The sequence below is a fragment of the Pseudocercospora fijiensis genome (genome assembly GCF_000340215.1).
Source record: "Pseudocercospora fijiensis CIRAD86 unplaced genomic scaffold MYCFIscaffold_2, whole genome shotgun sequence".
NCBI classification, from domain to species: domain Eukaryota; kingdom Fungi; phylum Ascomycota; class Dothideomycetes; order Mycosphaerellales; family Mycosphaerellaceae; genus Pseudocercospora; species Pseudocercospora fijiensis.
The window spans coordinates 8556424-8625877 of NW_006921533.1; the positions used below are offsets into that span (position 1 = coordinate 8556424).

The 69454-nt window shown below is 46.1% G+C and overlaps 16 protein-coding genes across 16 annotated transcripts; 8 read left to right on the forward strand and 8 right to left on the reverse strand.

Annotated features, from left to right (window-relative positions):
- Positions 1 to 14758: 14758 nt before the first annotated feature.
- On the reverse strand, positions 14759 to 16980 carry MYCFIDRAFT_152062 (uncharacterized protein; the record flags this gene model as incomplete). Its single annotated transcript, XM_007925964.1, has 1 exon — positions 14759 to 16980. One exon carries the CDS (start codon positions 16978 to 16980, stop codon positions 15241 to 15243), a length of 1740 nt encoding a protein of 579 aa, XP_007924155.1. The 3' UTR covers positions 14759 to 15240.
- Positions 16981 to 17152: 172 nt separating this feature from the next.
- Positions 17153 to 17905, forward strand: MYCFIDRAFT_131697 (uncharacterized protein; the record flags this gene model as incomplete). The annotated part of the gene is made up of 1 exon (XM_007925965.1): positions 17153 to 17905. The coding sequence occupies one exon, from the start codon at positions 17153 to 17155 to the stop codon at positions 17903 to 17905; it is 753 nt and encodes a 250-aa protein (XP_007924156.1).
- Positions 17906 to 21242: 3337 nt separating this feature from the next.
- On the reverse strand, positions 21243 to 22970 carry MYCFIDRAFT_29693 (glycosyltransferase family 2 protein; the record flags this gene model as incomplete). The annotated part of the gene is made up of 4 exons (XM_007924156.1): positions 21243 to 21803; positions 21859 to 22263; positions 22321 to 22723; positions 22783 to 22970. Coding segments are annotated over 4 exons (1557 nt in total), but the record flags the coding sequence as incomplete, so codon positions are not given.
- Positions 22971 to 25196: 2226 nt separating this feature from the next.
- Positions 25197 to 27008, forward strand: MYCFIDRAFT_187048 (UDP-glucose/GDP-mannose dehydrogenase; the record flags this gene model as incomplete). The annotated part of the gene is made up of 2 exons (XM_007925978.1): positions 25197 to 25338; positions 25396 to 27008. The coding sequence occupies 2 exons, from the start codon at positions 25197 to 25199 to the stop codon at positions 27006 to 27008; spliced, it is 1755 nt and encodes a 584-aa protein (XP_007924169.1).
- Positions 27009 to 27779: 771 nt separating this feature from the next.
- MYCFIDRAFT_29591 (glycoside hydrolase family 12 protein) lies at positions 27780 to 28709 on the forward strand (the record flags this gene model as incomplete). The annotated part of the gene is made up of 2 exons (XM_007924150.1): positions 27780 to 28261; positions 28316 to 28709. Coding segments are annotated over 2 exons (876 nt in total), but the record flags the coding sequence as incomplete, so codon positions are not given.
- MYCFIDRAFT_86491 (uncharacterized protein) lies at positions 28671 to 29756 on the reverse strand. The gene is made up of 2 exons (XM_007925547.1): positions 29589 to 29756; positions 28671 to 29527 (listed from the first exon to the last, which is right to left on the reverse strand). The coding sequence occupies exons 1-2, from the start codon at positions 29688 to 29690 to the stop codon at positions 28793 to 28795; spliced, it is 837 nt and encodes a 278-aa protein (XP_007923738.1). The 5' UTR covers positions 29691 to 29756; the 3' UTR covers positions 28671 to 28792.
- Positions 29757 to 30335: 579 nt separating this feature from the next.
- MYCFIDRAFT_172781 (uncharacterized protein) lies at positions 30336 to 36597 on the forward strand (the record flags this gene model as incomplete). The annotated part of the gene is made up of 6 exons (XM_007925966.1): positions 30336 to 30398; positions 30462 to 31116; positions 31143 to 31343; positions 31378 to 31428; positions 31460 to 31483; positions 36524 to 36597. The coding sequence occupies 6 exons, from the start codon at positions 30336 to 30338 to the stop codon at positions 36595 to 36597; spliced, it is 1068 nt and encodes a 355-aa protein (XP_007924157.1).
- A 91-nt stretch (positions 36598 to 36688) lies between these two features.
- Positions 36689 to 38357, reverse strand: MYCFIDRAFT_187050 (uncharacterized protein; the record flags this gene model as incomplete). The annotated part of the gene is made up of 4 exons (XM_007925967.1): positions 36689 to 36962; positions 37012 to 37192; positions 37256 to 38214; positions 38335 to 38357. The coding sequence occupies 4 exons, from the start codon at positions 38355 to 38357 to the stop codon at positions 36689 to 36691; spliced, it is 1437 nt and encodes a 478-aa protein (XP_007924158.1).
- A 1528-nt stretch (positions 38358 to 39885) lies between these two features.
- On the forward strand, positions 39886 to 40887 carry MYCFIDRAFT_111310 (uncharacterized protein; the record flags this gene model as incomplete). Its single annotated transcript, XM_007925968.1, has 3 exons — positions 39886 to 39975; positions 40032 to 40257; positions 40325 to 40887. Coding segments are annotated over 3 exons (879 nt in total), but the record flags the coding sequence as incomplete, so codon positions are not given.
- A 486-nt stretch (positions 40888 to 41373) lies between these two features.
- MYCFIDRAFT_132918 (uncharacterized protein) lies at positions 41374 to 42700 on the reverse strand (the record flags this gene model as incomplete). The annotated part of the gene is made up of 4 exons (XM_007925969.1): positions 41374 to 41697; positions 41794 to 42296; positions 42404 to 42589; positions 42658 to 42700. Coding segments are annotated over 4 exons (1056 nt in total), but the record flags the coding sequence as incomplete, so codon positions are not given.
- A 688-nt stretch (positions 42701 to 43388) lies between these two features.
- Positions 43389 to 45900, reverse strand: MYCFIDRAFT_132843 (uncharacterized protein; the record flags this gene model as incomplete). Its single annotated transcript, XM_007925970.1, has 8 exons — positions 43389 to 43706; positions 43770 to 43921; positions 43993 to 44258; positions 44324 to 44470; positions 44510 to 45160; positions 45218 to 45483; positions 45538 to 45566; positions 45624 to 45900. The coding sequence occupies 8 exons, from the start codon at positions 45898 to 45900 to the stop codon at positions 43389 to 43391; spliced, it is 2106 nt and encodes a 701-aa protein (XP_007924161.1).
- Positions 45901 to 46792: 892 nt separating this feature from the next.
- MYCFIDRAFT_172785 (uncharacterized protein) lies at positions 46793 to 47391 on the reverse strand (the record flags this gene model as incomplete). Its single annotated transcript, XM_007925971.1, has 5 exons — positions 46793 to 46803; positions 46831 to 46854; positions 46889 to 47106; positions 47160 to 47257; positions 47302 to 47391. 5 exons carry the CDS (start codon positions 47389 to 47391, stop codon positions 46793 to 46795), a joined length of 441 nt encoding a protein of 146 aa, XP_007924162.1.
- A 124-nt stretch (positions 47392 to 47515) lies between these two features.
- Positions 47516 to 49279, forward strand: MYCFIDRAFT_30470 (uncharacterized protein; the record flags this gene model as incomplete). Its single annotated transcript, XM_007924190.1, has 6 exons — positions 47516 to 47753; positions 47811 to 47935; positions 47989 to 48433; positions 48487 to 48810; positions 48865 to 49060; positions 49120 to 49279. 6 exons carry the CDS (start codon positions 47516 to 47518, stop codon positions 49277 to 49279), a joined length of 1488 nt encoding a protein of 495 aa, XP_007922381.1.
- Positions 49280 to 49485: 206 nt separating this feature from the next.
- Positions 49486 to 50839, reverse strand: MYCFIDRAFT_63149 (uncharacterized protein; the record flags this gene model as incomplete). Its single annotated transcript, XM_007924488.1, has 4 exons — positions 49486 to 50254; positions 50315 to 50438; positions 50490 to 50616; positions 50666 to 50839. 4 exons carry the CDS (start codon positions 50837 to 50839, stop codon positions 49486 to 49488), a joined length of 1194 nt encoding a protein of 397 aa, XP_007922679.1.
- Positions 50840 to 51720: 881 nt separating this feature from the next.
- Positions 51721 to 53329, forward strand: MYCFIDRAFT_187055 (uncharacterized protein; the record flags this gene model as incomplete). The annotated part of the gene is made up of 4 exons (XM_007925972.1): positions 51721 to 52045; positions 52103 to 52171; positions 52248 to 52850; positions 52902 to 53329. The coding sequence occupies 4 exons, from the start codon at positions 51721 to 51723 to the stop codon at positions 53327 to 53329; spliced, it is 1425 nt and encodes a 474-aa protein (XP_007924163.1).
- Positions 53330 to 53818: 489 nt separating this feature from the next.
- On the forward strand, positions 53819 to 55778 carry MYCFIDRAFT_130725 (uncharacterized protein; the record flags this gene model as incomplete). Its single annotated transcript, XM_007925973.1, has 8 exons — positions 53819 to 54038; positions 54108 to 54239; positions 54300 to 54639; positions 54691 to 54766; positions 54819 to 55186; positions 55237 to 55321; positions 55381 to 55541; positions 55592 to 55778. The coding sequence occupies 8 exons, from the start codon at positions 53819 to 53821 to the stop codon at positions 55776 to 55778; spliced, it is 1569 nt and encodes a 522-aa protein (XP_007924164.1).
- Between the last annotated feature and the right edge of the window lie 13676 nt (positions 55779 to 69454).

The following is a 69454-nucleotide window of genomic DNA, read 5'->3' on the forward strand; positions in this document are numbered from 1 at the left end:
GTTTTCCTACTAGGCCTACGGGAACTTAGTACCTTAGAGCTTTTAGTACCGAGTAGTCCTACCTTACCGGTTTCTATCGACCCTAAATAGCGGAATACGGAGTAGTAGAGCCCCGAGCCCAAATAGTAAGAGCTTCCGGCCCTAAGTAGTCTAGAGTCCTCTCTATTAGGTCCTAAGCCTTACTAATAGGGTACTTAGCATTAGGAGCTTAAGTAGCAGAGTCCTAAACAGGCTCTATTAGGCCCTAAGCCTTACTAATAGGGTACTTAGTATTAGGAGCTTAAGTAGCAGAGTCCTAAATAGGAGCATCTACGTCCTAAGCTATAGAAGTAAGGACCCCGATAGGAAGACCCGTTACTCCTACCTATATCTAAATATATAGCCGATATGTCTTAAGAGATAGACCTAGAGTTCTAGCGTACGGACTTAGTATACGTAGAGCCTAGCGTCGAGCGGGACCTAGCTCTACGATAGTAGATATAGCGCCGCCGATCGGTTAACGCATTCCTAGGTACGGAAGCTAGGCGTCTAGTCGCGGACTACTAGCGAGTACGTAACGCTAGCGCGGGACTATCCTCCTAAAACTAGCGTAACGGAAAGCAGCTAGCTTACGACAATCCGTAGCCTCTACGCCTACGAGAGGGCGCGCTACGTAAAGTCCCGGCACGCGAGAACTAGAACGCTACTAGCGCTAACGCGGCCGCTAAAGACGCTAACGGCGAAATCCTAAACGCCGCTAATCTAGCCGTCCTACGTAATAAGATACGCTAGCTGTTTAGACAACTCTTAAATTAATAGGTTATCTAAACCTAATAACTTAGGGATAAGATTCGGGACGAGATCGACTAGTTACGCTAAAGTATCCCTTCGAGCTTAGTATAAGACAGGCTAGACACTAGACGAGTAGAACGCCTCGCGCGTATAGGTTTAAATAAACAGGTCCCGTAGGAACAAGTTCTATTAGCCCTACTACCTAACCTAGTTAAGGCCTAGCTATACTAGTTACGCTATAACGTCTAACGCAACGCCGAGGCTAGACAGCGCCGCTATAGTTAAGGCGGTACGGCTAGCGGAGGGCCTCTAAGCCTAAGCCTAGGTAATTCTAGTACCTAAGGCGGGAACTATAGCCCCCGAGGTTACAACTTTAACCCGCACTATATTAACAACTTTTAGTTTAGCCGCTTACCCTATTATAGCCCGTAGCGTTCTTAGCGCTTAGAGAGGTTTAACCCGATAGATATCGGGTACTTCTACCCCGACGCCCTATACGCGGACTTAGATAGCTAGGATATCTATACGTACGGTAACAAGGTTATATTTACCTTAGTATACCTATTCTTAGACGTAGCTTATAATTACGCGGCGGTTAATTACGCCCGCATAGTACGTACTTAGCTTACGAAGTGCCTCCGTAGAGCCGCATAATAATAGTTTATTTACGAGCTTATAAGCAATAATCGTAATACGATTCGCGGTAGAGAGGGCATCGAGCGCTAGTATAAGGCACTAAGGGATAAGTTTAGCAGATCTATCGTCGAGGCCTAGGACAAGCTATACGCCGAATCTTATATAGTATAGGATATACGCAACCGTAGAGCACCCTAGCAGTTTATTATAAACTGCATCCGCTACGTACGCAAGGCAGGTCTCGAGACAGACCCTAATAGACCGTACGCTCTTCTCTACTAGGTATAGTTACAATTCGAGCCCCGCCTATAGAACAAGCTCGATAAGCCTTTACTAAGCGATACGATTTACACTTTTACGCGAGCCGTTAAAGATAAGTATAAAGTATAGTGCCGTAGATATATATAGTCCAATAGCTATAGTACTACCCGAGGCCGCAATAGATATAACGGTAAGTCGCAGTATCGAAACGCTCGCAATAACGACCGATACGCTAATTCCTCGGGCGTATATCGCGATACTTTAGGTCGCGGTTACGCCGGTAGGTTCGATAATCGGTACGCCGTAGTAGTACGCGGATATCGCGACAATTTAGGTCGCGGTTACGCTAGCAGCTACGGAAATAAGCGCCCTAGAAATAGTAGCTATACTAATTAAAACTAGTATTAGCGCCGAGATTAAGGAAACAATAGGTAAGCCCTAGCGGAGGAGGGACGCTAAAAAGAGTACGCTTCTAACCGTAACAATCGGGTAGAGCTACGTAATAATAATCGAGGCTACGAAGCACGCGGCGGAAACCGAAATGCTAATCGTAGAAGACGATAAGATACGGGCGTACGAAATAACGTACGCGATACCTAGGGTTAGCAAGAACGCGGCCGCTAAGGCAATAAGGCCCCGCGTAACTATTACGCCGATAAGTAGGTACTAGAGCCTCTAGTCGAAGAGCCTATATCTATCCTACGGCCGCGTTCTTACTTACGCCTACGATCCGGCTTACGCTACTTAACGAGGCTAGTAAGCCCGCACTCCGTACCGGTATATTTTAACGACTAGGTAGATATCTACTATAGATTAGACGACGTAGAGGATAACGCCTCTTCTTAGGACTCCGTATTAGTATACTATAGCGAAGTTCTACTACTATCGCCCTTTTCCCTATACGTCGGTAAGCACCTTCCTCTAGCTATAGAACCCTTCGCTATAATACGGCCTTTAAAGTTCTTATACTTAAATTATAGCGTAAAGTTCGATAGTAACAATCTCTTATAGGACTATAGGCGTACTAAGCACGCTACGGAGCTAACGCCTAAGAAGGATAGCGTAGAGGAGGACGCTAGGCTTATTAAGTCCGCTATATTACTAAAGGTTAAGGGAGGATACGCGTTTCGAAGCTATTATTATCTGCGTATAGTCGTGCGCCTATAGAAGGACAGTACGGAATACGCGGTTTGCCTAGATACTAGCGCTACTGTATTACTTATCGACGAAGCCTTCCTACGCTAGACGCGCCTAGATATCGAGCGTAAGCGTCTAGTAGCCCTACTTAAGGTTAAAGGCGTAGGATTAACGGACATTACTAAGTACGTAGACCTCGATTTTTAGGTACTAGGGATCGTTAAGGGCTCTAAGGTTATCGCCTATATACGGTATAAGGTGCACGTCGTTAAGGAGCTTAGCACTAAGTTCCTTATAGCGATAGACATTATCGGCCTAGAGGGCATTAAAATTGATATGCTATACTATACCGCGACGATTAATTCTTATAAAAAAGCGAAGATTCCCCTACTAGTAGGCCGCAAAGATTACGTTAAGTTCCGTACGGTTATATACTCCGGCGATAAGAACGTCGTTCTAGTACTGCAGACTATAACCTTAGTGCCTATCTAGTTTAGAACAGACCTTCCTATAGATCGAGACGTAGCCTTCTACCCGCAAAACTAGGAGCTTAAGAACAAAGCCCTAACTATCTACGCCGCTGTCGTAGACGCCGTAGTAAATTTCGTATAGGTCCGTAACGATACGGATTAGCTATAGACTCTGCTACGATATACAAAGATAGGGTATATACGCGAGTGTAACTACTACGGCTGCTACTATATCGCGCCTAAAGATTACGGCGCAGCCGGCCTTCCGCTACCGGACCTGCCGAACCCTACAAAAGAGACCTAGCTTTTTAATAGCGTAACGGCCTATAGCACTAAAGAGTAGGTACAACTTATCGAGGCCGTAGTAAAGAAGCACGAGGACCTATAGAAGGACAAGGGCACTACGGTAGATATTCCTAAGTCTAACTACCTAGAAGTTACGCTAAAGCTAGGCTATAAGAACGATAAAGTTCCTATAGTAGCGTACCTACTCTACGCCCCCGATAAAGAAGTCGTAAATAAGACGTTCGACCCGCTATACGTATAAGAAAAGATGTCCTTTACTACTAAGCCTACCTAATTTAGGTTCCTAGTCTTCGTAGTCTAGAAAACAACGATAGTAGATAGCAAGCTAGTCCGTAAGGGACGTACGGTCGTAGACATTAGAGGCCTAAACAAAATTACAGTTAAGGATTCTTACCCGCTCCCTAGATAAGAGGACATTATTAAGGTACTACGCGGCTCGACTTATATTATAACGGTAGACGCGGTATCGTTTTTCTATTAATAGGTAGTAGCCGAGAAGGACTATAGCAAATTCGCGATTAATAGCTACCGCGGCTAGGAACAGATATATATAGCTATTATAGGTTTCTCGAATAGTGTATAATATGTCTAGCGCTAGCTTAATAAGATCCTTAAGCGACACAAATCCTACTACTGTACTTATATCGACGATATTATTATCTACTCCCGTACCTTCGACGAGTACCTATAGTATCTAAACGCCGTATTCGAGTGCCTAGTAGGTAAGAACATTAGTATCGTACCGTATAAGTCATTCCTCGCGTATCTATCTACGAAGCTTTTAGGCTAACGAGTGTTAGGACTAGGATATGCTGCTTATAAGGAAAAGGTCTAGGCTATCCTAGACTTAAAATTCCCTACGATACTAAAGGACATCGAATTTTACTTAGGGCTTACCGGATAGCAACGACAGTATATTCTATACTACTCTACGATTACGATACTATTCGAGAACCGTAAGAAAGAGCTCTTACGCTTTAGCCTAGCTAATAAGGGCAACAAGCGAAAGCGCTACGTAGCTAGGACCCTAGCTTTCGACGTAGACGAGGCACTAGAAACCGAGTATAAGGCCTTTAATATCCTAAGGCAGATATACCGCGACGTTAAGTTCTCCTATTACGCGGACCCTAATCGCCCTATATACATCGACCTAGACGCCTATATAGGAGGATTCGTAGTAGTAGTATACTACGTTAAGGGAGATCTAGAGCCGACTATCGAGAATAGCAAGGCCGTACGCTTCCCGGCAGATTAGGTACAAGTTATTATATACCTTAGCAAAGCCCTTACGGACGTAGAAAAGCGGTACCTAGCTACCGAGCTTAAGGTTAGCGGACTAGTCTAGATAGTACGCAAGGCACGGATAATCCTATAGGCGGTACGTAAGCCGGTATATATATTTTCCGACTATATTACGGCCCTAGGCATTACTACGGCAGCGAGCCTAGCGACGACTATATCTACGGACAAGCTTAACTTCCGTCTAGTGCGAGCCGGTTAGTACCTCTCTTAGTACCCTAAGCTTAAGGTATACTACCGCCTAGGACGCCTTTATAGAATACCGGACGCTTTAAGTAGGCTCGTAGCGGATTTTAACCGAGTAGCAGATTAAGTATACGATATACTAGATCCCCTAGTATACGACGATCCGGCGCCCGCGAATAATATAATCGACGCGTACTATATATACCTATACGAAAGCGAGGGTGCGATATACTTTTACGCTACTATAATCGACGAGCACTCCGGCCGAACGTATACCTCTAACGAGCCTATAGTTTTCTACTCCGTACTCGTAGAACTCGCTACCGAATTTAAGGACAACTTAAAGGCGGGATATACTAAGGACCCCTATTAGTCCGCAATCCTAGCTTAGCTAAACGCTATAGAAGAACGCTACCTACGAGCCGCCGCTAAGAGGACCTTAGACGCTAACGACAACCCTAATTATAAGGAAGCTAACATTATAGGCGAGGCCGAGTCGAGCCTATTAGGACTTTGTTTTTTCTTACGCAACGACCTTATCTATTTTAAGGACGATACCGACGGTAGAGAGAGGCTATATATCCCTCGCTCCCTATATAAGGAGGTCTTCTAAATAGCCTACGATTATTACTACTACGTAGGTTATTACCGCACTTACGCTCGTCTATATGCTAGCTTTTATATACGCCGGCTTAGACGCGAGGTCTCTAAGTATATCGCTTATTGCTCCGAGTGCATCCTAAACTAGACGCTATGCTATCCTCTATACAGTAAATTGCAACCGATTAAATGCTAGCCTATTCTATAGTACGCTATTACTACGGACTAGGTTTACGGCCTACTACCTAACAAAGACAGCTACGATAGTTTCCTTACTAAGACGTATAAGTACTCTAAGCGCGTTATGCTACGCAAGTGCAAATTACCGTAGATAGCGTAGTAGTATAGCAGCGATTGGATCTAAGGATATATCGAAATAGAGCGCAACCTTCCGGCTATTATAATCGGCGACCGGGACCCTATTTAGCTTAGTAACTTTATAAAAGCAGCCTTTAAGAAGTTAGGTACGAGGTTCTTCGTAACGACGGCGTACTACCCTTAGTCGGACGGCTAGTCTAAGCGAACTAATTAGACCGTAGAAATCGCACTACGATTCTTTACCTCTAATTATCTAGACGCTAATTAGATAGACGCACTTCCGTATATCTAGGCCGAGCTTAATAATGCTAGAAATGCCTCGACTAGAGAGGTACCTAATGTTCTAATTTAAGGATTCAAGACGAACCTAGACGCGCTAAACCCCCTTACCGAGCTCCCTACTAAGGACTGCTTAGTATTAAGATAGGAGGCACGCGACTAGGTAGTAGACTCTCTTACGTAGGTAGTAGCGATAATAAAGGACCGATACGACCGCAAGCATCGCCCTATTTCCTTTAAGATAGGCTAAAAGGTACTGCTTAAATTATATAAGGGATACTACCTACTAGGGAACCCTAATCGCAAGCTCTCCGTATAGCGTACTAGACTATTTAAGGTGCTACGCCTAGTTAGCAACCTCGCGTACGAGCTCGACCTCCCCCTAGTAATGCGTATCTATCCTATAATCTTAGTTTCGTAGCTAGAACTATACCCTAAGGGCCGTAACCTATACGACCGAGAGATACTAGAGCTAGGCCTAGTAGACGAAGCACCCTTCGAGGACGACTATTTATACCTAAAAGCGCTATATTACGAGGTCGAAAAGCTCCTCGGACGTAGGATCTTAAGAGGCAAAACATAGTACCTAGTTAAGTAGCGTAGCTATAGCTACGCGTATAACGTTTAGTACGATATCGATAACCTCTGCGACTTAGTAGAACTTGTCTAGGAGTACGACCGCCTCTACCTATAATAAGCGTTATAATAGCAAGCTCTACGTTAGCAAGCGCTATAGCAGCAGGCACCGATAGCGCTATCCCTAAGCGCGCCGCAGTTAATAGTAGGAGAACTATAGGCTCGGCCTTCTCGGAGGCCTAGCTTACGTAACTCCTAAAAAACGCCTATACGGAAGGTTAACTAAGTAGCACTATACGCAATAATAGGCATCTCTATCGCGGTATATTACGTTATAGCATTATTGTCTATAATTAAATCGCACCCTACTTTACTTCGTTTTAAAACGCAAATAGTTTACTTTATTATTCCCCCCCCTATTATCGCTCTAAAGCGCGCGGCGACGCGTCTTATTATTGTTATTAACGTAGGACGCGTCCTATTGTCGGACGGGCCGCACTATATATATAAACGGCGCGGCGCAAGCGAGGTAAAGTTTGCGTTACAATAAGCGTAGAACGCCCTAGTAACGCCGTAAATTCTTAGTTGCTACGTATACGCAATATACTAAATTCTCTCCGCTTGTTTATTAGCATTACTAACATCCTTACTAAGTATACGCCGCCTTAACGACTAGCCCCGATAACACTATCTATTCCTAAAATAGAGCGCACCGAGCGCTACTATCCGCTAGCGGGCGAGCGCGGCCCTCCTATATAATAGCAATACGCCTATAAAGAAGACGAGCTCTTAGAACTAAGCTAGTAGTAGCTACCTTAGCGTCGCAAGGTTAGCAGCCTACTATTTGCCGTAGCACTACTACAAATCGAGTACTACGAGGACTACGTTAGCTTACCTAAAAACATCGCGTAGGCGAACCTTAATAACATCCCTTATAACAAGGTCCTAGTAGAGTTATACCGCGAGCTCGACCGGCCGCTACTAGAAAACATTAGTAACTTCGTTAACGCTACAATATAGGTACGAATCTATCGTACGCTAGTGCCGCGCCCGCTATTACGCGGAAGAACTATACGGGTAAACCCTATTACCTTCGAGGACTTCTTCCTAAAGCACTACGGCTCCGATAGGGCATATATTATACGAATTCGCTTAGTCGACCTCTCCGAACTTAGCTACCTGCCCCTACTACTACTCGACCCTAAAGCTAATCTAAAGGACCGTAATACCTTACGCTATATCGCTATCTTATTGCAGTAGGGCGCTAGCGTTAACGGCTACAAGATAGGTAACTACGCTAGCTAGGCTACGTTTTTCGGCCTGCTATAGTTCTATTAGTTTCTAGACGCTAAGCTAGACGTCGCTTAGGACGGCTAGCGATACTGCGTTATTGTCCCTAATCCCTAGTACGCTAAATTGTTCTACGATCTAATAGAGATCCCGGATTAGGTCCGTAACTATAATATCTACTACGCGATCTAAACGCTCGCTAAACTCGACCTTACTCTAACGTCTTATAAGGAGAACGGTATGCCCTTCGCGGTACCCTATACTTAGACCGCGTTTTAACTTATAAGCGCCTTAGTTAGCTATAGCTTCGTAAAGAACGCCCTAGATAAGCTATACGAGATCCTTACTAGTATACTAGGCTAGGACGAGACCGAGCTAAACCTTATATCCGTATACGTATAGATTGTATAGATCGTAGTATATACGGTAGATAGACTAGAAGACGAAACGCTAGAGTAGGCCGACGAGCGCCTTAATTAGACTACAAACTGCTATAACTTACTAGGCTAGTTCGAGGAGGAATAGAACGTTACCGTAGAAGCGATAGTCTAGTAGTAGACAGCCGCGATATACGTAAAGGCATAAGAAAAGATTATTATACTTAAGCCCGTCGACCTAGTTACGTTCGATAGTACTAAATTGCTAGACGCCTACCCTAAGCAACTTGCTACCTCTACGCGATTTTAGACGGAATGCCGCTACTAGAAGGAGCGCACCCTAACTTTAGTATATAGCCCTACTAAGATCGTAGAAATAATTAAGCCTAATACCTAGTAGATAGATTACTATAATAATTAAGGATAGGTATAGGGCGATAAGGACCTTCCTTAGCGTCTCGGAGAAGCCGTAAATTAGTACTAACATGCCTCGGACGCCGTAGTAGTACGCGACGCTACCGCGCTTAACGCCGATACTAGCGCCGTAGAGTTAGCTACTAAGCGCCCTAAGGGAAAGGCGGCCCTACGCCCTAAGGGATTACCTATACTCTAGCGATATAAGAAGGAGCTTAAGGACCCTAACGACGCGACGTATTAGAACACTATTATAGTAGAAGAGTAGAAACTAAGAAAGGTAATCGTAGGTAAAAAGTAGGACGTAGAAAAGATAGACGTCGATAGCGAGAACGTAGTAGAGAAAGAAGAGTAGGAAGTAGGAAAAGTAAGCGTAGATAGAAAATAGGACGTAGAAAAGAGGGACGTTAATAGCGAGAACGTAACGGAGAAAGAGTAGTAGGAGGGATAGAAAGAGAAGGCTACGGGAAAGGATATCGGTATAGGTAACGCTAGAGCTAAGGACGGCGATAGCCCCGCTCCGCTAGATAATAAAGGCAAGGACGAACTTTAGAGTAAGGCGATAGACGCTATCCTTATCCGCGCCGACGCCCTAATAACCGTACGCTAGGTCGTAGACGCCGTTTAGTTAGCCTTCCTAAACCTCTACGCTACTAAGAGCGCGGAAGATACTAAGGAATTCCTTAACGCCGATAGTGCCGACGTAGGCTTAGATCTAGACTTAATCTGCAATTCTAACTTAATCCGTAAACAAGACAGCAACGGTATATACGTCTATAAGCTTAGTACCTTTAGCCGTAGAGCTACACTCTTACGCAATACTAAGCCCGTCTTTAGTCCTATATACGGATGCAATATTACTATATACCTAGTAGAGAACTCTACCGCTAGGGACTCTACTCGAGATAAGGTAGTACCTCCGTAATAATACCCTACTAAGTAATAGCGAGGCAAGACGTAACCGACTACGCTAAGTAAGGCAAAGTAGCGCGACAAAGGTAAGTAGAATAACGAAGGCGAATAGAATAGCTCCGATAGAGACGATAACGACGACGCCCTACTAAAGCCTCGTCGTAAGTACCTCCCTATAGCTTCCCTCGATATTAGCTAAGAGGTACGCAATATAGTTACTACGTTAGGCGCACGTTAGCGTACGGTAAGCTGCGCCTTTACGGTAGCTATAGCGGCAATTATTAACGCCGTACGTATAGACCCCGTAGTAGTCCGGGTTAGTTTAGTTTAGTTTGCTAAGCCGAAATTCTAGTTTGGTTTGGTTTAGTTTGCTAAGAAACCGGTGTACGGACCGGTTTGCCGGCTACGTACCGGCTATAGACAAAAACCCGACCTAAAACACGCCGGAATACGTCTAAACAGCCTAAAACACAGATGCAACCGTGTAGCGTATATAATATAGGGCCCCCGGACCCGATCCGAGGTCGTCGTATATCGTCGCATATCGTCGCAGTTTAGTCGGATTTCCTCGGAAACCGGCTTAGACTAGCGGGGTAAAAAACCAAACCGGAACCAAACCGGAGGGATACTGCTAAGAAACCAAACTATATACGTTCTATAGTTCGCAAACCGAACTACTACGGGGTCTACGTACGTAAGGACGACTTAGCCGTAGACCGCCTTATTTAGGTTAACGATACGGTACGCTAGACCTATACCGTCTTAAACCCGGTACGAGAACTTAGCTTTACGAGACGTACCTATAAGGAAGATACTATATAATAGCGATACGAGTACTTCCTCGTAGAGTATACTAATTCTCTAATAGGCTCTAACCTACGTAGCTCGCTTATAGCAATATTCTATCGAGTATAGACTATAAATAAGGGCGATATAGAAGAGGGCGCTCTACTACCTTTTATCGGATAGAACGCTACGCCGTAGCTATTACGTAAGGCAACCCCCGACGTAGGCACTAGAGACGCTAGTCTATTACGCCGAGAGGAAGTTCTAGAAGAGATAGCTACGGACTTCGAGATTCTAGAAGAGCCTACGCGCGTTACGACTATCGAGATCCTAACCGCTACGCCGACGAGCGCCTAAATCGCTATATCGATAAGCGTACGCACTCCGATAGACAAGAAGGTTCGTCGAGGCGCCGCTAATATAGACGAGGATACCTACTAGTAGCGCTCTAGAATGCTATACTCCGACGTCGAGCAATAGCTTAAGTCTAGCTACTAGGCCGATACTACGGTACTAACCTATAATATATTAGGCTTTGTTACGATCGATTATATACCGCCTACGGGTACGCGACTCTTAGACGTTAAACTTAGTAATATATTTTAAATAATCGACGACGCTACGATTACCTTAAAGGAGCTCGGTACCTAGTATACCTACTTAGTAGAGGCGTACGGCTTCCCGCGTACTAAACGTAAGCTAATCGGCCCTCTATACCTATACTATACGACAAGTACTAACGGTAAGTACAAGATCGCCTTAATCTATAGCTAGTACATCGTTATAGGCAGTATAGTCTTCTAGCGTAAGGTAGCGTACTAAGTCTAGCTTACCTCTATCGATAACGCCCTAGATTAGGCGATAATCTTATAGGTCCTAATAGACATCCCCGGCGAGACGGAGCCGCTAACAGCCGCGCGCGACTAGTAGAAGCGATAGAAGAAATACCGCAAGGACCTAGTATACCTACTCTATAGTAAGTAGCTAAAGACTATTACGGCCGGTTAGCTAACCTTTAAGGAAGACTAGGTAGAGTAGCCGACGGAGATTAACATCGTCGCGGTACCGGACTACGTCTTAGAAAACATAAAAGCAGCCCTTAATCGTAAGGTAGCCGCCGGCATTATAGACGCAGCCCTCGACTACTTCCTTCGTACTACGTACCTCTAACTATAAATAGGCCGTATACTACGAAAGGATCGAGACTAGACGCTAAGATCGGCCTATAAGAAGGATACGACGCTACGCCTAAACGATATCCTATACGACTACGACAAGGAAGACAACTACCTAATCTCCCTCTATCGAGAACTAGGACTAAAAGGTATCGCTAGACGTTACGAAGCGCTTATACCCTAATAGTAGGCTAACCTATACTTGTATATACTAGACGAGCTCGCTACTATAGTAAAAGCTAAGACATACGCTAGTACCGCGGCGATAGACGAGCCCGGCTAGCCGCTATAGAAGACGCGCGCCCTACTAGCTTAGGTACCGGTACCGTAGGCACTAGTACTACAACTACCGACGCTAGGTTAGTTACGCCGCAAATCTAAGTACGTAGCCGCACCCGTAGATAAGCTCGCCTTACTAGTAAAGCTACCTACTCTATAGGTACTAAGCGAGCCTAAGGCTCTCTCGCCGCTAAAGATTGCTACCTAGCGCCTAGCTACGCGCGCGTCTACGCGCGCTGTTACGGTAGGCCCTTCCGATAGTCTAGCTACACGCGCGTCTACGCGTACGTCTACGCGTACTTTAAACTCTCTAGCTACGCGTACGCTAACTAAGCGTAAGGCAGCTAACGGCGATTCGTTTATAAAGAAAAAGATACGGAAACTATAGAGCTTTACGGAGGGTAAGGCAACTAAAGCTAAGGCTACCGGCTCTAAGACGGAACCGGAATTAATTAACTCTAATAAGTAAGACTATAGCTAGTAGACGCGACATAATACGAATACATACTCGAGACGTATAAGAACGCATAATACGAATACAAGCGGTAAGGAAAACAAGTAAAAGCGGAAGGAGTATATAAGAAGGGGTTTAGCTAATATAGTACGCTAGCCTTCGTTCTATCGGACGGGGGTACTATTACGGCAGGGACGGTACGCTAGCTAAGCCCGGTATATACTTTCCGTAGAACCGTAGATACTTACCCTAATACTATACTATTGCCTAACTACTAATCGTCCCTCGTATAATAATTAGACTTACTAAGTTAGTAGTAATAGAGGTCGAGATTGGAATATAGATAGGCTACGAGGGCGCGGCCTTTAGAAGGGAAGTGTATATTAGGGCTAAAGAGGCCAAGCGTATATTAGGGCCAAAGAGGCTATACGTAACTAGTATGTAACTAGGCTAAGTAAAGCTAGGGTCTTAGTGCCTTAGGCAGGGCTTAGCGCTTAGCGTTAGGCTAACTAGCCTACCTTCCTCCTTCTCCTCCTAGATCTCTATCGAATACTACCTATACCTACTACTACCCTATCTACCTACTAATATAACCCTTCTTATAACTTTATATTCTTAAGCTTATAATTCTTAAAAATATTTGCTTTTGGATTTTAAGACTAATAGTAGGCGTATTTAGATAAGAATCTCAATATAGATTAAAACTAGGTAAAACCTTTAGTTCTAGCTTTTAGATTACTAAAAATAGTGTTATAAGGCTTAATAAATACTAAAATCTAAAAGTCTTTCTTTTAGACTTTTAGGCTAATCTTAGTAGATAACTATAATAGTTTTACTTAATTTCTAAAAATAGATAGAAAATAGAGTATCTTTGTTTTATATTATTAAAGTATAACTCTTCTATATAAAAAGATATACTAAAGAGAACCTAGTAAGAATTTAGGTTCTAATAATATTCTTTTCTAGATTATATTACTAATAGTAGCTATACTAGAATAAAAATCTAGAACTAGATTTTTTTTAAACAAAACTATAAGACCTAGATCTTGGATTACTAATAACAGTATACTAAGGCTTAAAAAACACTAAAATTCTAAAACGTCTAACTTAAAGTTTTAAGCTATATAGCTTATTAATTTAGGAGGGAACGACTAAAAATTTCAATATTTTCTAAAGATAGACCTAAATTAAAGTATCTTTGCTATATATTGTTTAGCTATAAGTCCTCTAGATAAAAAGATACATTAAAAACAATTTGTAGGGGCAAAGATTGTACTATGTCGCTGCGGTAAGAAGTGCTGCATTGAGCCTCTGGTACGTATAGGCCTCCCTACACTGGCTGAAGCTCTACTTTTGAGGCCTACCCCGGCAACGATTCGAGTTATGCCTTTATCCATGACGCCCTAGCCTGATCACAAGCTGTAGCGAAAACGTCATTGCTGATCGACAGTCAGTCTGGAAGTAGTACGTATCTCGCAACTCGGCGCATCTGATCGTTTCGCCCTTCCGTAGCATGAAGTGTTTTCAGTCAGATCCAGCAGCTTCCTCATAGCACTGCCAATGTTAAATTACCAACTAAGCTGAGACAATCTGCCGCCGACCACACCGAGTTCCACGCACGTGAAACCGGGTCTGCAGTGAGCCCATCGTCGACACCAGCTTCTTCTAGGAATGGTGACATACACCGACTTTTCCGCATAAGATGATATTTGTTGGAAGGGGGCCCGGCTTCTCGGCCCGCTCCTAGCTCTTCGTGACTAAGCCTTGAATGAAGACTCTCGCCCTTAGAAGTTGCTTTTGATATTCTCATGCTCTGAAGCGGGCAAGATCCTCACAACAAGACTCAGCACTACACCTCCCCCTCCTCTTGATACCTACCCTTCCCCTTCTTCTGCACGCTATACTCCCTCGCAGCACTTCTCAATTCCACATTGTCAGGCCACAAACCCTGCTCATCAGCCTCCGCGATATCCCTCCAAGCATCGTTGATAAGATCCCTCAACGGCTTCAAAGCCGGCCTTTGCTCTCTTGGCATCCTCGCAAAGACTTCCAACCTCTCCGTCCTCCCCTCCGAACTCTGCCCCACCACCTTCTGAATCCGTCTCTTCCAGCAACCTTTGTGATGCTTGAGGGCATCTTGCATGTCGTCGAACGACTTGCCGCATCCTCGACATCGAAATCTCACCACCGTTTCGAACTTGCCTTGTTCGCACAGCAGTCTCGCGGCGTCTTGCATTCGCATACTCTTTTCTGCGTCGCGGGTCGTTTGGTGGGCATATGGACAGAGTTCTGGAGCTGACCAGGGACAGAGGTATGAAGGCCAGAGAGGACATCTTGTGCTTTTCAACTGCTTTGGGTGATCTGGTGCTGTAACATCAAGTTGATGCCCGCCTGGGATGGAAGGTGGTGAAGAGGGCAGAGTGCGCCAGACGATGGTGGGATAAAAGTGGTGAGGGCGAGGACACTTGATGTCGGGTGGACAGGCTTCTCCCCGAGCCCAGGAGAGACAAGTCTGTTCGTTGGGCCGGATGGCGAGGATCTCTTGTTGAGCTGAATGAGACATGTGTGAAGGTCTGGATGTGTGGAGTGGCAATCGCAATATTGATGTAGGAGTGCATCTTGTGAAATGAGGCACACGATCCTGGATCTGCGGTATCTCGTGCAAGGTCGTCATCTTTCTGTACAATATGGACATATGTGAATGCGATGCTCTCTCAGCCGTACCAGATGCCGGTCGGCGAGCTAGTTCTGATGACTTGGTCACGGAGACCATCACGCACGATACGCTCTCGAAGCCGTTCGATTGTCTTCTGATCTTCTTCGAATTTTGACTTCTTGTCGTCTTCTGCGCTGCTCTTCTGCCAGAATTTCCAGCTCCTGGACTTCGCCACAGGCTGTTCGTGGTCCGCCAATCGTTGCAGCATGGCTTCCCAATTGCCGACGCCAGTCAGCAAACACTCTCTGCACTTCTTCTTCTCGGTCTCGCTCTCTTGGTCGGATGAAGATGCAAGACTGGGCTTCGCAAGCTGTGCATCTGCTATGGTCACCGCCTGTTTCGTCCATGCTAGGCCTTCTTCGGCAGCATGCTTTTCAAAGATGCTCTGACTGCTGGAGGCGAAGATGATCTCGCCAATGTACAGCATCAACTCTGAATCGGAGCAGCTCGGCTCGGAGGACGTGCGGATTAGAGGCATGTCGCCTGAAGGGGGTGGGTCTGGAAAGTGGGGAGGCACGAATAGGAAGTTCCAGAGACTGAATCCAGGCTTGGTCGGTTCGGGCTCGGGGAAAGGAGAGATGGGCGCTGTTCGGCGAGCGCGCAAGACGGAGATCAGGATCGGCAACGACTCTGAGATCTTTCCGGTCCTGGCCTGGTGTATGGCCAGGTCTGTGATTGCACGAAGCAAGTTTGGCGTGATGTTTGCCGCACCTTCTTTGAGAGTTGAGGTCTTCGGATCAAGAACGTCCACAGGTTGGACCCCATTTGGCAGTGCTGCAGTGGCCATGTCGACACGCCACTTGTACATCTCCAACGCAGCCTCATTCAGTCCCTTGATTTCGAGCCAGTTCGCATAGCCCAGAGCAGCATCAAGCTTCTGGCCGGTAGTAAAGCCACGGCCGGTCAGGACGCGCATGTAAAAAGTCTCAGGCGCAGGGAATGGAGGCACGCAATCTTCCTCCCGTGGCGCTGTTTTCATGTATGGTGGCGTAGGTCGAGGATCCGGATTGCTTGGTCCAATCATAACATCTCTCGGGAAGACCATTCCTCGTGTCTGATCAAGCACCATGCCATCAAGATGCTCTGCTGCCCTGGCACAGCCCATGATGGCCTCGAAGTAGCCTGCTCTCCACGGCCAGGTCTTGGCGCTGATATCGAAGCCACTCCTGCCAACCCCAGGGATCAATATCTCCTCGCCGTCAGCGACCTCTAGCAGCCCCTTTCCTTCCTTCTCCAAATCCTCCAGCCTCGCCAGTAGGTTCACATATCGGGTGCCAACCTTGGCCCAATCGACGATGCCACCCGTTTGGCCGCTTGTTTCTGGATCGCTGAATGCCCTGGCGGTGCGTAGCAGCTGCCGTGTCCCAAACCGCCACTCATCAGGCGTTGGGTTGGTGCGCTCATCGACCTCGATGTTGTAGCCAAACCACGCCACTCCCAGCAGGACCACCGCGGTCCAGCCTGTGGCCGTCCATCTTGCGGCCAGCCACAGTTGTTGACGTGCAAATCGTCGATTTTCTGTGGACAGTAGTCTTGCTATTGGTGCATTGGGACGTCTGTATGATGGCAGTGGCAATGGCTGCGTGAGATATGGCAGCTGTGGACGCGGCGCCCGGGCGGCGATGAGGAGGAGCTGAGTTTTCTGGGTGAATGGCCGGGGTTTGGGTGGTGATGGTGGTCGCAGCGGGCGTATGGCAGCTATTCGGGCTGACGGGAGGCGATATGGGAGGGAGAGCATTGTGCTGTATGTTTCAAGACGATCGTTCTTCGCAGTGGATGATGGAGAGATTGTGCCGCACGGAAATGTCTCGGCGGGGCTCGGAGCGGACTTCACCTACACCTCCACCACTTCCACCACCACCACCACCTCCTCGCCTCCTTCTCCTACATTTCCACCGCATCCACACGAGATGCGCGGCCAAATAGCTGTCGCCGATGTGCTCGGCCATACCGATAATGAAGCGGCAGAAGCTCCCAACCTCACCGCACTGAACGACCAATTAGACTCACTGTGGACACGATATCTGCACTTTTTACACCAGTACACCCATGCCCAGGCATCAATCAAGAAATACATGTCGTCCGGCTTCGTCTCTCTTGCCCACGCAAACTCCCAATCCGCTGGACGTGGTCGTCGATATGGCCGGGACTACTATGATGATCGAACCTCGGCGACCACGAAGGTAGAGGTTTTCGCCGAGGACGATGGCAGCCTGCCACAAGCAAGGATCGTGAAGGTAGCGCGGGAGGTCGTGGATGATGACTTTGAGATCGTGGAAAAGACTGAAGCTGCCAGTGTTGGAGGGCTTTCGGCCAAGGGTGAAGCGTTGGATGAAGTGAGGACTAGCTCTCTGCCTACACCAGAAGCCGCACCTGAACCCGACAGCAATTTCACAGAGCCAAATAAACCTGGAACTTCTTCTGCAAACTCAATGCTTACCAATAATGATCCAACTCGCTGGTTTGGCATTCTGGTTCCGCCTTCTCTCCGCCTAGCCCAGAAATCCTTCATGTCGGCTGTGCTGGGCGTGGATGCCTTCGCTCAAGCAAGTAATGCTGCGCGTGGCATGAGAGATGTCGAGGTTGATATTAGAAAGCTGAGGAAGACTATCAGGAAAGCCGAGAAGGCGCAAGGTCATCAAGTGGAAGGTGCGGTACGTTGATCATGTAGGCAGGGCCTGGCATGAAATGCAACCTCAAAATGCCGCCACACATCGCCCTTGGGAATCATGGGATGTCAGATCGCGACAAAGCCTTGTAGCGGATGGACTGGGAGAGTGGAAATCCTCGTCGACTGACTCGCTCTTGTGGTGATCTGCACGCACCTAACCGCCCGAGCTGACATCTGGCATTTCGCGCGGGTGACACCGAAGCAAGCAGCAAGCCTTGCCGAGTACTCTGAGTGTATCTCTTCCGGTGAGCTCAGGTGATTGAAGTTGGGAACCAAAGCGTTGCATGACGATTCTCTTCCACGCCTCTGGCAGGTCACTCTGTCAGCTCGATGATAGCAAACGTGATCCTCTGGGCTGCCACAACAGTCATGCTTTCCCGTGGTCTTGTGGTGAGCACTGCAACTTCTTGGTACAAAAGAATAGCTCTGCAGCCCACTGCGTCCATATTCTGATATCCAGCCACAAGGAACGACCCAATACGAACTGCAGTCAACGAAGCTCACACATACGCATTGAGGCGAAGCACAGTACACTGAATCACCTCAACGACTATCTACTGGTTACTGGACAGCGAGGACAGCTTTGCTCTTCACGTCTGGGACACTGCCTGTGCTTGCTCCTCGCATCCCAGACCATCATCAGTAGCAGCCTCTTCTCAGACCCACATCACCCACAACTTGCAGACACCAAGAATGACATCTTTCGGAACTCCGTGTACTAAAGACATCATGAGTGCCCCACTCCTCGAGGAAGGCCTTCCAGCGACAGACTGTCGCTTGGAGAACGGCGAAGGCTATGCAGGCACCAACACCCAGCGTGCCGAGCTCTCCAACAAGTTGTATCGCACTGCTCGTGCGATGGCCATGGTTACCGTCCTCTGCCTCGGAATTCTTCTACTCTACCATGATTGCAGCATCAACAATGATCTTGGTAGCCTCGACAGACTCCAGGCAGATTCGTCCTCGAACCAAGAGATCGATGTTGACACCATTGTGGAAATCAATATGGTGGCTCTTGCTGGCCAAGCCGCTGGTGCCACATTTGCTCCAGCTGACACATCACTTGGCGAGAGTTCTACTGCTGATCGGAAGGATCACTACACTGGATACATCTCAGAAGGTCTTTCGCCCAACTCAACCAGCGATATCAGAAAGTCTGGCGGCGACTCGGGATCCCAGCAGGAACGTACCCACGAACAAAGAAAGGCCCAAGTTGACCAAGGCAAATCTCCTGCCCATCTCGCGCCGGCGCCTCCGCAGGGCCAAGACAGCTCATCTTCTGCGGACGCATCATCGACAGACGATTCATCTTCCTCGGAGTCTTTGGGTGGCCGTTTGACGTACGAGCAGGCAGTTGCAAAGGGTGAAAAGTACATCCAGTTGATGAAGCAGCAGCCCCAAAGCAAAGACCAGGCGCGATCGTGGACAGAGAAGGAGGTACGAGATCAAGGCTGGGTGGGTCATTCAGAATCTGGGTTGTTTCACACCCCGAGCGGAATTGTTACTCTCCTGAAAAGCTTTGCGCCCCAATTTATTACACCCTCGAGTCAGATTCCCTCAGACTGGCGACACACGCACAAAATTGAGGGCTCTTTCTTCAAAAAGCCGATCCTGCCGACACAGGCATTCTATCAGCAGATCATCAATGCCCGAGCAGGAGTCATTTTCATTACGAATGCGCGTGGACCGAGGGCGGAAGGCGCAAAGCGGAACCCTCCCGGAAGTCGACTTCCAGAGTTACAACACGTGAGCGACTTCTCTTACATGGCCTGGTCAGAAGCGGCGAAAGCATTCAAGCGATCGCGAAAGACGCTGCAAAAGGTCGTTCGGTGCTCCATCGACAATAAAGATACGAAACACATCATTGCCAAGGTCACCAATGAGGCAAAGCCTGCGTCTCTGCCTTATGCCAAGCGTATGAGCTTCAAAGCTGGTTCGGAGCAGTACTGTGCTCTTCTTGGCACTGAAAATGGCGTTGGTGTGGCATACCTGCTGGCGGAGCATCAAACGAGCCTCGGATGGAAGGTCGTTGATAGCATCGAAGTCTTCTACGATGAAGGATATGCCTACATCGTGTTCAACATCCGAGATGCGATACCGAAATCGGACAAGTCTGGCGCTGCTGGTCCATCGCAGCAGAGAAAGACAACTCGTTCAAGCTCTGGTCTCACAACAACCGGCGAGAAGCGCTCTGCGGACACGCATCTTGACGTACCATCGGCCAACAACCAATTGCACAAGAGGTGGCCATTCATCTACGGTAATATGAATAATGTTGGAGCCAAGAATATCGGTCAAAGGAATGCATTGGACCTCATTGATGCCTCTTCGCCTAGGGCCAGCTGTTCACGATGGGTCGACGCCGATAATCTTCGCGCTGAACGATTTCAGCTTACGGAGTCTCAGCCCTACCGTACAGACAGGCTTACTGTTGCTTCCGAGGCTGTTGCGAAGATTATTCCAGCTTTAGTACACGTGCCTGCACCTCAGGTGTTCTATCGTGTATGGAGTCGAACGATTCAACCAAAGTTGTCACTGAGTGCGTTTCACCATACTAATTTGCTACTGAGTACCGGGAAAGTAGCGAGGGTGGCGGGGAATGCTCAACAGAACATTGTCGCCTGGCACGATATGGCATATCTCTCGCGACTGGAGGCCATAGGTAACGGACAGATGAGGCTATTGAAGCACATCATCAAGGCAGACGTCGACATCCCTACCGCATTTGACATTCTTGCGGAGTTAATGGGGAGTTTGACGCCAAACTTAGACGCACGAAGAACCTATGTGGAAGGCACCAGGGAATTCTTTGTCCTTCTGGGTATAGTTCCCGGGCAAGAAGTCACTGAATTTCTCCTAACCCACAGAGAAACCCTGGGTATGAAGAAGGTCAGCCAAATCAGTCTCTGGTATGAACAAACCGGTGGACACACCTTTCCGGTTCTCTGGTACGAGCTGCATGATGTAGTACAGCCAATAGTTAATCCACCTGGATGGAGAGATGCGTCTGGATCTCGGCCACAGTGAGCCTATACTTCAAACCACAATTTTCCTTCACGGCCGGGAGTTCTGGAGTCAGCGAGAAATGTGAATGTGAAAGAATTTGGGAGGGAAACAGACTGCTGAATATGACTGCATTCCATCGGCGTCTATAGATGGTTCAATCTCACGTGTCACATCTGCATTGACTGGAGTTTTGCTCGAGACAGCTGGTATTTGGTTAGAGATCATTACTACGACGGTATTTCTATATCTCAGCTGATGACCCGACTCTATCATATACCAATTATACCATGCATCATCACAATCACCACTACCATTCCCCGCTTTCAAATCTTCCCACTCCAAACCAGAAACCTATGTGCAAGGAACAAATTGAACACATCCAACACAATCAACGGCAAACAATCATACCACGGCAACCCCTTCAAAATCTGATACGTCGTCCCCGCAATCACCGCCCCCATCACCGTCATCATCCACCCCCACGCCAAAATCCTCATATTCCGATACTTGTGATTCTTATGCGCCTTCGTATCCCCACTCGGAACCCACGCCAACGCCCTCCCGAACACCCGATCTTTAATCGCCGTCAAATACGCATACGATTGTATGACCATGACGAACTGCACGTTGAACCCGTAGCGAGCCTTCGACCAGCAGCGGATCGCGATGATGGAGTACACGATCGACGGCACCGCGAAGGCGAGGTTGTAGTATCGCACGTATTGCGGTCGACACCACAACATCAAAATCCCTGGGAGCGGGTTCATGAAAATCGACAGGGAGATGGCGGAATAATACATCATGCCGGATAAATAGCAGATTTTCTGGATCGGGGTGAGTCCGCTGCGCCAGAAATCTAGGTTCGTGAGGAGGGTGGTTGAGCCCTGTGAGGTAGTCAGAACATCATTCACTTATGTTTTTTTTTTCGAGAGAACTCACCATACACCACCTCATCTGCTGACTGAAAAACGCCCGCGGCGTGTCCGGACAAATCCCACACGCCAGACACAGCGGCAAATACCTCACTTTCCACCCTCGATCCACGGCGTAGAAACCCGTGTGCACGTCTTCCGAGAAGCCGATTTCCGCCGTGCCGCCAACTTCTTCCAGGGCGGCGCGCCGGTAGACTGCGTTGCTGCCCACGCAGATCGAGGCGCCGAAACGGTTGCGGTTGACTTGCACGACGCGGTAGAAGAGTTCTTGCACGGCGCCGGCGCCTTGTTCGACCCAGGATTGGTTGGTGGAGGTGCGGAAGAATTGGGGCGTTTGGACGATTGCTGTGTTGGGTTTGGAGAGGTGGATGGGGAGGGTTTCGAGGAGGAAGTCCGGGCGGGGACAGAAGTCCTGGGCGGGGTTGGAGAGGTTAGTGTGGGTGTGGGTGTGGGATGGGATGGGACTTACTGCGTCGAAGATTGTGAAGAAGTCGCCTTCCGTTCGAGCGAATGCCCAGCGGAGGTTTCCGGCTTTTTTGAGACGGGGTCGGTCTTCGCGGACGATGTAGTTGTATCCGTAACTTTGGGCCATGGTTTTGACTTCATCGCTCGCTCCGTCGTCGAGGACGTAGACTTTGAGTTTGGGGGCTGGGTATTGGAGTTGCTTGACGTATTTGTAGGTGTTCTCGAGCACTTCGATGGGCTCTTTGCAGCAGGGAAGGTAGATGTCGACGGTCGGACAGGTGAGTGGATCGATGGGATGTTCTTCGAGGATCTTGTGGTGTTTGCTGATGTCGTAGTCCTTGCCGCAGATGGAGACGGTGTAGGAGATTAAGAGGTAGATTTGGAGGAGGAAGACTACGGCACCGAACCTGGAGTTAACTATGTGTCAGTATGGCAGAAAAAAGAGTTGGTGGGTATTTTTGCTTACCAGTAAAAAGCGGCAAATGATATGACGAACAGCCACATTCCCACGCTCAACGACAGGAAAGAGAAGACGCCGAATGTGTAAAGTCCCAGCCGATTCGTTTTGAGATAGAGTGTCTTCTCGAAGTCCGTAGGACCGGAAGGCAGGATCAGAGGCGGTGCCTCCACGGGACAGTATGTTGCAACGAAAGACTCTCTGGCCTGCGACCATAGACTACCTTTTGAATCCTGGCTGCTCGAATCTTGGGAGTGCGGCTTCTCTGGAGGAGGTCCACGTTTCTTCTGGAGCTTTTTCCGTTTCGCCTTGGTCTGAGGGCCCACAGGCAGGCCGTCGGCGCCGATCACCTCGATCTCGTCCTCTGGAAGGTGTCTCCGATCATGGCCGGGCCGATATGGTACTGGCGCTCCCGGAAGCTCAAGTCGGCGTTCTGTTGTTGCGGAGCTGAACCAGCTCGCCAGCTCTGCTCGATCGAATACCTCGTCGAAAGATGATCTTCTGCCTGTCTGTGGTCGCGGCTGGGGGTCAATAGTATCTTGCAGTACCGACAAGCTGGCTGACCGTGGTCTTGGTGGTCGCTCAATGTGTTGTTGAGCTTCTGTCCGATCCTGGGAGTACCCTGAGTCGCTTGATAGCCGTTGACCAGCAAGCTCGAAGATCTGAGCAGAAGTCGGCCTCGTGTCTTCTTCTGCTATGGCAGCTGGGACATGAAGCTCTGGTGCAGAGCTTTCCGCGGCACCCAGTGGACTCGGTGATCTCAAGCGACCAGACACAGAGATCGATTTACCGGAAGATGTGGCGGGGAAGTATGTGTTCAACGTCGACAGGTTGGAAGGAGTCCGAGGTACATTGTCTCCAGGTGTAGAAATGCCAGATCCTGTCAAGGTTGGAGGGACTTCGAGACTGGGTACATCGCTCCCATCATCACTGCCAGCTCCACTGCTGCTGGCATAGCTGTTTCGGTGGTGATGACTGGCCAGAAAACGTTTCGACTGCTGCTGAAGGTCTTGCAGCTGTGCAGCTAAATCATCGAGATTGACTTCTGCCTGAGACTTCTTTCGAGGTTTGCGAGATTGGTCGACATCACTGATCTCCACCTGCAACTCGTTGGCTGGCTCGATTGGAGAAGGCATCTTGCAACGCAAGAAGTTTGCTCACGGACGACAGTTCCTCCCCCTTCTGAAACAGCAAGGCCGAAGTTCTTCAAGGACAAAATCAGATATCGTCCAACGTGCGTACCTGCTTGCAACATGGCCGCCACAATCAACGGCGTTATCGCATGGCGACCGAAGAGGAAGACTCCTCCACAGACTCGTCAGCCATGGTCGGAGCCCAGGCCTGCAGATAGCGTCCATACACTATCGAAGAAGCGTCGCACCAAGCCAGGCTATCCACGCTGTGGCACTCAACGAGAAGCACGACTCCCCTTTCAGGACATCAGATTCACGCTACCAAGAGCATGCCAAGTGTATGAGCGCGACCTATGCTCATTTGGTTCTATCGGTCACGGCCGGTAGCCTCTTTAAAAGATAGATACTCTGGGGTCGCCGACGAGCGCTGCGACCGACATCCCTCCGCTATTGTGAGTGGGCAGCATATGTCGTCGTATCTCCTCGTACAACCACCTTCGAGGCCGCGTAGGGGTCTGTGGAGGAAGCGTTATGTGGGGCGTAAATCTGATTTAAGAAGAAGTGAAGGCGTACCACTCTCGCTGTATGCAACACCGCGGGATCTGGATCAGCAACATGTGTGGAGCATGTACTATCCTCAGGTTTCAAGATGCAGGCGAGCTGCACAACGAACATTGTTCCTGCAGCACGTGGCAGCACCGGGGTAGAATAGTCTACGCGGCCGACCAGGGTTCGCATTGTGTGACGGCCGGCACCCACCGGGTAATTGCAGCATGGCCCTGCAAGCGTGATGGTAGCTTGTCGAAGAACGAATCCAGTATTCGCCGATATATCTGCGCCCTTTGTGGCGTCCGTCACACAGCTCGCGCCCATTCGGCTGCGAATGTACTGTCAACTGGGCGGTAGCGAGCGTGAACGACATACGAGAAACGAAACGTACGAGTGCCGTCTCGTGGCGACTCGTCGGGAAGGAAATGTGTTGGCCACGCACTACCGACGAGTATGTGCAGATGGCGACAAGCTTCGATTATTGATCGATAGCAGGCAGATCTCTTCAGCTAGCTAGTGAGCGCGGAATCGTCACTTCCGCACCGCATCTTCCCGTAAATGCAGATACGGATATCTGTGCGTCGTGAGACCAGACCAGACCAGACATCACGACCAGATCTTGACGGAAATATGGGTTTTGCCAAAGATAGCTTGTCGAGACTGACACATAAGAAATGTCACGACCCTGGTGGATGGGAATCATTCTCGTCCTCCCCCATCAATCTGTGACCCAACAAGAATATGAGCAGTTCAGAGTCAACGAGTGCAGCCGGCTCGCCGCTCATGATCTCCAGAGCATCGAGTCAGACTTCTCTGGAAATTTTTGATGACGAGACGGATGCGCCAGTACGAAACATCGTTTTCGTCGGCGCAGGCTACGTGGGTGAGTGAAATGGATCTTTGTTGCTGCTGTCCTCCCCACTGACACTTGCGCTTCCAGGAGGTCCGACAGCCGCAGTGATCGCAAGCCAATGTCCAAACATACGGGTGACCGTGGTTGACAAGAGTCGAAACCGAATCCAGCAATGGCGATCGAAACACCTCCCAATCCACGAACCCGGCCTGAGCGACATCGTTCGACTTGCTCGAGATGGCTCCGCATCGAGAGCTCCGAATCTCTTCTTCTCCACCGACTGTGACGAACACATCGCCGCAGCAGACATCATCTACCTTGCAGTGAACACTCCCACAAAGACCAATGGCATCGGCGCCGGAGCCGCGACCGACATTTCGATGTTTGAGTCGGCCGCAAGGTCCGTCGCTCTGGCCGCACAACCTGGGGCGATCATCGTCGAGAAGAGCACAGTGCCTTGTCGTACAGCGGACATGGTCCGAGAGATTCTGAACTTCCACCGACCTGGCGTCCCGTTCGAAGTGCTCTCGAATCCGGAATTCCTTGCAGAAGGCACGGCGATCCAAGATCTGATCAATCCATCACGGGTCCTCATTGGTTCCTCCACGACCACGTCCGGGCGTGCGGCTGCGGCGAGACTAGCAGATGTCTATGCCGGCTGGGTTCCGCGAGAGAATATCCTCACGATAGATGTGTGGTCGTCTGAGCTTGCCAAGCTCGTAGCGAATGCCATGCTGGCGCAAAGAATCAGCAGCATCAACAGCATTAGTGCCATTTGCGAGAAGACGGGAGCAAACGTCAGCAATGTGGCCAAGGCGGTTGGCTTGGATGCGAGACTGGGGCCCAAGTTCCTGCAAGCCGGTCTCGGGTTTGGAGGCTCGTGTTTCAAGAAAGACATCCTCAGCTTGGCGTATCTCGCCGAGACGTTGGAGTTGCCGGAAGTGTCGCAATACTGGAGATCGGTCATCGAGATCAACGAATGGCAATGTTGCAGATTCGTCCGGTCGGTGGTGAGAAAGCTCAATGGCAGCTTGCGGGGGAAGAAGGTGGCTGTCCTGGGCTATGCGTTCAAGAAAGACACAGCAGATACCCGAGAGTCCCAAGCCACGGAGGTCGTCCGAATGCTCTGCGCCGAATGTCCGTCCGAGATCGCCATCTACGATCCGCAATGCGACAAGACTCATGTGGAAGCTGAGCTGGCTGGCCTCTTCTCTGCCAGCACATCATCACCAGCACTGAAGCCGAACGGTCCCGTTTCCGTCTGCGACAGTCCATACGAAGCCTGTGCCGCAGCGACGGCCGTTCTCATCTTGACGGAGTGGGATCAATTCAGGTATCCCTCGGTGTCCCCACTACAACCTGTCAGACCAAAATTGCACGACTTCGACTCTGGTTACAATTCCGATTCAACCATGACGGGCGAGGTCCCCACCCTCCAAACATTCCAAGCCAACAATCCTCTTGTCATGTCGTGTGACAACACCAATCCCGAACCTGCATGCCCAGGGGAATGCAAGGATTGCATGCTCGAAGTTCACGGCGGTGTGGGTGCAAGAGATCCTATCGACTGGCCCACTGTTGCACGACTCATGCATGGAGAGCGATATCTTTTCGATGGCCGGGGGGTTGTTGATCCGGAGAAGATGGAGGAAGAGGTGGGATTCCGGGTGGAAACAATTGGCAGAGCGCGTTCGAGGTAGTAGAATCGTTCTAGCGTGCCGGCGATGCTTCCTGCACCGGCACGTCGCTCCTTGCTTCCAAAGATAGAGACGGAAGGGGTTGCATCGTTGTATAGATGCTGTTCTGTGTACTGAATCCTTAATATCAACAGCGCGGGTTACGGTTGGGGTCGATCGGCTGGCACCATACGTTGTGTAACCTGTACCTGCACGAATCAGTCATGATGGAACAGGACAGGGGTTGATTTCCGCGCAGGATGGGATTCAAATAGATGAACTTGGTGACGGTACCAGGAATGACCTGACGTTGCGGCAAGATGTTGGCCTTCCATTCCCATTTTGATGACAGCATTGCCAATACTATTCTTATTCTACTCGCTTGGCACGGCAATCCACGCTTGGAAAGATTCGTTTAAATTGTATGTAACCGATCTGCAACCCGGCACCTCAGCTCCAGTCGCACAGCACAGCACAGCAAGCAAGCAAGCCTCCGCGAGAACTGTCTTTCAGCTCTTTGCTGTCTGCGTCCGCGATAATGAGACTTCCTGCGAGTTTCCCGACCATTGAACTGCGCCACGATGATTTTCTTGCTCGTAGCGTGCTTTCTTGCCGTCTCGCAAGCGACCGAAGCCCAGCATGAGCTTTGTGGGAGGTGCGTTGCACGCCCGGCCGGCCGTGGTGACTTTGTCACATCTGACTTGTGCGACAGGTATCAAAGCTATACCACATGGCCTTACATTGGTGAGTACCGCATGATATGGCTGGTCATGCGACTTCACGGGGGTTGACTGGTTGTCAGTCAACAACAATGCCTGGAATCAGGACAGCTCGGGCGGAATCTGTACATATGTCTGCGACACTTGTCCCAAAGCTGCCGTATCACTTTACTCGCTCTGGAATTGGACTTCGACGCCGCCGGCCGTTCACGCGTATCCAAATGTAGAGTTCCGATCCGATCGCCTTCCGCTACGACTGGGCGATCTGCGCTCTCTCAACGTGTCCGCGTCGTGGGCATTCGGCCCCGCAAGCTTCTCCCAGGCCGCCAGAGACCCGAACTCACCCGAAGATCTTGCGTACATCAACTCGAACAATGTTCAGGCCAATGTAGTGTTGGATGTCTTTGCGGATGAAGATCAAGAGAAGTCGCAAACGCCAAGCAAGCAGAAGTACGAGTTCATGGTATGGGTTGGGCAGTTTGGGAAAGCGTCGCAGCCCGTGGGAAACCGAGCGCCTCGCGATCCGCCGGTGGTCGCTAGAATGGATGATGTCGACTTGTAAGTCCTGTACTCGAGATCATGTTGCATCGGAGATGACTGACTCCATTACAGTACTCTCTGGAACGGCACCAACTCCAACGGACAGTATGTGTATTCTTGGATTGCGAACGAGACTTTGACGGACTTCGACATGGACTTTGCACCGTTGATTGGGTTTTTGGCGAAAGAGGAAGGGGTCAGCGAAGATGTATACTTGGGCACGATACAGTTTGGACACGAGACCTTCCTGGCTGCGAGTCAGATGAATTTCTCGATTTCGTCCTATGCTGCTGATATCTCAAGCAATCGCCAGACCGGCGACAGCACATCGAAGCCGACTGCGTCCCTTCCTGTTGCGACGAAAGTCAGCGCCGCGAGCCAACATTCGATATTTTGGGTCGATCCGGGATGGTCGCTTTGGCTGAGTGGGGGTTTCTTCTTGATTGGGTTCGGGGCTATGCTGTGAGATATGTACTGCTAGTTCTCCTGTCGATTTTAGTCACTCCATGACATGCGGGCCGTAATGTGGAGACTTTCTCGTCGCCCTGATCACTGCGACTTTGAAGCTCTCTCCTTCAGCTCTGGTGATGTCTCTCCTTTTTGCTCGAGATCGGCGGCCATGAGTGCTGCGCCGCATGTGTTCGTGAATGCAAACAAGATGCCTGCAATCGGGATGGTTTCGAGCAGAGTGGCGGGAATGCCGAAGCCCGTGAAGGCTCCTCGTCTCTGCTCAACAAAGCGTTCGCGCTGTGGTCCACTCATGCCTTTGAGCTGGAAGTAGCGGGCATGAGCTTGAGGTCCGTAGGCTTTGCCGCGGAGGATGATGAAGATGGCCGTTCCCACGACAGGGATGAAGTTGAGTGGCAAGTACATCAGGTATCGAATGACCGCGCTTGGCGTCAACTTCGAGAACGGCTTGCTGGCCAATTTGCCGAGCCGCTGAATGGCGTCGCCGTACTTGTTGCTCTTGACTTGACGATCTCTCTCCACCAGCGCGGTATGACCTCGTGCCACCAACGTGCCGTCGAATGTGTCAATGAGGGAGTCCTCGATGAGAAGTGCCTTGGCAAGAACCATGGTCAAGGTGGAGATCTCGCTTAAGACCAGGAAGACGGTAGAGACAACCGCGAGAGGCCCGGATGTGAACAGCAAAACTGCCAGCTGGGGCAGATAAGTGACTGCGAACATGAATATCGTCACCCCTAGGCCAAGGCCCATGGTCGGAACGAGCTTCGAGGCAAATGGCTTCCAGAGATCCTTGTGGCTGAAGAAGTAGACGATGCCCTGAGAATAAGATCAGCGCCTGATACGGAGCGCACTCTCACCTGTCGGACTGCATTGTTACCTTGATGGGATAGATGTATGCACCGCTCTTGACCCCATCGCTGGCGGCCTTCTGCACGGAGGACAATTCCTCCTGCACTGTGGCTTTGACCTTGTCCGCCATATCGGAAGCTTGGCGTGGAAGTCGTGGCACTGTATCTGAGGCCTGTGGCAGGTTCTCCGTGGCTTTTGGTGGTGGTGTTGTTGAACAGACCTCCGTGTCGATGTCCAAGTTTGTCCAACTCGGGAGCGTCATTCTTACATAAGCTGTCTTGGCAGGCAATAGACTTTTGGGGCGTTTCCTCAGCAACAAAGACGAGTTCATCCGCGACTTCATCTCAGCCATCCATTCCGCATCAAGCTTCGGGCGGAATGCCACACTGACAACACCTCATGCAGCTCACTTCGAGATACGAGGGGCTCTTCGATTCCATGGCACCACAGAGCTGCATTGTTGGCCGACTGCTTGGCGGTGGAGGCGGCTGAGCTGAGCTGACTCCCACTGCATTGCATCCCATGCATGTGCTGAGTCGACGGCAGCTTCGCCTTGTTTGTGTGCTCAGCTGTATACATAGCCCGGACCGCCTTTCACATGCCCGGACTTCACTTGATACCCATATCTGCACTCACATTGACACCTGATCACTCCCCGTGTGACATCCGCAAATCAGACCCTCTTCATCTCCACCGCAGTCCACTCGCGGCACACCCAGCTCAGCTTTAGCCATGGCGAGTGCTCCAAGTACAGGCAGCAACGTATCGGGTCTCAATGCAGACACATGGTACAGCATTCAAAGCTTTTCGAGCGACTACTATTTGGGACTTTCAAATGGTTCAAACATCTCTCCCCTGCTCATTGCCGACGACCAGACTGACTTGAAATTTAGCATCGCAGCCAGAAGTAAAACTGCTCAGCGGCGACGATGAGAACAGCACACTCTGGCAATTCATCCTAGCAGGACCGGAGACTAGCCGAGCTGTATATGCTCTGAGGTCGGCGTCATCAAGCGGTCTGTACTGCTTATTTACAAGTGGCGAGCGACCGGTTGCCGTGCCATGCGGGAGCAACTCTGGCCAGGTACAAGCCTTCTACGCTTCCACTGAAGGCGGGGCGGACGACGGCGTGGTCCTCGTTCCCTACCCGAATTCAGCATCACGAGCCTTCTCCGCAGATGGCGATAGCTCGGAAGGCGACGAGGTGGAGTTTGACGAACTCAAGAACTTTCAAGATGCAAGTGTCGATTTGCTTTGGGCCATTCAGAGTCAAGGCGTTGTTGATACAATCGCGTATCCACCCATCTCGGCAACTTATACTGGAGACTCCAGTCCGTCCACCTCAGCTCTCACGACTAGCACAAGTATCGCAGCTAATACGACCTCTCCAGCGGCTTCTACGACCGCAGTCTCCACATCCACGTCGACTACATCCTCGCCAGTCGTTGTTACCGCCGCTGACGGATCGACGATTCCTGTTCCAACTGGAACGCCAAGTAAGTCACTCATTGCTTCTCATCTCCCCAACGAGCTGAAGCAGAACCCGCTAACCCGACGTGATTCGCAGGCCCAAGACCTTCAGAGCCCACCGAATCATCCGAAACTCCCACATCTCCATCCCTAACGACGCTTACCGTGACGACCGATCTTCCTGCTGCCACGACGGAAGCGACCACCCCTGCCGAATCTTCTGAATCCGCTTCGGCTTCACAATCTGTAGAGGTAAGCGATGCCTCTCACACCACTTCAAGCTGGCAGCAGTGCCATGACGAGAAGTATCGGAGTCGCGGCTGTTTGGAAATCATGTCTTTCACGAGAATTCGCTAATTCCTTTTCAGGTCCAACAAGGAAACGACGCCCCGAACTCCGTACCCGCGAGACATGTTTGGCTTGGTGTAGCAGTTCTCGCACTGCTCGGCGCGAGTCTTTAGGTATAAGCAGCGACTCTTTAAATTTCTTGGATTTAATTAGGAATTTTTTTTTTCAATTCGACGAGATATAATTTCAAGAAAAAGCGGTTCTACTACGCCTACTTGTCTAATCCTTTACCCCGGTTAAATATACGAGTTTATTATAGTAGCTGTTTTAGGGTATCGTAGTACTAGTTAGTATATTATATCTAACTAGGCCTTTATAACTACTAGTTAGATTAATCCCGTAGGATAATAGCTATTTAGTAAAGTAGGCGATTTATAAATCTCTTTAGCTTAATATCGTATAACCGGATTCTAAATACCTTTTAAAAATTTAAAATCTTTTTACTACCGAGCCCCTATCTAGTAAGATCGTCGAGCTCGATAATATAATACGTATATATAGCTTAGGACACAAGCAGGCACTAAAGTAGCCGTACCTAAGTATTATATAGAGCTATCTTAAGTATAGGAGGTATTAAGCTATAGTATAGATACTTGCTATCTCTACTTCTAGTATATAAACTTAAAGCAAATAGTTAAAACGACTAGATATAACGTAAGAAGACTCGCCTTACGCCTAGGAGGGATATTTCTACGCGTCTATAGTAGCGTAAGACTATTATATATAGTATAATATTTATCCGAAAATAAGTAGTAGGACTAGGGAAATTATATATCGAAACTTTAAAATTCGCGGATACTCCCGCTAATTCGCGGGCCTCGCCGCTACCGCCTTCCTTCGAGAACCTATAGAAGAAGCCGCCTAGACGTTATATATAGGTATAAGCGCTATCGCCGGGTATATATAAAAATACTAAAGCCTATAGAGCCGCCTAGATAGCCGGTATATTCTAATTTATAGGAGGGAGACGCGCGCGTTCTTAAACCTAGATAATAGTGCCTATAGCTATTTGTACTATACGAATAGTACTATTATATATTGTAAAATTCTAGATATTTTGCTATATATAGTACTACTATAGGTAGTACTACCCGAAATACTTAGAGTAGGTATAGTAGGCTAGAACGCCTATAGTAGGTATATTCGGAATAGACTTATAGTAAGTACTATCCGGAACGCTTAGAGTACTAGGTACTATTTAGATTTTAGAACGCTTATAGTAGGGAGTCGTAATCTAGAGTACTTATAGTAAGTAGTTAGTAATATCTAAAACGCTTATTGTATCCGGATCGCTTATAGTAAGTACTATCCGGACTAGGTACTATTTAGGTTTTAGAACGCTTATAGCGAGTAGTAGTAATAACTTTAATATAGAACGCTTATAGTAAGTAGTAAGTAGTACTATCTAAAACGCCTAAGTACTATTTAGAGGCTAGGAGCTTATAGTAAGTATTATCTAGAACGCCTATTACGAGTAGTATTATTTAGGATATTTATAGTAACTAGTATTAGAAAATGCCTATAGTAAGTCCTATCTATAAGTCTTATAGCTTTTATAGTAAGTACTATTCGGAACGCTTATAGCGAGCCTATAGTAGTAAATATTATTAGGAACGATTATACTAAGTACTATCCGGAATTCCTATAGCGAGTAGTATTTAAAATGCCTATAGCAAGAAGTATCTATGCCTTATAGCGCCTGAAGCAAGTAGTGTTTATAACGCCTATAGTAAGTACTATTTAGAGCGTAGCACGCTTATAGTAAGTACTATCTAGAATATCTATAGCTGTTAGCGAGTAATACTATTTAAAACGCTTATAGTAAGTACTATCCGAAATGTATAATAATTCTAATTAAGAATACGTATAGTACTACTAATCCGGAATATATATAGTAATTCTAATACGGAATAGATAGAGTAATCCTAACCCGGTTAGCGTATAGTACTTCTACTTTAGAATATATATAGTAATTGTAGTTTAGAAGGCGTATAGTAGTCCTAATCTAGAACGTATATAGTAGGACCTAGGTCCTATAACTTTTATCTAAAACGTATATAGTAGGTACTATTAGGAATACGTAAAGGAAGTTCTATTTATAATATCTATAGTAAGTATAATTTCGAACCCTTATAGTAATTACTATCTAAACCGCCTAGGGCGAGTAGTAATACTCTAGGCGGCTATAGTAATATAGCCTAAAAGGCCTATAGTAAGTACTTCTAGGATACGCCTATAGTAAGTACTATCTAGAAGGCCCTTAGCGGGATAGTCCTAAACGCCTCTAATAAGTATTATTTCAGAAATCTGTTAAAAGAATATAGAGAATATAGTAAGTCTTATCTAGAAAGCTTATAGTAAGTACTACGTATAACGTCTATAGTAAGTCTAGGCTAGCTGCTAGAAAACGTATAGTAGTTCTAGTCTAAAACGCCTATAGCAAGTACTATCCGAAAAGCGTAGAGTAAGTCCTATCTAAAACGCGTATAGTAAGTACTATTTAAAACTATTATAGCGAGTCTTATATAGAACACTTATAGTAAGCACTATCTATATAGCCTATAGTAAGTCTAGTTTAAAATGTTTAAAGTAACTCTTATCTATAGCGCCTATAATAGGTCTAATTTAGAACGCTTATAGTAAGTCTAATATAGAACGCTTATAGTAAGTCTAATATAGAACGCTTATAGTAAGTCTAATATAGAACGCGTAGAGTAAGTCTAATCTAAAACGCTTATAGTAAGTACTATTTGGAACGCGTATAGAAAGTCTAAATAGAACGCGTATAGCAAGTCTTATCTAGGACGCCTATAGTAGGCCTAATCTAAAACGCGTATAGTAAGTTATGTATAAAACGCTAATAGTAATATTAATCCGGAACGCGTTATAGGTATTAGAAAGCACTATTTAAAAACGCTTATAGCGAGCACTATTAGAAACGCTTATAGCGAGATAGTTCGAAATATCTATAGCAACTGCTTCCGGAATACCTATAGTAAGTACTATTTGAAATATCTATAGTAACTTTTAAGTAGTTCTTTCTAAGTCGGTACGCTTATAGCAAGTACTACCTATAAGGCGTATAGTAGGTCTAATCCGAAACGCTTATAGTAATTTTAATCTTAAACACCTATAGGGATTCTAATTTGGAACGCTTATAATACTAAGTACTATTTAGAACGCGTATAGCAAGTCTAATCCGGAGCGCTAATAGCTAGTACTACCGTCTATAACGCCTATACTAGGTTTTATTTAGAACGCGCTATATAGTAATTTTAATCTAAAATGCTTATAATAAGTCTTATCCGGAACGCCTATAGCAAGTAGTATCCGGAATGTATATAGTAAGTCTAATTTAGAACGCTAATAGTAAGTACTATTTAGAATGCCTATAGTAAGTAGTAGTATTTAAAATATCTATAGTAGGTACTATTTAGAATACTTATAGCAAGTCCTATCCGAAACTCTTATAGTAAAGACTACTAAAAACACTTATAGCGAGTAGTAGTATTCGAAACGCTTATAGCGGTAACTATCCGAGATGTCTATAGCGAGTACTATCTAGAACGCTTATAGTAAATACTATCCGGAACGCCTATAGTAAATAGTATTCGAACTACTTATAGCGAGTACCCTATATAACGCCTACTACGAGTACCCTATTAAACGCCTATAGCAAGTAGTACTATCTAGAACGCGTAGAATAGGCCTTACGCCTATAGCAGGCCTAATCTATAACGTAAATAGTAAGTTATATCTTAAACGCTTATAGAAAGTCTTATCTAGAATATATAAAGTAAGTCTAAGTCTAATCTAAAACTAAATACTTATATTAAGTACTATTCGGAACGCTTATAGCGAATAGTACTATCTAGTACGTCTAGGACGTATATAGTTCCCCTATACGCCCCTAGCCTACGTCCGCGAGTCCGCGACGCGGGCCCTAAAACTAGTAATTATAGATACTTTAACCTCGCTTACCTCTCCGTAAGACTAGCTTATTTATAAATCCTTATAATATATTAAGTACTTCCTAGACTAGAAATGTTTCGGATAAGCGAAAGCAAACCTAGGAGTATAGGCTAAGCCGCTAGTAATTAGTCTCGCTTATATACTTTCGTCTTCGGCTACGACTAACTCTTCGTCTAGAAGGTCTACTCTAGCGCTAGCCGTCGGCGTTAGGTTTCTCTCTCCTAGCGATTAATAAGGGATACGCCTAATAGGTATAGGAGAGTACTTATAGATTAAAAGCTATTCGTCTTATTTATACTAGGAAATAAGTCGTAAAGACACTTTAAAGCTAGAGCTATATCGATATAGTTAAGGGTTAGGAAAGACTCTTATATCTACGTAGTATTAGAGAAAGTATACTTCTTTTTAAGTTATTAATATTAGAACTATTATAAATCGTAGACTCCCTATTCCCTATAAACGCGATCGCTTATATATCTATTATAGAGCGAACGAGCGGTTAGTATACTTTACCGTAGGCTTATAGCTAGAAACTTTCCTAGCGTCTATTTGCTCCCTTTCGAACGATTTAGCTTTACGGTTAGTATAGTAAAGATATAGCTATTAATTGTTAATTGCTATAATTATATAATTATAGTAATTATAGTAATTATAGTAATTATAAAATATAATTATTAGTTTAGCAATCTCGTAATTACAATTATAATTACTATATAATATAAATATAGGCAGGCGGTATATACCGTATATATATCTCTTTTATACCGCTCCTACCTATTATATAGGAAGTATCCTACTATATAATTCCTCGGGGCTTTAGAATATAGTAGGAATAGTATATCTAGATATATTCCGATATTTTCCTTTAGTAGGTCTAGGAATCTATTACTTACTTAGCTAGTAGACTATTTGTTCTCTATAAAATATAATTATATTATTATTATAATTGTAATTTGTAATTAATTATATTTCTATAATTGTAATTGTAATTTATTAACAATTAATAGCTATAAGTAAAGATTGTAGCTCGTAGTTAGAAGCGAGGTAGGTAAGCAGCCTCGGCTACCTTAGGATTTAATGCAGTCTAGCATGTTCCTCTTCTATACTGAAATATATAAAGTCCAAAAAATTGAGACGAGGATAAATGGAATACGATGCAAAGGCACCACATAGGCTTCGATGAGCCATTCTATCAGCTTGGACACTACGTCTATCGGGCTAATCCCGTTGCAACCTTGTTCGAGTAAATCTAGAGTATAGTCAAGCTTCGTTCTCTTGCTTTAAGATATTCTTCGTTCTCGCCCAATTGCGAGTAGAATCTGCATTACGAAGCTCTACTCAAATGCTCGACTCCGGGGAGTACAAGTCCACCTCAGGCTCTACATCTCGCACTTTTATCTGAGCTCGGCAGTCGGGCGGTACCATTCTCTGGACCTCAAAGAGGATATCTGCTGGCCGGTGTTCCTCGCCAGGCACGAGTCTGACGTCGTACTTGAGTAGAAAATTACACAGCATCACCTTCAGCTCCATATTCGCAAAGAAACGTCCTGGACAAGCGTGTGTGCCGTAGCCGAAAGGCATATGGTCAGTCTGTAGGGATACGAATTGATGACTGTTTCTTGAGTTAGCTTCGTATCGGACCGTGTGGAGTCGACCCATACCGCTCTTCCTGTCCAGGTTGCTCGCGTTTCTTCAAGGACCTGGTTGCATCGAACTTCTCCGGGTCTGGGTAATATTCCGGATTGACAACGTTGCTGTCATCAAAGTAGATACAGCTCCCTTTGGGGAACACGGTACCATCGGACAATGTGACCTCTTCTGTGCATCCCCTCCACGAGGTGACTGTTCTCATGGTCAGCCACTGGGCTTGTGGTAACGAATGGATGCAAATGTGAGGCAACATACCGCGAAGGAAGTCGTGGTGGCGCATGACTTCCTTCATAAAACTATCAAGAAGTCTCATTTTGTATAGCGTGTGCTTCGTCCAGCCGCCTTCTCGGAGGAGAGGGATGATTTCTGCCCGCAAGTCGGCCACAACCGAAGGGGTCTCGCATAGCTGTAATATGCAATTCGTCATAACTTCCGAGGTGGTCTGTATGGCAGTCATGCTAAGGGATACCAAGTGAACGGCCACATCACTCTTCCGTCCCTGAGCTTGCGCGACCTCGACCATCCATGAGATCGCGTCAGCCGACTCCTTGGGGATCTTACCGTGCTGCAGTGCCTCCTCCACAGCAGCTCGCCTTCTCGCGATCTCGGGAGTGATAAGGGCCCGAGCAGCACGGAGCTCGCGGCGTAGACGCCTCGTTTCAGGCAAGAACCAGTGGACTAATGGACGCAAAGCTGGAGGAGTCTGCCGCATCCTTTTCTGAGCCAGGAACACTGCAGCTGTGTGATTGACTACGAGGTCCAGCCATTCCTGATTGCGACATAGTGGAAATCCAACGAACACGCGTGTCGTTACTCGTGCGACGATGCGACTAACGAGGTCCTTGATGCGGCACGTACGCCACTCCTTGCTTTCTCCTAGGACTTCAGACATTGTTGCAGCAGATTCGTCGATGACACTCGAATACAGGAGATTCAAGGATTGTGTAAGCTTGACTCGGACGACTTCTTGCATGAAATAGTCGTCGTGGCAGGCCGCCTCCATCGCTTCGAAGCCCGGGTAATCGATGAAAGCATCTTTGTCGTTGCCCTTTGCAAAACTTAAGAACCGATTATTCCGCAGCTCGTCTATGAATCGAATGGGAACTAGGATCTTCCAGCCGGTAGCAGTACGTAGTTGAAAGCAGCCCGGGAATTTTTCCTGGCCTTCCTTGACCAGATCGTAGCCTCGACGGAAGTATTCGTCGCGGTCGTGACTTAGAATCGGAATGTTAGGTACTGGCTTCGGGCTGTGGTGTCGCGAAAAATAGATTATGAGTGTGATGCTCAATCCTATGCAGGTCAAGCAGAGCACATAGTTCAGAGAACTGGGGAACTGAGCGAGAATAATCGAAGTCATGTTACTCGATCTGTACAATCTTCTTTCTTCAGAGTAGTTAAAGACACCCAAAATCAATGGTAGATAAGTCCTTCCGCTACAAACAGCGGTAAGAATTGCGACTGGGCGACAGTCAGGTGGCGCGACAGACAGTACGAGCTGCACGCTTGATCTATCCAACTCTGTTAGTTGCTTGCGCAAGATACAGGCTCCCTGCACGTAGCTAGGCTCGCAGGCACAGCCTTGTTTTCCGCGGGACGGACAGACCTCGTACCGATCCGGTATGCAAATTTACCGCGGAACGTACCGGACCCCGTATGCAAGGGAACGTACCGATCCCGTACCGATCCCGCACGCAAGGCAAGACGCTAGCAGGGCTCGCAGGATTCCTCACCTACCCTACATTGCCCGAGCAGGCAGGGTGCGTCTAGCAAGCGCGCCTTTCTAGCTTTTTAAGCCTGTCTCGGCGCCTAGATTACTAAACTACGCAGTCGTATCGGATTTGGAATCTAGCCTCCTATACTAATTTACGATCTATAATCCGAGTATTTAAAAAAGGATATATCTATATCCTAGCTAGTTAAGAGATCTATAGATATAGGTATAATCTAGTACTTAATCGTACGACTTATCTATTCTACGTTTAGATAGAAATATATAGTCTTAGCGTAGTCTATCTTTTAAATTTTTTTAAAAGATCTAGAAGTTAAATAGGCGTAATATATAAATAGTATTATAGAGTTTAATCTATAAATTAATCCGTACCTTTATATATATCTGCTAGCTTTATTTTTAATATATAAAACTAATTATCTACTACTTAGCTACCTATATATATATATATATATATATATATATATAGTTTTATAAATTTTGCTTCTAACGCTAAAGAGTTATTAAAACCTAATATTTTAAAATCTATAAGGTATCTATACGGCTATATATTAAGCCCTATTTACTTCTAGCCGTCTACCGATAATGCGGTTTAATTGTAGGTTATCGGCGGATTAGTAGAATTATTCTTAGTAGACTTGTTCTTAGTAGACTTGTTCTTAGTAGACTTGTTCTTAGTAGACTTGTTCTTGTCTCTATATACGTCCTTTCTTATCTACTAGTTCGTTAACCCTCGACGGCGGCAGATATTCTAAGGGACTTCGGCGTCGGTAGGCTTCTTGAATTTCCCTGTCCCCTTCTAGACGCTCCGTGGATGCCTCAGGTTCTGCCAGGGCGGCAAGCCGGAAGCGGGAGGGTCTGAGCGGCGACAAGAATTTCCTTGCTGTCTACCGAGCTACCGATAAGTAAGTAGACGCACCCTCAGACTAGTTCCAGTCCAAACTGGCTTCGTATCTCGGCTAATTTGTTGCATATCTCGAAGCTACGACCGCTATGCCTAGCTGCTCCTTTTCGATTAACTACGGCATACCGCAATTGGGATGCTGACGTAGAAGTTCTTTATTGTCATGCCATACTGGCATGAAGCTGCATATACGCCACGATCGTAACCTCTCAGACTCTTGTATCATTCATCATGGCTACCAAGTGCCAAGTGGTTGCTGTCGCCGGGGGTACGGGCGGACTGGGTCGAGCATTTGCGGATGTTCTCCAAAATGATTACAAAGTCATCGTGCTAACACATCAGGTAAGTCATCGACACGGGCTATGTCATCCAGTCTCATCGTAACAGTGTTCTTGTAGCCCAAAACGCGTGAGCAAGAGGTCTCTGTAGACTATAATGATATACAACAACTGCGTGACGTACTCGAGACGAACGACATCTTCGCAGTCGTGTCGACGCTGAGTGATGCCGCCGGCGATGCCCAAATCAACCTTCTTGAAGCCTGTCTACAATCACAGTCGACTAGACGCTTTATCCCAAGTTCTTGGTTCCTGCACTATCCGCGGAGGTTGGTTGGCAATGTTTGTCTATAGTTCTCATCAACTCGAACTAATGACTTTCAGCGCTATCGACGTCATGCCACCGCTGGCAGATTATTTCAGGTGCCTCGATAGGCTCAACACCACATTGGAAACGAAATCTCTTGAGTGGACAGTCGTTAGCAACGGAATCTTTCTTGATTACTTCGGAATGCCTAGGATGCCTACAACGCTGCGCTCGGCTTGCTTTATCGTCGACATGCAGCATGAAATGATCGCGATACCTGGTGACGGAAACGACGTCGTAACCTTGACTTCCACAAGAGATGTGGCGGCACACGTATCTGCGCTTTTGAAATTGCCAGTGGGTTCATGGCCGCGGCAGTATCACATTGCTGGGGACCGAATGACACTCAACGACTTTGTAAAGCTAACGAAAATGGTCACGGGTAGACAGCTGCGAGTGGTATACGATGAGAAGGAAAAGCTCCAGCGGGGAGAGATTACCTTGTTGCCGTCGCAATCGTCGCAAAGGTACGGGTTCGACCTTGAGATCTTTATGAAATACATTGCCATCATGGAGACATGGATAGTGGACGGCTTGATGGACATTGAGCCCACTCCAGTCGAGGGTATGCCCACAATCTCCTGTACAACCGTGAAGGAGATGCTCGAGAACTATTGGAAGATATAGAGTCCTCACAACATGATTTGAATCACGAGTACTCGTAGCCACTCGCTTGAGGTATGAAGTGGGCGGACTTGCGAACAGTGCTGCCCAGCAAGGAAGCTCCAGAGTGCCGTCTAAGGCTAGATACATGCCTTTTACATCGAGAAGTGAGCTTGATGCTCAGCTCAGTCCGGATCCCCAACATCTGTCCTAAAATTCTGTGACCGCTTCTACTTCTCATACGAAAAACCACATTCAATATCAGAACTCCGTGCCAGCCTGAATTGCCAAGACACAAGGCTGCCTCCAGGCAAGAGGTATAAACGTCAGCGATGCATGGGTCGAACGTGCGTGCGAGCTCTCTAAACACAGTAACGTTGCATTTCCTCTCTCGTTTGCTACATTGAATCAAATACCGTGTCACCTCGCTGTCTAACTCAACGCGCGCGGAAAAGCCACCAAACGACAACATTGTCAGACATTTGAAGATCTTCAGTGAGCAGCAACTGCTGGCGGTTGCGGCACTCGGTGACTTGGGATCCACCCTTGGTGTACGATACGCGGCCCGAACGACACAGGATAATCAATCTTCGAATGCATCATGCCCCAATTATACCAGAACACATGGTCGCCTTCTTCCTCTGGACCGACGTACACATACTCAGGCCGCAAGATTCGTTGCTGCAGCTGGTGCATGAACGCGCGAGCATGCTCGGCACCCTCGATGACCTCCGGCTCCTTTTGATCCACCGAGCGGCGGATGAGAAGGCGTCGGACACAGTTTGGTTGAACTTGGAGAGATTTCTCCCCCGTGAGCTCGTTGATCCAAACCATGGGGTACTGTTGGCGAAAGAAGAGCAGGGATCGTCAGCAAAGACTGATCTCGGAGAAACTGTGAAAGTCGCTACCAACCGTCTTGGTCCAACGCTCCTCACGAGCAATTTCCTCCATTGTCTCAGGCGATTTTTCACGACCTTCGTCCGCAACACCCAATCCGTTTGGATTCCCGCGACAGCTCCGAATCCATTCGTACGGATAATGCATGTATTCGACAGAGCTATTGTCGACCATGACTTTCTCCTCATCTGTTAACATTTCGTACAATTGGGAAGTACTGAAGAACCCGGTACGACCTGGCTTGGCCTTTAGACTCATACCAGACCCGTCTGCCCATTCGATTGTCTGCTCGCCCTGAGGAAGCTTGATGAACCGCAGCGAGCTGATGTAAGGTGGATGAACCTTGTAAAGAGGGCCATCCATATGCCACGATTGGAAGCGGGTGATGCCAGCTTGGAAGTCCTCTTCCGCGAGTGGTTTGGAGTAATAGTTGCCGGCGAAGGCCTCACCGAGATCAAGTTTCTTCAAACCGTAGTGGTCGTCCCCCTGGTATCCTTTACCCATCAAATGGATGTGACCTTCATCAGCGGTAGGCACCGTTGCGAGTTTCAGCATAGCCTAGATATTTCCCGATCAGCAAATCACTTCTTGAAGCCTTTCCACGGCACGGCGCTCGGGCGATTACGGACAATCAATCCTTCTCCAGTGGGGTGAAAGAGTTGCCCAAACTCCTCTTGAGTGATCATATGGTGCATGGGATCTAATTTTTTGATGACTTCCCAATTTCTGTCTGGCGTCTCCGCTTGTTGGCCTTTGACTATTACAACTTTATGGCGCAGTATAGCCTCGCGGAGTTGATCGATCTCGGCATCTATGCAATCCATTTGGTCAACAATAGTGGACGATATGCTGCCGTGAGGGTACGGAGTCGTAACTTACCTGAGGCGCTGTTCAGATCGAGGCCAGTGATGTATGCTCCGAACTAAAAATTTCTCTGCCGTTAATATGCGGTACTGTTGAATTTTTCTCGCATCAAGCTCCTACGACTAACATTGAGCTTTTTCTCCGGTCCATGGACGATGGGGTGGACTTCGATGTGGCTAGTAGCCCCGTTGGTATTGATCGAAGCCATGAACTTTCTGGTAAAATGTTGTACTGAACGAAGAAGACTTGTCGAGTGGGATAGATGCGAAGGACTCTGGATTCCCTATACGGAGGGCGGAACAAACAGCTTCCACTCTACTAATACACCAAGCACCAAGCCGGCAACATATGCAGCTATTTCTGCGAGGGTGCGTAGTTCTAGTTTGCTTATCCAAGCTTCGCATATCAGTCCGATTTGTCTCCTAGTGAGTGGCGAAGTCCTTGATCAGCATCCCGGCTTTGCAACGCCGCGAGGATTACCGAGTGCCTATACAGCGGAGTAATAGTGGAATTGCCGATTATACTCGAGGCAACAGAATGCAGACGAACTCCATAAATGGAATCCCGAGTTCCCAGGGTAGAGGCAGCGGTCAGCGGTCTATATCGCTCAGGGTTTTGTTTTATTCGAAGATACCGTAACCAATATAGAATCTCAGAAGCGCAAAGTGTTACATAGGAGAAAGGCACTACATAGTCGATATCTAGATTTTCGAAGAAACAAACTCCAATTCGCCCAAGGCGTGTGTTCACACCCCCAACTTGAGTAGCATCAGCTTTATGTAAAGGTTTTCCGACGCAAATAAGTCCGATAGAAACTGCAGTTCCGCCATCAGTTCGTTATGCAACAAAGACAGGATCTTTTTCAGATATTTATTGGTTTCCTTCAGCTCCATTTGTTCTAGAATCAGACTTTTCTGAGCGTCATCGAGGGCTCCATCGGCCAGTCTCGTAGACAGCAGATTCTGGAGCAGAATGTTGTGTGGTTCTTGTGCAATCGTATAGATCAAGGGAATTGTGTACGTTCCGCAATCCAGATCTTCACAGAATCCCTTTTGTTTGGTGTACTTTTCAAATGTCGTGGTTAGAGTGTGATTGATGCCCAATGGACGTGTGCGAGTAGAACTTACTTCATGCGACGTGATATTTTGGAAGTCGTCGCGGATCTGGAAGAAACGACCGAGGAGAAGACAGAAGCGCAATAGTGACCTCTCCGTCGCTTTATCCGTTGTTGAGAAAAGACACATAAGTTTCGCGGCCAGTATGAAGAGAGCGCCAGTCTCTGCGATAGAGCGAGTCAGTGTTTGCCGTGTACAGGTCTGTATCATTGCTCAACACGCCAGGGACACTCACTCTGGTCAATCGTCTGGATGTATTCAGTCAATGACGGGCAAGAGAGATTTCGAGATGAGTGGAGGTCCTGAGCTTGACCAACGAAAAGACTGGTCAACTGTTCTAACACTATATCGACCCCTCGATCGCCTGCGAACCGACGTGTCTCCTTGATAGATTCGTTTACGAGGAATGAGGCCGAATTGATCGTTTGAGCGATTCCAAAGACGCGATGAGTGGCAGGTTTGCTCCGGCGCAATGGAGAGCCGTCCTGAACGTCGTCAAACCTGGTCATGGGAGAGTATGTCAGCAGAACTGCAGGCTCAGGGGATGGTGTGTCAGAGTATATTACATCAGTGACGCATTATGCAGCATGCGCACGACTTTCTTCACTTGAGAAGATGTTTCTCTACCCACGTCTAGCCAGTGATTGATACCATCCAGAAACATGTCTCGGGCACCCTTGGAGGGAAGCGAGTCTATGTATTCCCATGGCGCACTGATTGTCTGTCGTTACCGTCAGAACTGCATGCTTGACCCAAATGTAGAAGAGAGTCTTACTTCATGAGACAATGGGGGAAGTGAGCAGTCGAGGAGAGAGGACATTATGCCTGAGATGTCATCGGTCCCTCCTTCCTGGGATCTGGATTCAACCGTGGTTTCAGACTCAGGCTTCGGCGATCCGTTCGTGCTTGTTGAGTCGTAAGAACTGCTGGAGCTGTCAAATCCGGTGGGATCGGGAACGCCATTCAGCATCCAATCCACTTGAGTCTGGTTGAAATGCTGCCCGGGGTTGTATCTCGGGCAGGATTTGCTCCAAATGACGTTGCCTGAAATGCTGTATTGCATGGCTTCAATGTAAGTGCGTAGATCTGCGGATAGCGACTCGTCGTCCTTGACCCTCTGAACATTTTCGACGTATCGGGCAACGTACTGAGCTGCCAGTTCCCGGCAGTATTGGCCAGCCTGCTCCTCGGACAGTCCTTTCTCTTGCATGAGAATCCAGACGGCATTGATGATATGACTACGCCCAGACTTTTGGTTCGCATCCCGCTCCTTGGGCCATGAGAAGACGTCGTTGGCTAGTCCCACAGCAACCCAGGCGGGCTCCATCAGCCTGTGGCAAGCTTCCATTTCGTGGTCCGGGATGTGAAGGGCCATACCGAAGGTCACAACGCCATACCAGAACCTAGCGTAGTGAATGTTAGTCGGACTGGTAAACAGCGCCCGGCAAAGAGAAACTCACATCTCGCCCACGTCCTTGACACGATAGGGTAGGTAGTCTTCTAGTCGTGTAAAGATTGTGCCATGCTGACGACTTGAACCGACTCTGAGGAACTCGGACCACGCCCTCATGGTTACAACCGCGCACTTCTTGTCAATTGCCATCATCTCAGATACCATCTGTGTGAGTATTCGCATCTTTCCACTGCTGTCGAGGTCTTTCGGCGGCCTCGAGCTCAGAGCGTCCGTTAGGAAGCCTTGCATCATCTTATCGTTCTCGGAATTCATCTACCTCTATGAGCACCGTGCCTTGTGTGACCGCGAGATCTCCCGAATACATACATTGTCTTCAGTTTCCAGCTCAGTAGCATCTAGAAGCAGTTCGTTAGGAGTCGCAAGTATGGAAGTCGCTGCTATACTAGACTTACCATCATACAAGAACGCGAATTCATTCGCATATGAAATGATTTCCAGGCGTTCTGGTATACATTCGGGCACGCAGACTGTCATGAAGCTGAAATCGTGACCTAGAGTGCCTTTGAACTGCTTGATAGGCGCAACATATCTGGCCCAATCATGCTGCGCGCGGATAGCACCTCGATCCTCGAAGTGCGTAAAGTTGTTCTTTCGTAAGTCAATGCCCTTTGATAGCCCTTCATTGTCGTATGTCTTTGGGTCTACAATGGTAGAGAACTGATAGATCATGATAGTCTGTCGTCCTAGACTGTCTCGTCCTACATGCAATGAGTACAACGGCAGCAAGAGTATAGTAGTACGATGTATATAGTGTCGTACTCGTCCGAAATGTAGCGAATAACGTATAGCAGCTAGGCCCGGGGCACGCACAGCCTCGCGTAATGTGCACTTTCGAGGAATCTTAGGCTTGAAAATAAATACTTATTTCCTCTATAGATTTAGGTAAAAGTTAGTAAATAGATTATTTACTTAGATTCTAGTTTAAAAATATAGTACTTAAGTTATTTACTAAAATCTATAGGATAAAAAGAAGCTAAATACCTAATAGATACTCTATAGTACTTAGAATATAAATAATTACTATATATATTACTACTAATACCTATAGTTTACTTTATAAAAACCTTAATATATATTGAAATAAAAAATAGTAATAGAGTATTTTATATAAGTTTAGTTATATAGTAGATTTATATTATTCGAGTAGTAATAAGTATATTATAAGCTATATATTCTTTCTTTTATATCTTTTTATTATTTAAAATACTAAAAAAGATATTATATATACTAATACTAATAAAATAAACCAAATTATAAAACTCTTAAAGTATTTATAGTTTAGGCTCTATAGTACTAGTATTTAAGCTAAATATACGAAAGGTAGGGGTTAGATATACTTGTTTCCTATCTTTAGTTTCCTTTCTCCCGTACGTATTCTAGTAGCGCCGCGACGAGTACCGAGCGACGACGTATACCGAGCGACGTATAACGACGAGTACCGAGCGAGCTACGACGATATGCAAGCTAGAGTAGATTGGCCTACTAAATTAGGAGAAACTAGCTGCGTACAAAGCAAACCAAGCCGGCTATTTTCTGTAAGCTGCCTACTAGGCAAGCCAAGTCAGCTAGTTTCTGCTATGAACTGCCTACTAAGCAAACCGAGCCGGCCAATTCCAGCTTCCACTGATCTGGCAGGCTGTGCAAGCTATTTTCTCACAGCCTCGCAAGCTATGCGAGCCAGTTTCTCCAGATATTGGCCGGCTTCTCCAGATATTGGCCGGCTTAGCTCGGCTTAGATCGCAAGCTATGCGAGCCAGTTTCTCCAGATATTGGGCGATAGCTCGGCTTAGATCGCAAGCTATGCGAGCCAGTTTCTCCAGATATTGGGCAATAGCTCGGCTTAGATCGCAAGCCGGTTTGCTTGTACTCAGTAGGCTGCACTGTCCCTTGTTCATTCAATGAAGTTCTAGTAGCGCCGATCCTCAAACGGTATCTTTTTCATGTGACAGTGTTGAGGGCCGCAGTGCATGGATCTTCGGATCAGCAGGTTGTCGCGCTGCGTACTGGTGCCTAGTGAGCCGTAATCCTACTCGCAAAACTGAACGAGGTAGAGTAGCAGGACAAGGTCACCATGAAGCAAGGCGACTTCTTGTCGGAGTCGGTGTGAGCTGGACTCGTCGGCCGTGCAGTGCTCGCTGCTCGGATCGGATGTGTCTCCATCATTGTATGGTTAGTGGCCTTTCGAAGTCTTGACTAATGATCGTTTCACCTCTAAGTCCGCTCAACAGCGAGGCTCTGCAAGTTCACTACTGACGCGACCAAGTCTGCCTCGTTGCCATTCACAATGGCTTCCATACCATGGCCAGCATTACTCAAACTTGTGCTTGCTCTTTTCATTTGGACAGGCACGAGAGTGATCTATAATATCTACTTCCATCCGCTTAGGTCATTCCCCGGTCCGGTCTTAGCTCGCGCAACGCGGCTGTACTCAGTTTACATTCGAGCTGCTGGCTTATCTGATTGGAAAGCACTCCAATGGCACAACCAATACGGCGGAATTGTGAGAGTTGCGCCAGATGAACGTTCGTTCAGCCCTTCTTCTTGCCTGAGAGCGTGTAGAATTGACCTGGAACCTTCAGTCAGCTTCAGCACAGGCTCTGCCTGGGAAGACATTTATGGCACAAAATTGAGCAAGTCGCAGCGTCTTCAGAAAGACCCACACTTCTACATGGGCGCGACCGCGCCAAACGGAGAGAAGAATCTGGTCTGTCGTACTTTAGCCCGCACTATCCAGCTTGCTGAACGAGTACTTCGTAGGGTGCTGCCAACGATGAGGATCACAGTCGTATCCGCAGTGTAATAGCCCATGGCTTCTCGGACAGAGCGCTTCATACCCAGGAAGGCCTGATCCGAGCTCATGTAGATCGATTGGTGCAACACCTGGGAGATCTTCACGAAAAACCAACTGACATCGTCCGTTGGATACACCACCACGCGTACGATGTGATTGCACATTTGTGCTTCGGTCAAGACCTTGATGCCTTAAGCTCCAAAGGCTGGTTTCCACCAGCTAAAGCCGTCTTTGAAGGAATTCGCGAAGGCGTGACTCTCATTGAAGTCTTGCGATTCGTTCCCTTCAAAGCGACTGTGCTTGGGATGCTGGTCTGGGCGTTTGGCAAGGCTCGTCGTGAGAACTTCGATGCCTCAGTGTCTCGAGCCATGCTACGTCTGCGTCAGGAGGAGACAGACAATGTTGATTTCAGTGAGCCAATCCCTGACCGCCTGCATTCGATGTAGCACTAATCAGCGATTCAGTCTCATACATATTGAGGGCCAAAGAATCTGCCAAAGAGCTAACACCGTCAGAGTTGACGGCCAATGTTGCCCTCCTGATTGATGCAGGATCCGAAACCACAGCCACTATGCTGTGCGGTTGCCTCTTCTACCTATCCATGGATCGAACGACGTTGGAGGCACTGACCAGCACGCTGCGTAATGAATTCAAAACTTACGATGAAATCACTCTTCGAAGCTTGGCGAAGATGAAGCCTTTGACCAACGTTCTCCAAGAGAGCTTAAGAGTCTATCCTCCATTGCCAGCATCGCTTCCTCGGATGATACCAGGAACAGGAGCCACGAGTGAGTCGTATCCATGTGTGATCGCCCTCACTAACTTTCCGCTGATAAACCCAGTAAATGGTATTCTCGTGCCTCCGAAGACCCGGGTTGGAGTACATCAGCTTGCAGCATATCACAGTGCGAAAAACTTCGCTCAACCAGACAAGTTTCTCCCAGAGAGATGGGATGGTACTGACGAGCGATTTGCTCACGATCAGCGATACGTACTTCAGCCGTTCTCGCTGGGCTCTCGTGGCTGTTTAGGCAAGAAGTAAGTGCGCGCCGAGTGAAGTGATTCTAGCCCTTGGCAGCTACTTACAAGAAAGCCAGTCTAGCGTGGGCCGAGATGAGACTGACATTAGCATGTCTTCTGTGGAGTTTCGATCTGATCCTGGAGCCGGGTCAAGAGAAGTGGCACAAAAAGCAGCTCACTTGGTTCATCTGGGATAAAAAGCCACTTCACATGCGTTTCGTGCCAAGAAGAAAGTAGAGAGCGAGCGCTGCAGATATAGCCCCAAGAGTCGCCGCGGATCCTGCGTCGCGTGGAGTCAGATTTCCTGGGAGAAGGTCTGAATGGAAGTGCATGGCAGCGGTTGGAAGGGATATAGATGACTTATCCCAGCCCTCACTGTCTGAAGTGACACAAAATCTATATTCAGGCCCGAAAGAATGAAGATAGCTCAAGTATTTCTGCAGCTATGCCTTCTGTGCCACAGGCCTAGCTACGATAATCGAGTCATACTCGTGAGAGTAACGAACGATGTCTTTGATCTCCCACTGTGCCCCTTCCAACAAGGCATGCCACTGCGCCAATGTTCTTTCATGAGATGCCACCTGCGCCATCATAGCCAAATCCAACATGGTGACATGACGATGGCTGCCTTGATTCAAAAGCACTTTGTCATCGATCAACAACAGCGAGTCCTCTTCCATCGCAGGCCTCAAGCCATCCAATATCAGTCGGCAACGATCGTCGGGGTTATCGTGGAGGATATTTCGGTAGTAGTAGAACTTGGCTCCTTTGACCTTCTGTTCCGTCAAATAATCCTGCGCAAGCAACTCCACACCTTCCAGAGCCGGTGCTACGTCGATTGTCTCCTGCAGATCCTCCAGGATGACGCGCCCCGGCAAATGTGGAAATTTTGCTTTCAATCCGCGACATTGAATACCAAGGCTGCCGCCTACATCAACGAAGAGCACTTTGTTGGGATCGGCCCGCGAGGCAAAGTCGCCGAGATATGATTCGAGCGGGAATGCATTGAGCCAATCTTCTCGGAACTGCACATCCAGAGCGAGACGAAGATGCTCGAATATTTTAGGCTGGGTGCGGACCCAGGTAAAAAAAGGTTCCTTAGAGCCCCAGGCTTTGTTGAATGCGGTGTCAGTGGACGACGTGATGTCTTGGAACTTTCGCTCCACCAACAGATCGGGCAGAGCAGAATTAGTCCGTCGTTGACAATCGAAGCTGAACAATGAAATGTGTGAGCTCGATGTGATTGATTCCCTACCGGGGAGAGAGACTTACGACAGTCGAATCCCCCCTTCAATGCCAGGCTGGGAAAGCGTTCGGGTGATGTGGCTGGCCATGAATGTGTCTTGATCAACTTCTTCGATCGTGTTGATCGAGGCTAGATAACGCAAGACGCGCCCTACACACATTTCAGCAAAGTCATTTGGCCATGATACATTCAAATGCATACCAAGCAACAGTTCCGAAGCTCCATTCACTTTGGCAATATCATGCAGCTTCAAGGGCTTGTCCGAGGCTGCTAAGCTGGTGAAGATCCGCATGTCGCATCCAATTCGGATCGCTACGTGTTGGAAATCCTGCCGTGGCGTTAGTCATGTCGGTCATATTTGGTTGGAAATGTGCTACCAGATCATAGTAACGCATCAGTGTCTCCCACGGAGATTCGAGGGATTGCTGCGTCTTGATCAGGAAGTCTTGAATCTTCTGAGAGCCCTGGCTGTCAGTACGCGCCGCAAGACCGGCGATTTGAGTGGAAAGCCGCAGCAGCTCCTGATCCAGAGCTGTCTCTTGAGACGCCATTGGATTCGGTCCCTCTTGAGTGGCTGGCAGCGCGCTGAATAACGACAAGAGGAGCAGTAATGTCGAGATGGTAGCTGAAAGGGCTGCGAAGTGTTGAGAGTGATGTGAAATGTTCACAGCAGACAGAAAGTGACTTTATCTCTGCAGTCAGCCTTGCAGTCAGCCTTGCAGTCAGCACGCTTTGAGACCCTATGCCGGCAGTCTGAGCTCTCAGATGCTGCTCACGACGCTCAGCTGGGGAAACCTTCGAGTCCGGAACACCAACACGTGCAATCGAGGTCTCATGATTCCAGCTTCTCATCATCCAACAAACAAACTGCCCTAGATGGTGCCACGAGGACGTTGTCGTTAGTACCACTAATGCATAGTGCAATTCAAGTATCTTGGCCGTAAGAGTTAATACAAGGTTCGGGACGGCCGGGCCGGCGATCTGGCGTAATAGCTCCGTACAAAGAAGGACCAGGTGCCTTGTGCTCCGCTGGCGCCGGGATGACATACGCAGAATGTAGCGGCTTGGCAGATATCAGCTGATTGAATTGCAACCGCAGGTCATCATGCATGCAATCATCTTCGATGCACGCGAGCAGTCTAGCAGGCGATTTTGCGATGCCCGCCTCAGTCCTCGAGAGATGCTGTTGTTTCACTCCCTCACACTTCGCCGGTCCCCTTCGCTGCGGAGCTATACTTAAGATATCCGCGAAACACCTTCTTTGGAACTCGAACGAAGCGCCGCAATGCTTGGAGGAGGATTCCACAGCTACTGGCCGTCGATGGCAACGACGCAACTGCAATGGACTGTACTACCACTACTGCTCCTCTTGCCCATGGCCTTCTTGTGGCCCTGGATACGACAGGTCTGGAACAGGTATCTCCATCTTCGAATGATCCCTTCGCCACACGAAAAGGACTACTTCTGGTTCGTCACAAAATCTACAAGGGCCGAATTCCTTTCCGAGGCTGCTCGATTATTACGCAAAGGATTTGCCAGCGCCGACGTGATCCGACTCCACGCGGGTTGGGATCACATAGTGGTACTGTCTCCGTTCTATGCGGAGCGTGTTCGTGCAGACGACAAGTTATCGCCGGATACATTCTCTGATAAGGAAATGTTTGGCGAAGTTCCGGGATTCGAGCCATATAGGTTCCTCTGCACACACCGTGACCTGATTCGTAACGTGATCAGTATGCGCCTCAACCGATGTTTCGGTGCGTACCCGTTGATTCTCTCTCTCTCATTGACAGCGCCACTAATCACTTCTGGAGGCCCTGGTACGATCTATCTCTCCGAGGCCATCGAAGATGCTTTGAGGAAGAACATAGGCAATGATACCGGTCTGTGACCCCTTTCTTTCTCTTTGGCCAAACCTGCCCCTTGATGTTGTCAATATACTAATAAGATGTTCATTAGAGTGGCGCCGAGTTCCCCTTGGTACAGCTGTTCTCAGAGTTCTGACTCAGTCAACATCTCGTGCGCTCCAGGGACCAGAGCTTTCCTACGACGAAGAATGGCTTGAAATCGCAACACAGTACACTCTGACTAGTATCACAGGGGTCACAACGCTCCGCAGGCTTCCTCGGTTTCTGGTTCCTGTGCTCCACTGGTACGTTCCAGACGCCATCAAGTCGCGGCAGCTGTTGAGCCGTGCTAGAGCGAAACTCTTGCCCATCTATGAGAAACGCAAGCATGAGCTCTGTCAAGCCATCAACAGTGGCACTTATCGACCGGAAGACGCCGATGCCCTTGGATGGTACGAAGAGCTGGCAAACGGCCGAGACTATGATCCCGTTGTCGCCCAACTTACAGTGGCCGTCGCTGCAATTCACACCACAACCGACTTCATGTGTCAGTTTTTATCTGATCTGGTCAGATATCCTGAGTACATTCAGCCCCTCCGAGAGGAGCTCATACTTGCCCTTCAAGATAAGGGCTGGAAAGCATCCACGATCTTGCAACTGCCCCTTCTTGACAGCATCATGAAGGAGTCTCAGCGGCTGAAGCCCATTTCGATAGGTTAGTCCAACTGCCAATCTGAGCTTAAGGAAGACTTTCTCACAGTTACAGCTTTCATGAGAAGTATTGCCCAGCATGATATTGCGCTGGAAGATGATGTGACGATTCCCCAGGATACTTCAGTCATCGTTTCTGCGCATGCAATGCGGGATTCCACCTTGTATGAGAATCCCGACGACTTTGACGGCTATCGCTTCGTGAACCCAGCCAAAAATCACGAGTCTCGACATTTTACCTCTGTCAGCGTCGGGCACATGGGGTTTGGATTCGGCAAGCACGCCTGTCCGGGCCGGTTCTTCGTGAATCTCCAAACCAAGATCTTCATTGCTCACATGTTGCTCAAGTACGATTGGAAGTTTGCCACGGAAGGGGGCCCTGCAATTCGAACTAGTGGTTTTGACCAGGTCATTGATCCTTCAGCCGAAATGCTGATACGAAGACGTCGAGAGGAAATCCAGATCGAGGCACTATACGGTTGAATGCTAGTTGAGCCGAACTCAAACCACACTTCAAGCGCGATGCCGCTAGAACTGAGGAGAATCACCGGACCGCAAGTGAGCAGCAAGTGGGGCAATGTAGAAGGATACAGAATGAAATCTAGCTGCTAGCCGTATCACTGCCGCTATTGACTTCAATCCCTGAGACGTTACGCAAGCAGCTTATCCCTACGGGCATGGCATTCGCGGCAACGGCTCATATAGAACTGGCTTATTAGCGCATTCGTATCTGATCCGTCGCTACTAATCAGTAAGCCATTCCAACCCATATTCGATCTCAAGGCCTTAGGGGATGATCGGGTACGAAGATGGCCCATTTAGCTACATGACGTACTCCTAAGATTAGAAACTTCTCTATCGACCGAGATCCGAGCGAAGTTCTCTTCGCTGGTAGCCAAATGAGGGTTTGTAAAGATGTAGTACAAGAAAAGCTACTCGCCCCGTGCTGGATAGTAATAGACTTTACGCAACATGCAGCAGCACATAGCGAGCTCCTCTTTGCTCCTCGTTGTATTAGCAATCACTTTGATATATGCTCTTGGTGTTGTGTTCTACCGGCTCTTCTACCACCCTCTAGCCAAATTTCCTGGGCCGAGAATCGCTGCTGCTACCTATCTGTACGAAATCGCTTTTGATTATTTCGGTCATGGAGCGTACTTGTTTGAGATCGAACGCATGCATGAGAAATATGGTGCGTCGAATCGAAATTCGGGCTTTCTTTCTGTGCAAGATCACTTTCTGACCTCGACTTCTTCTGAAGGACCTGTTGTGCGTGTGAACCCAAAAGAGCTCTCGATTAAGGATGGAGAGTTCTACGACAAGGTCTACGTCAATGGAAACGTCCGACGCACAGAGGCATTGCCCAGCTTCGGCGATGGAATGGATTTCAACCGTGAATATGACCGGCGCCCCGAGCAGAAGCGTATGTATAAACTGACTTACCGCCATGCAGATAGCCATGGAATGACGGTAGACCACCATCACCACAGGATGCGACGCAAGCCTCTCGAACCCTTTTTCTCTAGAGCCGGAGTCGCACGATTCGAGCCGAACCTTGCGTCTGTTGTAATGACGTTGGTGCATCGACTTCGTGGCTGGGAGGGTACAGGTACCGTGCTGCGGCTTGACCATGCTTTTGCTGCTCTTGCTGGAGACATCATCAGCACGATGTGCATCGAAAGTCCGAGCATGTCCTTTCTGGAGGATAGAGATTTTGCCCCGGATTGGTACAATCTCTTCCATACGCTTATCACGTCCATGCCGATTTTCATGAACTTTCCGTGGATCATCAAGTCAGTCATTGCTACAGGTCCGGAAGGCTGGATTGCACTAATCTCTGCTAGGGCCGTTCGACTTATCCCAACCTCCATTCTGAAGCGCGTTGACCCGCGTAGCCAGATGTTCCGCGACTGGCGTGATGTGAGTTCGTGGTGACAATCAAGGACTCTTATGCTTGACACTGACCTTCCAGATGTCAGTAGCTGAGATCGAGAAGTCGCTTCGTCGGAAAGCTAATAAGGAGGTCTCAACGTACCAGCGGGGAACACTCAAGGCGCCAACGTTATTTGATCATCTCGTAAATAGTGATCTGCCGAGTAGCGAGATGTCGGTGGAGCGTCTTGCCTCGGAAGCTCAAGTTATCTTGGGTGCGGGAACAGTCACGACAGCTCAGAGCATGAGTCACCTAGTTGTCAATATCCTTCTCCGGCCAGAGGTAGAGAACCGACTGCGTGAAGAGCTTGCTACTCTGATGAAGCATTTGGGCGAGGCTCGCCTCCCTGAGGCCCGAGAACTGGAAAAACTGCCATATCTGCAGGCTTGCATCAAAGAGGGACTGCGGTATGCTCCATACGCACTCTTCAAACGATCACACGCTTACCAAGATCCAGTCTCAGCCATGGCTTGATGCATCGACTGCCACGGATTGCGCCAGATGTGGCATTGGATTGCAATGGCTGGATAATTCCACCTGGAGTATGCTTTCAGCCTGAGCCGTACGCACGTAGCGTGCATCGTACTGATGAAATTCGCAGACACCAGTGGGAATGTCCGCTTATCTCATGCATATGGACGATTCCGTGTATTCGAACCCCAAGGAGTTCGTGCCAGAGCGTTGGCTGGGAGAACCTGACCCAAAAATGGAGAGAAATTACGTGCCTTTCTCGAGGGGATCTCGTAGATGTCTCGCTCCCAAGTGCGTTCATGGCTACTTTTGCCTTCTGTTACGATGCTGATCCTTCGCAGTCTGGCGTACGCCGAGATTTCAATGGTGATGGCTGCGCTGTTCAGTCCATGGAGTCCGAAGATCAGGCTCTACGAGACAAATGCTTCAGACGTTGACCCGGTTTGCGCGTTTCTGTTGCCTCTGCCCCGTTTGGACAGTAAAGGTGTACGAGTAATCGTCGAAGAGAGCAAGGACAATTCAAAATAGCTTGTTTGTCGTCCGTTTTAGACCCCGTAGTAGTTCGGTTTGCGAACTGCTAAACGTGTACAGTTTGGTTTCTTAGCGGCGAACTAGCTACCTAGTTCCGGATTAGTTTTTTTAAACTATATAGATTCCTAGTTTAAACTAGAGACTATATTAGTTTTACTATAAGGATACTCTTATTCGACTACCGGCTACGATTACCGGCTATAATAGTAACTAGGTTATATTTACTGCGCTCGCGGTTGCCTTAATAATAGCTATTACCGTTGCTAGGGTATATTTACTATTACTAGAGCGTAGTTACCGTTACTAGGATATAGTTACCGTAGTTATAAAAGCTTACCTATATAATAGTTAGCGGGTTATAGCCTAAGGTACGAACAAGCAGGCTTAGTATTAGTAAAGCGGACTTCTAACTCGATAGATCTTCTTCCTTCCTAGATAGCGATATTCGAATATAAGGCCTACGATACGTCTTCTAGCTCCCCTAGATAGGCTCTTATTATCGTGAGTTATAGTATAGTATAGGCGTTTAATCGGCAGCAGCGAGAGCGTAGTTTTAAGGGTATAGCGATAGGCGTTTAGCATTTGATTTTTAGCGCAGAAGACTAGACAATATAGTAGTAGAATATAGTATTTAATATAGCACTTATATATTAGTTTAGATACCCGAATAGTAGAGACATTAGCAAGTAGCATTAACACTAATAGAATAGTAGTAATAGAAGCAGACGATATAGTACCCGATCGGAAGACTATATATATAGAGCCCTTACGATCTAAGCGGAAACCCGTATTCGAGTGCCTAACTAGTATTACTAAAAGCAAGCGACATACGAGAAGCAGTATACTAGCGGAAATAGCGACTATAAAAGCGTATATAACGTAATAATCTACTACTAGCTTTAAGCCCTTAAATTCCGACTCCCTAAGTACCGCGGTAATCTATCGTACTACCTACTACTCCTAAAGAAGGTCGTATGTTAAGAGAGGGCAATAGTAAGTAGAATAGCGTAAAGGGCACTTAGAAGGTCGTACGGAAGAAGCGGGCAAGTTAGGATCTTAAGAGCCCGGAATTAGTAGAGAAAGTTACTAACTTTAAAGGGTTCTACGGATAGGGCAATCCTACTAAGATACTATATCGAACGAGTAGTAAAAGGGATTAGGACGAAGAGAATATTAAGAGGACAATCTATCGTTAGAGCCTAGTCTTAAAGGCATCCTTAGGTAGTACCTTAATAAGCGTATTATCGCTATAGAGATAGGCAGGTAGAAAGGAGTAGATTTATAGTAAGAAAGAGGTTAAAGGGATCCTTATAGGACTTAACCTATATCGCTAGTATCGTAGAGTAGGGTATATTAAGTTCCGAACGGTCTATAGATCCTACCGAAATTAGAATAAGATCCTACGGAGCGGAGATAAGAAGAAGTAGGAGTAGAGTTTCTAAAGACGGTAGAGGTTAGTACGGTAGAGGTTACTCTCGGAGAGCTATATAGGACAACTATAGGAGGCATTCGGGGAGTACGTAGGTACTAGAAAGTTCCCCTATCACTAGTTTAATATACCGTAGGACGAACGTAGCCGATCTCTAATACTAAGGTCTTATCCCTCTTCTAGAGATAGCTTACGAACGGCGCTAAGGTTAGATAGTAAGATATATACACCTCCCTATTCGCTACTATTATCTCCGTAGAAGCAATAGGGAGCGGGCAGTCCTCCCTCTTCAGATTCTTTAAATACTTCGATAATTAGATTAGGTAGTAGAAGTCTAATACTACTACTACGGAGCCTACTACCTCTACTACCGCCTAGGATAGCGGTACTAGCAGATATATTACATATTAGCAAGTTCTCCGGAGAGAAGGTAGTAGGTAACTTAGAGCGATAGTTTAATATATTCGAGCGCTTCTAAGGCAATACGAGGGTAGACGATCTAGTACGCTAGTATAAGGATTTTAATATACTTATAGAAGGACCGGTAGCTAAATAGGTTAATAATAAGTGCAAGGATTTAGTTAAGAGGCTAGCAGTTAATAATACGACCGAGGAAACTACTAACGAGGTTAAGAAGCGCTTCTTCGCAAAGTAGCTTATAATATCTTTATTAACTACGGACGTAGAGGAAGCGATAGTAGGACTTACTAAGCTCTATTAAGGTAAAGACGAGACGATTAAAGAATACTATTACAGAGCTACTATATTGTTACGTAAAGCAAACTGCCGAGACTAGGAGATAGTTACCGGACTAGAGAAATCACTCCTCGTTATATATATTAAGAACTTTATTAAAGGCATCTTCGATAGCTATTATAAGCTTAGGGCGCATATACTAAAGGATATAGAACAACTAAAGACCTTGTCGGCGGCGTAGATACGTATTAAGAACTGCTAACGAGCTATCGAAGATAAGGAACGAGTTAAGAAGGAATAGCGTAAGCGTAAACGTATTAATACCCTCGAAGAGGTAGCTATCTATATTACTATAGGTAGGCAACTTCCTTATAACTTAGCAGTAAGGGTCCGTAAATACTAACCTAGCTTAGCGGGCAATAATAATAACAATAACGCTACTAACTTAGGTAGGAATAATATTAATAATGTTAACGCGAAGGCAGAGATATATTAACTAGTACTATAGTATCCTTAGTAATAGTACTAACTACCGTAGGGGTTTAATTAAGGGCCTCTATAGTAGCGTTATACTTTACCGACGTATCCGTAGAATTAATAGAACCTACCTTAGCGTCCTCGTACGCTACTAGTATAGACGGGCTAGTAGGGATAATGTAATATTCGGAGCTCCGAGCAATATTAGGGCTAGAGGTAGATATAGTAGACAAGGACGTAGAGGCTTCGGTAGAGGCGGACAATTTAGTTAAACCGAACCTATACTATAGTACTACTTTACCGCCGAGTAATAACTAAGATTAGAATATCTAGGAATTAACATTACGGCCTTAGCTAATCCCTACGTTAATAGATCTAGGATCTATTAATACTTACGAAGATATCCGCTCTATATTAACTACGGAGAGCGATACGATAAAGGCTAACCGAGTTGCGGAGATAATCCTGCCCTAGAGGTATAGGAGTTACGCTTCCTATAGATTCTTTAACGAGAACAGCGTAATAAGTTTACTACTAACAATAGCGGACCTTAGGGCTAGCGGAGACTACTATACAATCCTCGTATACCCCCGCCGCTACTAGGAAACCTACTACCTCCGAATAATTAAGGTTAGTAACTAGGTCTATAATAGTAATAGTAGTAACAGCTACCGCCTAGCAATTAGCAGTACGGCCTATAAGATATACGAGGCTCTAACGTCTATAGTACTAGCATTATTATAGAAGCGTAACCTAATACTATAACCGCAGCAGAGATAATTAATTAGTTAAGGATTAGTTACGCTAAATAGGACACTATAGCAATTAGGAAGGTTACTAAATTAGTCTAAGTTAACGCTACTAGTAGCGAAGGTAAACTAAGTAAGAAGCGCGCTTATTTCGAAGATAGTCCGGCGAGGGGTAATAATAGGATAGATAATAAGAGGGTAAGAATAATTAAGCTATTAAAGGAACGTATATCTAAAGCAGATAAGACGAAGCTAATAAAGCCTATTAATAGCATGTTTAGAGAGCCTTTACTAAGCGTTAAGGAGGCAATTAAGGGCATAGAAATACGACTGCCTATTCTGTAGTTAGTCTAATAGTTACCGTTTTTCCGCAATAAGCTAAAACACTTATTCTCGTAGCTACGCTTCCGTAAGCTATCTAGGAAGAGTAAGAAGCGTACGGAGTAGGATAAAGACGACGACGATAACCGGACGGCGCCGAAGACCGTAGCACTATCGAAGAAGAAGGACTTCAACTTTAAATTTAGCCTATTCGGTAATTAAACATTTAATCCTACCGGATTATAGTAGTAGCTAGAAGATTAGCTAGACGAAGAACTATATATTATAGTCTCTTAGTTATATAAAGTTATTAAGGACACTAACAAGGTATAATAAGAAGTCTAGGAGGTAGCTAAGAAATATATATTAGTAGTAGTCGGCTTAGGTCTAGCAGCGGAGCCTATTATAATATCGGACATTATATAGGTAGACGTTAACCTTATTAGCCTTAATATCTAGGCTAGCATTTAGCGATAGAAGGACCTTACTCGCTGCCCGAAGTATAAGGCATTTACTATTCTAGCAACCGTTTATAACGATCGCAACCGTAAACAGATATAGGTGCTAAGGCATATAGTAGTAGGTAACTAAGGCAGTAACCTTAATATTATCTACCCGTATGTATAGAAGACGCTCGACTTGCTACTTATTCTAGCTTAGAAGCTCGGGTTTAAGCAAATATATATAGTAGTAGCTAATAGCTCTATAGTACTATTACCCTACTAGGTTATCTTTTATATTAACGTTTACGGCATTATAAGAGAAATATAGGCAGTTATATATCCTCGCGAGAAAGGCAATCTCTCTATACTCCTCGGTCTCCTATTTCTTAATAATATACGAGCAATTATTAACGTCTACGCTTAAACGATCCGTATCGGCAATCCGGAGATTAAAGAGACGCAATTAATTAAGGCACTAGTAGTAAGGAGCGACCTACTAAAGATTACTATTAACGTTAAAGACCTACTAGACCCGAGAGACATTAAGGAAGCGAGGGAAGTCGTTAATAGTAGTAACGAGGAGGTATAGGAGGAAGGAGAAGAAGAAGAGGAATATAATAGGGATACGGCAAAGGGAGATTTTAATAGTATAAACAAGGTTAATACTAATAAGTAGGGTCTTCGCTAAGTCCTTAGTAAGACGATAAAAGGCGCGAGCAATTAAGGATTAATAACTATTACGGCAAACGTATATAGAAGACCTCCGGCGGATTAGTAACGCAAGCGAGAATAGTACTTAATACCGATAGAGTCTTAATAATTTATCGAATACCTAGCATTACTAAAGAAGATACCTCTATATACGCCGAATAAATAAAGGAAGCGCTATACCGCTATAGTACCCGATATACGTACCTTCGGTATAGGACCTTCTATCCGAGCGCTATCCTTAACTATTAACAACCTAACGCAAACGACAGCCCGTACCCGTTCTAAGTTTATAGCGTAGAAGCTAGCACCGATAAGCGTAAGTTTCTAGTAGATCGACGAGTAGAAAGAAAAACTACCGATACTAGTAAGAGCCTTAAAGAGCTAAAGGAGTAGATAAAGACTAAGGAGATCAAACTTGGCCTATTAGTGCTATAAGATAATAAGGGCTTAAAGGATATACTAGCGACGCTCTATATATATAGGGACTTAGAGGCACTTAGATAAGAGGATTTAGGCCCTATAACCGACCTAATCGAGCATCGAACTAAACTAAAGGAAGGAACGCTAATATTTAGAGCAAAGCCGAAGCGAATAGCACTAGACAAGGAGTAGTAGCTAGCAAAGTACGCAATAGAGGGGCTCGAGAATAGTATATTTAAGTTAATAGTCGTAGCAAATAGTAAGCTTAGCAAATAGAACGCTACCTATATTATCGTTAAAGAAGAAGGAAAGCTAAGACTAAGGTTGACTTTTAACTATTATAACGTATAGGAGTAGGAGGTTAGAGAACAAATATAGTTAATAGTACGCTACTACGACTTCCTCGGACACCTATCCTATAGGTACTATAGTAAATTCGATATTAAAGACGCTTACTAGACGATCCGTATCTACCCTAATAATAGACACTTGCTAGCCTTCTACGTACCTAGTATAGGGCAACTTTAACCTACCTAGATAGCAATAGGAGCAAGGTCCTTATCCTTTATAATAAACGAGTTTAGTAATATAGCCTTTAGTAGTATTCTAGAGCCGTAACTAGAGCCTTTACTTATTAGTAACACTAAGGAGCTAAATAGGTTACTATATATAGTAGTCTACGTTAATAACCTCCTTCTAGTATACAAAGACTAGCAAAGCGATTAGCACTTTATTAAATACTACCTCCTACCGAGACTTGCTTAGTCGCGTATAAAGCTTAGCTTCCGGAAGGTATATATTAGGTAGCCGAAGATTAAGGCTCTTAGAGAGATATTCGAGGCAGGAGGTAAGAAGTTACTTAAACACTCTCGTATTTAGAAGATATTAGACTAGCTAATACCTACTAATGCGAGCGACGTACGAAGATTTAACGGTATTATTAATACTATACGAGAATACCTAAAGAATCTTAGCGAGATTATAATCCCTATTCGCAAACTAATACACGATAATAACAACTAGCAATAGATAGAAACAGCGTAGCTTGCCTTTAACCTAGTAAAGAAGCTTATAGCAAACACGATTAAGAACTACGTTTACGATCTAGCACTGCCGTACGAGGCCTTCTTAGACGCATCTAATAAAGGCGCGGGCTTCTTTATTAGGCAGAACTAATACTATAGCGGAGACAAGAGTAGACCTAAGCCGATCCTTTATAATATATACCTCTTTAGTCGAACGGAACGCAATTATAGCACTTATAAGCGGGAATTGCGAGCGATTACCTACTTCGTCGATAAGTTTAGATATATGTTCTAGGGCCTACAAATATTAATAGTCTATCCTAATTACAAACTACTAACTAGGTTCCTTAATACTATTACCGAAGGAATTTACGTACGCTAGTAGAAGACTCTCCGAAAATACAATATTAAGATTAAATATATCGAGGGTAAGAGAAACGTCGTAGTAGATGCTTTAAGCCGTACAATATTCGACGAAGAAGACTAACTTAACAATAGTATAAAAATACTATAGTAGGAGCTCGATAGGCATATAGGAGACAATACCTAGATCTAGAAAGATAGCAAAGGAGGGTTTACCGAGACGATAAACTAACTATTTACGAGGGAGAAGGACGACATAGAGCTAATAAAATATATTACTAGTGTAATAGCAGGAAAGGACAGTAACAATGCCGCGTTTAAGAAGTAGGAATACGAAATTAATACGCTCGAAAACCGCGTTAATAACAACTAAGTAGTTACTCTAACTAAATATACAAGCAATAACAACCGGATTGCTATTACTTGCCGCACCTGTAACCGCCGTATTTATAGCACTTAATACGAGAACTACGGACTCCTAATTAAAGAAGCCGGCCTCGACGACGTACCTATCTACTTCTAGTTACTATTACAATAATACGGCTTCCTATCGCAATAGCACCTCTCCGGTTTTAACGATAAGGACCTCTTATTTAATTATACGGAACAATATATAATAATGAAGAAGGCTAAAGCTTTCCGCGACTTCCGATAAGCAGTACGTATTATAAATACCCTAGAGCTACGAGAATAGAAGCGCTTAGGCAGAGAGGTTCTCGGCTTTAATTAAATAGCGCTACAATAGTTAATAGTTCGCGAGGAAATCGTTAAGTAGGGCAATTAGCTCAGGTTTTAGTAGTACCTATACTTAGCTAATACATTGCTTAGTATAGGAGAGCGTAAGCTTATTAAAGCCTTACTAACTAATCGAATTTAGGGTATCGGCTTTAAGGATTACGATACTAATAGGAATAGGAGAGACTAGGGTTAGAATCTACTAGGTAAGGCTTTAATACGAGTAAGGGATCGGATTCGGAAAAAGAGGGAGTTAGAGCTAGACTTAGAAGTAAGGGAGTCGCTATATATAGTAGCGGCATTTAAATAGGATAAGAAGGATAGTAAGCCGAAGGGACGTACTAAAGAAGGTATGCCCGTACTATAGATCCTAATAGGAACACTAATACTAGCGCTAGCGGAAGATAACGTAGACGATGCCTACGTAATAGACTACCTAACTATTAGTACGGAAATCCGTTACATATACCGGAAGAACGATACGACTTACTACGATCCCGAATGCTAGCATAAATATTACAAGGATATAAGTACGGAAGGCATTATAGTATACCCGGACAATCGTAAGATTACGGAGCGATAGTATAGCGACATCGTGCGCTACTACAAGTATTAGTAAATCCCTTAAACATAGTCGAAGTTAACAAGGCGGTACTTTAAGGTCGTCGTTAGCAATTTTAGATATAACTAGGAAATAGGTACCCTCTAGCATATACGACATATAGATCGGATTAATAAGGAATTCACTTAGGTACCGTACGTAGCGGCTTACGAAGTTGCTCCGCTACTATAGCAAGTCTATAATAAGAACGGCTACTTTAACGAGCGAGTAGTATACTAGAAGTTAGTAAATAGGGTGTTTTAGCCTTCTATAATTAAAGACATATACGACTATATCGAAGGCTGCTTTACGTGCGCCCTCTAGCGTAATAATCTACGTACGCAACCCTTTAAACTATTTAATGCCCTATACCCTAGTAAGGTAATAGAATAGGATTTAATAGGCGCTTTTAAACTAGTTAAAGCCTATAGGCATTCAAAGCTATTTAGATACTTCTTAGTTAGCGTGTGTATTATATTACGCTTCGTAGAAGGTAAGCTATTGCCGGATAAGGAGGCAGCAACAGTTAGTAACGCCGTAGCAAAGATCCTCGATAGAACTACGGACCCGATAGTCGCCTTTTACGACCCTAGTATAGACTTCGCTATGCTCGACGACATACTAAGAGTGCGCGGCATCTACTTACAACTAGGCCTAACTAGATTAAAGAGCCTAACCGGTACGGTAGAAGCTATTATCCGTATTATTCGTAGGTACTTAGAGCGCAACGCTTCCGGAAGCATATACGAGATTAATAAGAATAGCTACCTAGTAAAGACTACTAATAACCAGGTTAATAAAGCATAGAAGGGCATTAAAGTATATAATTACAAGTATATTAAGAGTATCGGCTTCTCGCTAGTAGAGATTAAGCTCGGCCTTAGACCTAAAGAGTTAGCTAATAAAGCACTAGAATATCCTTCTCCGCGAAGATAAGAGCTAATAAACGCATTAGATAGAGTAAGGGCAGTAGAGTCTTAATCTTAAGTAGTAGAGGCTAATATAACTTAGTTAGTAGAGACTATCCGAGCCCTTTACGGGGGTCTCTTCCGCATTATTTAGTATATAGCATTAAGGAGTAGGGTTTAGATAGCAGTACGAAGCGCTAGTAAGAGGTTAGCGATAAGGCGTAAGAAGAGGTTTAACCGAACAGTTAGGAGGTACCTATACGAGAAGGGCAATCTAGTACTATTAAAGAATATATACATTCGACTAAAGTTATAGCACCTACTATAGACGGGTCTCTTCCGTATTAAATTAGCCTTAGTCGACTTAGACTACTTATTTATCTTAGAAACGGTAGACTGCTCGAAGACCCTCGTAGGTATCTATTATAGCAACTACCTATAGCCGTTTAAACTCCGATTAGAGCATCTTGCTATATATAGCTATAATATACTTAACAACCTTCCGCAACCGCGTATACTTTATCTAGTACGATTAGAAGCAAGAGCTAGTATAATTAAACCTGCTATACGGCGCTCTACTAGACTAAACGTATAAACTAATAACTTGTTGCTATTAGTCTTACCGACTATAAACACAACAAACACACTATATAAGGCTTATTAGCCGTAGTAAACAAACAACATTTAGTTTATTACTTCTACTTAGTTACGCTAAGCGAGCACTTCTTTAACGTATACGACTTCTCTTAGTATATAGGTACTTAACGACTTACTAGACAATAGATATAGTATAACAAATTAGAAAGACAAAGGCTATATAGAGTAATAATAGAGATAGGTTATAGTAGGGCGTAACGGAGCGTTCTTATATAATACTTAGGGCAGCGATTAGACTAGGGACTTCGAACACCTTCCTATAAGCCCTTGCTTATACGAGTAGACCGTTTAGTATATAATTGAGGCTACTGCCGCCGTAGGGACTACGACTTGAAAGTAAGGGAGTAGTTAGCGGGTTAGAGCCTAAGGCACGAACAAGCAGGCCTAGTATTAGCAAAGCGGACTTCTAACTCGATAGATCTTCTTCCTTCCTAGATAGCGATATTCGAATATAAGGCCTACGATACGTCTTCTATAACGTTATATAGGCGGTAACAATTAAGGCTTCGCGATATTCTTATACCTTTTAACTTCTTCCTTTATACCTATACCTATAATATAAGAAGGGTTATATTAGTAGGTAGACAGGGTAGTAGCAAATTAGTGTAGTATTCGATAGAGATCTAAGAGGAGAGGGAGGAAGGCAGGCTAGTTAGCCTAACGCTAAGCGCTAAGCCCTACCTAAGGCATTAGGACCCTAACTTTACTCGGTCTAGTTATATACTAGTTACGTATAACCTCTAATGTGCGCTTCCCTTCTAAAGGCCGCGCCCTCGCAGCTTGTCTATATTCTAACCTAATCTCCGTTACCGCTAACTTAGTAGATTAACTAAGCTGTTTAGTCGCGCTAAATTAAACGCTTAACTACCTAATTATATAACTATGTTAAACCTTACCTCCGATAATGTCTAACTTCTAACTGCGCTATTACTGTCGCCTACAGCAATAAGGGGTTATGTAGCTATATAAATTAAAGGCTAGTAACTAATTATAATACGAGCGTACTTTCCCTACTATAATAGGTAGGTATACGGAGTATTATAGCACTACCCCCGTTCTAAGTAAGGTTGTCCGAGTTCTTTGCGTCTACTCTTAAAAGACTTAGAAATGTCCGCTCCCGAGGGTTTGTCCTTATTATTACGAGGGATTGTTCTTATTATTACGAGGGCTATTATTTACTATCGTAGTTTTACTAGCTCTAATTAGTTAGGTTTAGCAGCCTTTAATTGTTAATCTTATCTTATCTTTCAAAAAACATAGCTCGTCTAGTTTCTATAGGTAAAGGCTATTATAAGTGTAGTAGTAGAGGTTTGCTTCGCTTAAAGGGTCGGAAAGATCGAGGAGTAACCTATTATCCGCAAGATCGACCCCGGCTAGCTTAGCTCTATAGTTTTGCCCTTAGTTAGTCTATTAACTTAATCTTTTAAGCCTTAATATTTTAACTTAGCCTTAAAGTTTTGATTAACCCCTTAGTACCTTAGGCCCGTAGTATAGGTAAGGTTGTTTTCGTAGGTATAGTAATAATAGTAGGTAACGTTAATAATAGCGGTACTAGCCGTCTTAGCGCTAACTTTACCTTCTTCTAATTTCCTTCTTTAACTAATAATACACTCCGTAATACCGTTACTAATATAGGCGCGTCGGCTGCTAGCATGCTACTAGCTCGTAGCGCGACGTCGTTATTATTACTATTATTATTCGCGCGCGCGCGTACCTCGCCGATTGCCTAGGCCTCGATAGAATAAGGGAACAAGAGGGGGACCTAAATACTAGGAGAAGGGCCCTATAGGGCGCGTTAGTAAAGAGGTAGAATCCTTAAAAGAGCAGTAACTAATTAACGCGTCGTAGCGCGCTAGTATAGTCTTATTATCCTTTGCTAACAATTGCTTATAGCCGATTAGTTAGCTAATAGCACCCCGGGGGTAGCATTAATCCTAGGCCTTAATAGTAACATTATAAGCTTTTAGCCTTCTTCTTGTTCTTTACGCTAGTCTAATACTTATCTAACAACTCGGCTATATCCTCGAAGGAGTCTTTAGCCTCCTACGAGTCCTATTTAGGTAAATAGCCTTACTATCTTAGGAGGTACTCCTTCTTACCTTGCCTAGTCCTATAGTTTAGGATACGTTCTATAGACTATAGCTCTTCGCTATTAGCTAGTATGTCCTCGGATTTAGTAGGTACTTCGTCCTATTCGCGGTAGTAATATAGTTTAAGGAGGGAGATATAGAAGGTGTTATAGATAGTATAGTATAGTAGGAGCTATAACTAATAGGCCTAGCTATTGCCCTTCGGTCCTCGGATTCTAAAGAGGCTAATAAACCGTAGTGCTAGTTTAGGGCGTGTTTTGCTATTAGGCGATAGGTATTTGCGGATACGGAGGTTCTTAGTACTTAGTATAACTATGTCGCCTTATTTAAAGGTTATTAGCGTATAGTGCTTGTCGTAGTAGGTCTTTTAGTACTCTTAAGCCCTTATTAGCTTCTTAGCTATCTTAGCGTAGATTTCTCGTATCCTTTAAATACGTTCTATTGCCGCTAGTGTCTCTAGTACTTAACGCGCTTACCTTTCCTTACGCTCGGCCTCGAGCGATAGGGGGTCTTATAGTAACGCGGCGTTTTAACCTATTATAGCTATATATAGTAAAACCTTAGTTAACGAGTAGACACTGTTATTATATACGAATTCGGCTAGTTGTAAGAGGTTAACCTATCTGTTAGGGTCCTTATTAATATAGCTACGTAGTGTTAGAGGCTATACGTAATTAGTATGTAACTAGCTCGAGTAAAGCTAGGGTCTTAGTGCCTTAGGTAGGGCTTGGCGCTTAGCGTTAGGCTAACTAGCCTACCTTCCTCCTTCTCCTCCTAGTTCTCTATCGAATACTACCTATACCTACTACTACCCTATCTACCTGCTAATATAACCCTTCTTATATAGTATTCGATCTACCCTTTAAGGGCAGCAGCTAGATAGTCCTTGTTTTAAGCTTTTAGCGGTATAGCTACGAAAACTATCGATTTAACTATATTACGCCCGAAGAACGGGACCTATACGTACTATTCTATCGAAATAACCGTACTAATTATCAAGTAAGGCCTTCTATACGGCCTATTACACTAAGTTAAGCATACTAAGTCGATATCTACTAATTCCGCTATATCCGTATCTTAGGGGCTAATAATATATTATTAGTATCGCCCCTTATAATAGCCGGTTTATTACGAAACAACAACTATACTACCGCTAGTAGCGCTAGCAACGACAACGCTAGTAGCATAGTACCTACTAAAGTGCCTACTAAAGCACCTACTAAAGTGCCTCCTACTAAAGAGCCTACTACTAGACCTACCGAAGAACCTATAGTTCTAGGTAATAACCCGGAATTGCCTATTAACGACATTCTAAGCAATATTGTTAACCGTCGATATAGCTAACTAGCCTTTAGCCCCTAGCTAGTAGCGAGACTTTAAGAAGCTACCTAAAACAGGCTCGCTACTTTACGTTAAGAACAACAATTAAAGGACAACCTCCTCGAAATTCGCCGCCTATAGGAAGCCCTAACAACTAATACTAAGCCGATAGTAGGGCCTTCCTTACTAACTATTTAAAAGAAGGATGCTAAGCTTAAGGACTATACCGTGTTTAATAGCTCTAGTCGGAAGCAATATAACGACTATATCCGTAACTATAAGCTTAACTAGCGGAACGCACTAAGGGCTCTTCTAGATAACTACTCGTTAGTCGTCTATGCTATATAATACATTAATAGAGACCTAAAGCGCACCTAGGATAACTATTTCGACTCCCTCGATAATTAGACCGCTATTTAGTAGCAAACCTATAAAACTATTATACTAGACACCCTTAGAAACCCTATACTAAGGCAACAACACGCTTAGGACTAGTACCTTCGGGCTAAGCAAAAGACTAATTAATTAGCTCGTTTATTTAAGGCCTATTTAAAGATCCTCGAGGACGATTTACTAGCTAAGACCGACTCTATCTGGATTTCCGAAATGCGCCCTAAATTGCGATAGGAATTAGTCCTTAAATTAGACCGCTGTCGTATATTCGAATAGGCTAACCTAATACGCATTTAATTTATAGTCGAAGTAGAAACAGCCGAGCGGGCTATTTA

Bases quoted from the DNA above. Each gene is read 5' to 3' on its own strand.
- MYCFIDRAFT_86491 (XM_007925547.1), bottom strand. From the start codon at position 29,690: ATGGCGGACAAGGTCAAAGCCACAGTGCAGGAGGAATTGTCCTCCGTG. The intron at 29,528-29,588 runs GTAACAATGCAG...TCTTATTCTCAG, and splicing joins CATACATCTATCCCATCAAG to GGCATCGTCTACTTCTTCAG.